The sequence below is a fragment of the Trichomycterus rosablanca genome, chromosome 11 (genome assembly GCF_030014385.1).
Source record: "Trichomycterus rosablanca isolate fTriRos1 chromosome 11, fTriRos1.hap1, whole genome shotgun sequence".
Lineage (NCBI taxonomy): Eukaryota > Metazoa > Chordata > Actinopteri > Siluriformes > Trichomycteridae > Trichomycterus > Trichomycterus rosablanca.
The window spans coordinates 18,854,038-18,910,062 of record NC_085998.1 but is presented as its reverse complement, the minus strand read 5'-3'; the positions used below and the strand labels follow the sequence as shown (position 1 = coordinate 18,910,062).

Sequence of the window (56,025 nt, the reverse complement as noted above, 5' to 3'; positions counted from 1 at the left end):
TCGCAGAGAAAAATAATAATAATTAAATAAACCTGTATACGAACGGGCGTAAATATTATAAATATCCTTGTGGAGGCTTTATGTTACATTTTGTTTAGAGAAAGTACGATGCATTGTGTTGCCTGGTTTACGTAAAAAATGAAAGGATGGACTAAATGTGGATCGCTTGAAAAAAAGTTTGTAAAACGCTGATCTAATCAGCCAGTCACATGGCAGCAGCACAAAGCTTAAAATCATGCATGACATGAGTCAGGAACATCAACCATAATAATAGGGAGAAAAATATCTGATTGACTTAACATGGCTGGATTGTTGCTGATTTCCTAAGGTTGTCAAGCACAACAGTCTCTAGAGTTAACAAAAAACATCCAGTAAGCAACAGTTCTGCACCCAGAAACACCTTTATTTTGATAAGTCAGAGGTCAGGGGAGAATGACTAGATGGGTAGAAGTGCTGCTTCAACTAAAATAACTACATTACAATCATGATGAGCGAAAAAACAAACACTTTAATGTTTGTCATTGATATTTATCGCATAAATCTGCTATACTGAGAGCCTAACATAGCCCATTTCAACCAATGTGGAACAGGTTCTTTGTCAGTTTGCAAACCTAATTTTGGACCAGTCATCACATTTTCACCCAAAATGATAATGTTTTAGTGAAAACATTTTCATTTGGAACCAAAGAAAAGTAGGTTTTTTAAGTTGTACCAGAAAGAGAACGTCTTATCACCAATAGTTGATCCATGCTTGCTCTTTGGATAAAAACAAACATCCATATTAACTGCACAAATGCTCTCAAGTAATCTATGCATGTCGTCAGCCTTACTACTACTAATCTGATGCTACGGCATGAATGTATCTCTGGCAAATATATTAAACTTGTCAAACCATGTTCTCGTTGACCTTTATTCACAGGGGCACAAGCATGCTGAATCACAAATCGTCCCATCTACATTTATTTTATTTAACAGACACTTTTATCCAAAGTGATCTACAATTGCAAGTTATACAATCCAGACAATTGAGATTTAAGGACCTTCCTCAGGGGCCCAACCAGGGACCTTGCTGATTACTAGTTCAGGACTTTAACCACTGAGCTAATTTATTGATTGCACACATCTGGATATGGGTGTAACTAAACATTTAAATTCAGTATTTAGGAGAGATGTTCACAAACATTTGGCCAGTAATAGTGTTTTTTCAAAAAAGCCTTTAAAAAACAGAAGTATATTGTGTTGTAAAATGTGTATTTTCTGAAACTGATCTGTGGTATGTCATTAGGCAGTGCAGTAGCCCTTCTGATTTTTATCTTGCCAGCCATTTCAAACCCAGAAGTTCTTTTGGCTGTTTTTTTCTCCAGTGCAAAATGGTGAATAGTTGTAGATTTCACAGAAGGTTAAAAAAAGTATCTCCTTAAAACTTGCAAATATTGTATTTCAACACATACACGTCAACTAACTACACTTAACTGTCAAATCTAATTAAAAATATCAACTTTTTTATAGCTGGTATAGAAAGCATGAAAAAAAATTTCATCATTTTGACCAAGAGTTTTGGCCTGGGAAACTGATCTTAACTGGCCCTGACATGGTGGTTTCAAAACAATACAATATTTTGGATCTGTTGGCAGTTTTTTTTTTTTTAATCAACCGCTTTATCCTGGTGCGAGTTGTGGCTGGCCTGCTTTTACACTGCATTGCAGGAATAGTATGGACAGGGTGCCAATCCATCATTGTATTTTGGCCACCATCCTCCCAAAAACCAAGACATAGCCTATCATGTCTGTGTAGACACCCGGCCAGTTGATAGCAATACTGAGATTAAAACCTGGATCTCAGCTAAGGTGGCATTGCATAATAGACTGCTGCACCACTTTACCACCTGAAAGGTTATTGTGTATAATAGTACACTATAGTACATAGTATAGTGTCACTTCATTTTCAGATAACACACTAAAGAAACATTTGGTAAGAAAGATATTGAACCTTGCAGTAAATTAAAGTAATACATGTAAATGCTACATTGCTTTGTTTTAAGAATGACCGGGTGGAGTGTGGCGTCATTTCACTGTTCCTTCATAAAGTAGAGGCAGAACAAAAGTGAAATCAGTCTTTCCTAATGACTATTTTTTATTGGTATCTATATTGATGATGGTGATGCAGAAAGGGACCATCAGTGGTATTCAATCATCCTAAAAGGTTTGGGGCTGTTTTGAAAAGCTTTTTTTCTGCGATCTAATCAGGAAACCCACAAGGACAATGACAATTTTACATTCTGAGTCATGCACCGTACAACAACTGGTATTTTGACTTACACAGACACTTGTTTAGAAATGTGGGCCTACAGATCAGGTAAGGAAAAGTTTAAAACAGTCTGTATTTACTTACACAAAGCATTTTTATTGAACATGTGAATTTTGTACTATTTCTTTTAATCTGTAGTACATATCACATTTCCAGAAATGTTTGGACTCTTTGTAAAATGCAGTAAAAACAAGAATCTGTGATTTGTAATTGTCTTTAACCTTTATTTACGACTATGTACAATGAAAAGATTTATTAAAGCAAATAAATAATATTTTGTAAATATAAAGTCACATATGAAATGCTGCCTTAGGGCTCGAATGCAAATTTAACAGTGGTTTCCAACTTTGCCCGACACAAACTGAGATTTCTCTGGTTTCTCTGAACCTTTGTAATATTGTGTATGGTAGATGGTGAAAGACCTAAATTATTTGCGATTTTGGGGGTGGCATGGTAACTCAGTGGGAAGCACTTTCGCCTCACAGCAAGCAATTCTTCTTGTTGTAATTATTGTCTGACTAATTTTATTATTATTATTTTATTTTCACAATTTAGCACAGCCAATCAGTCTTCTGCTGCTGGGGACCCAGATCACATCTATGGAGGGTATATATGCCTGACACGCTCCCTCCGACTCATGTGCAGTCCACCGACCTCCTCACATACTTGGTGGATTCACGGATGAGGCCAGTCCTGCGCATGGAGAGTCACACACACACGTTTCTCCACTGCTGTACAGGCACCTCGGGCTACTAACCATCGTTCTTACACAGCACTTAAGACCCCGCCCCCTTTTCAGTCTGGTCTTTTCTCACCCTACAGACTCAAGGCCTCTGCATACTTCCTGTGAAACTAAGTTCGCGAGCGTTGCATGAAGCCGAACGTGCCTTCGCGAGCTTACAGGCTGGCATACTTTCAGCGGTTTTGTTTTTCCTGACTCGTTTGTTTTTACAAATTTGTCATGGAGGTTTTTTCACTTTTGACGGCAAAAATTGGAATCTTTACAGAGACTCTCCGATTTCTCTCCATGAGTTTATAACAATCTGAGTGTCTTTATAATCTCTCAGCAAGGAATCATAAAGGTGACGATACCGTAGGGCTGGACGATATGGCTAAAATTTATATCACGATATAACTCCTAATTTCGGTCGATACGATATAATTCCGATATCGATATGAATAATACAAATGTCAGAAAAACTGCCAGGAACACCAACATTGAAAGGCTGTACCTGCGAACCTCTGAAAAATTTATTTGCAAAGTCTATGAAATCTCACCCTTTACAACTACATAATATTTTAGAAATAATAATAATAATAATACAAATAAATTAGCTTTTACCTTTTACTTGTATTCAGCATTTGTATACAGACAAAAACACGACATCATTCTCAAATAAACATAAGCTTTGACAATATATAATACAGTATAATATATTAACATATGTCTTAACCAGAGGTGGAAAGAGTACTAAAATATTGTACTCAAGTAAAAGTAGTACTATTACTTTAATGAATTTTTTACTTAAGTACGAGTAAAGTTACTAGTCTAAAAATCTACTCAAGTAAAAGGTAACTCATTTAAAATGTACTTACAGTAAACGTTAGTAACTTTATTAACAGCGGGGGGGGGGGTCTCTTCTGTGTAATGCAAACAGGACAAGCGGATATAAATCTCAAAATAGTTGTTTTTAATTCAAATATAATAGAAGAAACATGTTGCTACAACATTTAAAACATTTAGGGGTGTGTAATGTGTCATTTTAGTCCCAAAAAACTTTTTAAAACTGTATAACCACTAGTGATGTGTCGTAGAATTATTTGAATCTATTGAACGGCCCTTTAAACTGAAATAAAGGAATCGATTCACGCTTCTGGGAGTCGTTATATATATATACAGTGCCTTGCAAAAGTATTCAGCCCCCTTGAACTTTTCAACCTTTTGCCACATTTCAGGCTTCAAACATAACGATATGAAATTGTAATTTTTTGTGAAGAATCAACAACAAGTGGGACACAATCGTGAAGTAGAACGAAATTTATTGGATATTTTAAACTTTTTTTAGAAATAAAAAACTAAAAAGTGGGGCGTGCAATATTATTCAGCCCCTTTACTTTCAGTGCAGCAAACTCACTCCAGAAGTTCAGTGAGGATCTCTGAATGATCCAATGTTGACCTAAATGACTGATGGTGATAAATAGAATCCACCTGTGTGTAATCAAGTCTCCGTATAAATGCACCTGCTCTGTGACAGTCTCAGAGTTCTGTTTAAAGCGCAGAGAGCATCATGAAGACCAAGGAACACACCAGGCAGGTCCGAGATACTGTTGTGGAGAAGTTTAAAGCCGGATTTGGATACAAAAAGATTTCCCAAGCTTTAAACATCTCAAGGAGCACTGTGCAAGCGATCATATTGAAATGGAAGGAGTATCAGACCACTGCAAATCTACCAAGACCCGGCCGTCCCTCTAAACTTTCAGCTCAAACAAGGAGAAGACTGATCAGAGATGCAGCCAAGAGGCCCATGATCACTCTGAATGAACTGCAGAGATCTACAGCTGAGGTGGGAGACTCTGTCCATAGGACACAATCAGTCGTACACTGCACAAATCTGGCCTTTATAGAAGAGTGGCAAGAAGAAAGCCATTTCTCAAAGATATCTATAAAAAGTCACCTGGGAGACACACCAAGCATGTGGAAGAAGGTGCTCTGGTCAGATGAAACCAAAATCGAACTTTTTGGCCACAATGCAAAACGTTATGTTTGGCGTAAAAGCAACACAGCTCATCACCCTGAACACACCATCCCCACTGTCAAACATGGTGGTGGCAGCATCATGGTTTGGGCCTGCTTTTCTTCAGCAGGGACAGGGAAGATGGTTAAAATTGATGGGAAGATGGATGGAGCCAAATACAGGACCATTCTGGAAGAAAACCTGTTGCAGTCTGCAAAAGACCTGAGACTGGGACGGAGATTTATCTTCCAACAAGACAATGATCCAAAACATAAAGCAAAATCTACAATGGAATGGTTCACAAATAAACGTATCCAGGTGTTAGAATGGCCAAGTCAAAGTCCAGACCTGAATCCCATCGAGAATCTGTGGAAAGAGCTGAAAACTGCTGTTCACAAACGCTCTCCATCCAACCTCACTGAGCTCGAGCTGTTTTGCAAGGAAGAATGGGCAAAAATTTCTGTCTCTCGATGTGCAAAACTGATAGAGACATACCCCAAGCGACTTGCAGCTGTAATCGCAGCGAAAAGGTGGCGCTACAAAGTATTAACGCAAGGGGGCTGAATAATATTGCACGCCCCACTTTTCAGTTTTTTATTTCTAAAAAAAGTTTAAAATATCCAATAAATTTCGTTCCACTTCACGATTGTGTCCCACTTGTTGTTGATTCTTCACAAAAATTACAATTTCATATCGTTATGTTTGAAGCCTGAAATGTGGCAAAAGGTTGAAAAGTTCAAGGGGGCTGAATACTTTTGCAAGGCACTGTATACACGGCTCTTTAAAAGGAACAGAGACAAAAGATCCGACTCCCCGTTGCAGAATTCACTGCAGCAGTTTCCCAGACGCGATTTCTTTAGCGTTTATTATTTTACTCAGTAACGGATCTTATTTAAAATGTAGCGAATTACAATTCTTAATACAAAACATACTTAAGTAAAGGTAAAATTACAGGCTGTGAAATCTACTTTAAAAAGTATAAGTACACAAAAAACTAAAAAGTACACTCAATTACAGTAACGCGAGTAAATGTAATTCGTTACTTTCCACCTCTGGTCTTAACTAACTTTAATCCACAACATGGACTGATTATTATTTGTATGTAAAAATTTTCGAACAAAAGTGCTCAACCAGGATAAAGAATATAAAAAGTGCTTAAGAGTTGCTGCAGAATTTGCTGCAGCAGATGTTGTGCTTAAAGAATACAGAAAAAAGGGTCTAGTCTTTCCTCTCTTATCAACTATTTCATCTGCTTCTTTTTTAACTGTGGATGCTCGTTCACTCACAGCTGTTGAACTCATTTAGCCGCTAATATCCACCGTGTTGTGGCGGAGTGTAATCAGAGCGGTAACGCTGAGCACTGGCTTCGTGTCTGTGCCGTACGTCATCATGTACTGACGTATGCATATCGATCGAATTTGTTTAAAAATCATATCACCGTTATTGAAACATTTTCTATCGCGATATATATCGATATCGAATTATTGTCCAGCACTACGATACCGCCGTACTTGCTCTGGGAGACGCTTCTCAAATATGTCCATGTCTGTTTTCATGGCACGCCTCTTTTTTTACCGACCAATCACAGGCGTTGTTGTGAAGTGTCGTCTTCCACGGAGTTCGCCCAGTTTCCATGTGTGCTACAAGGCGAGCAAAGCTCTGCGTGACATCCGTAGTTGTTTGTTCACTTACTCCGCAATTATGTCACATTGGTCCCCGAAAGCCAGGCGAACATCGTCTCCGCATGAAGTATGCTGAGGCCTTTAGTGGCCAATTTTGTCTGCTGCAGGCACTGCCAATGGTGCCTGCTAGGGGGCCCAGCTGACCGCTAGCAGAGCTGAGGTTCGAGCTTGGGGAGTTCAGAATCTCAGCGGTGGTGTGCTAGTGGAATATCCCGCTGTGCCACCTGGGCACCTCAGACATTAGGGAATATCAAAAAATTGACTTATCAGACCATATGTCCTTTTTCTATTGCCCTTCATTCTAAAAAACAGTTCAGTTTTGTGGTCATTTTTGTGGCTGTATATATAAAGCATTTAGCAACTATCAAGTACTTGCCCCTGTCACCACTAATCCTTTTTGCTGATGTTGTTTTTCATGTTTAACATATGCTGAGGTTTTGAGACTGTCTAAAAATGTTATCATTTTAGGGTTTTTTGAGCATTTTTAACTTCTCCCCATTGTAGTTCCATTGCTACTTGCACCACCCCAGTTCTGGACAAGGATTGCCACAGACTATCACCTGCCCCCTTCATTACTCATACAGCTATTGGTTTCTTATCCCCTGCCAGAGGTAAGTTCTTACACAGAACTATATTTCATATGGAGAGACGCTATGCTCTATATGACTTCCATTTTACTCATGACTTCGTCTAGACCAGTCCACATATTGCAGCAGCAGCAAAGGAAAACCCTATCCAACCTTCTCTCCCTCAGAAATGGCCACTTGTCTCTGTTGGATGCCTGGCAATATTGGTAGCACTGATAAGAGTGAATGACTCACTAGTTTAACTCTTGGTAGCAGTTTGGTGGCGTGTAAGACCACTTAGCCAGGCTTTTTTCATAGTCTTGTTGCTTTAAAAGGCCACTTATCAAAGTACTAATTGTGCCGTTAGTTAACAATTGACCAAATATTGTTTACTTGTAAAGTTTTGGGGTTTTTTTTCTACTTTTTAAGCTTTGTTTTAAACTGGTGTTTCCATTATCTCATCCATCACCTGAAGTTCTCTATTTTTATATCTGCTCCTACATTGTTAGCCTCCAATTGCCTGACTTGCAGTGGAAAACATTTCATGTGTGTGAGTTCACTGATGATGGTAGAAGGAATCTGCCCTGTCCAATGGCACTGGCTAACAGGAAGCACATTCCAGTCCGTCCTGTTTGTGGCCCTCTCTCTCTTCCTGCCAGGCATAGGAACATGTCTGTGATAACTTAGAAAAATACATCACTGCAGGCACTTAATCATAGATGACTGCCAGCAAACCCTGCTGTTTCTCTGGTCAGATCAGGGATTACATAGGCTAAACTGTTCTTGGATGAGAAGCATTGGACCGTTTTGAAGTGGTCTGCTATGGATCTTGATGTCTGTGTTATTGAACATTTCTGGAAAAAGCAGAAACTTGCAGTTGGAAGATGGCACCCCTCGAATTTGAAGGGTTGGGGGGCTGCAGGGGGTGACTGCAGTGTGCCCAGTGATTTCAGGAAAATCAGGGAAAACATGTAAAACATAAAAAGTGAAATGAAAAATGTACATTTTCTAAGCTTACTTCCATTGTGTTTGCAAACTGAATATGAAAATAAGCTGGAATAATGTTCACTTATCCCTCCACTGGACTGCCTGTATAAAGAAAACACTTAAACACTTCGGACTTAAAATGTGCCCTGGTGACTGCAATGTTTAGTTTGGATTGGAGAAAGTGGCTCCATCCCATGGCCATGTTTAATGCTATTGTAAAAGCACGAAGCTGACTAGGTCACCCCAGGCTTGTTTTACATGGTTTTGGGGAATGTTGGAGCTGTTCCAGCAACTGTGAAGTTAATGTGATGCCTCTGACCAATAATGTGAAAAAAGTAGAATCAAGGTACATATTTATATATTCTCCGAATATATCAAACAGATGTACTATCTATGAATTTGTATATATATGGGAGGAATATCATTTCTTTTAGTCAGTTTAATATATAAAAAAAGCTTTAAATTATGACTGATTTCCCTGTGTTTAATGGGCTTATTAACTAATTATAGGGATGTAACGATACAGTCTACCCACGATGCGATGCGATTCACAATACTGGGTTCACGATACGAATTTTTCCAGATTTTTTAAAACTGAAATTGAAGACAAATTATGACAAAGTTTCCTTTTATTATTTCTCTTAAAAATAAAATAAAATACTGTATTTGTGATTATCTTTTATTTATCTAAATAATGAATGCCCTTTTATTTCTGAGGTAGGTACAAACTATGCAAAACTATTTTGAATTAAGCCCAATTTGGCTGAAAAACCCTGAATCTGGCAACCAGGCGTATAGCGCCAGTGACGTCAACCAGGCGAGGTGTATAGCGCCAGTGCCCTCTGCTGTTTAAAGTGAATATCGATTCATCTTACATGTCAAATCGATTTGAATCGTGGAATTTTTGAATCAGTTATTAACTGTCTGATTTCATGTTTTTATCTGTCCCTAACTAATTATAATGTTAATTATATAGGGCTGTATAATTATATATATTATTTATGATAGCTCAGTGGTTAAGGTACTGGACTAGTACTCAGAAGGTTCCTGGTTCAAGCCCCACCACCGCCAAGTTGCCACTGAGCAAGGCCCTTAACCCTCAATTGCTCAGATTGTATCAGTCATAATTGTAAGTCGCCTTGGATAAAAGTGTCTGCTAAATGCCAAAAATGTAAATATATTACGAGGGTTCTTCAAAAAGTTTCCACACTTTTTTTACTCTATTTATTAAGAATTTCAGAAACAAATTACATCACTTTTCTACACAGTCATCTTCTCATGCATTTTTTCCACCAGTGTCGTACTAACTTTTCAATGCCATTAGCAATTAAGGGTTAAGGGCCCTGCTGAAGGGCCCAACAGTGGCAACCTGGCAGTGGTTGGTGGGGTTTGAACCAGCAACCTTCTGCTTACTAGTCCAGTACTTTAACCGCTAGGATCCAACTCACCCAACCAAAAATTATTGTTTTTGTAGCCACCGCTTCTTTCACATCATCATCACATGAAAATCTTCTTTCCTTTAAAGCTTTCCATAAGGGTGGAAATCAGATGGCGCTAAATCTGGACTATAAGCTCTCTCAGTCTCTCAGACACGACCAATTACTACTCCTCCCGCCGTCACTGTTTCCAACCACAATATAAAAGTGCAGAAACTTTTTGAAGATCCCTCGTGTGTGTGTGTGTGTGTGTATGTACCTACAACAAGTGCTAACAGTGTATGTGTTAAACTGTATTCTACAAGGGGCTGCTCAGGTAGCGCAGCAGTAAAAACACACGCTGCACTGCACTCGTCAAAGTGCAGGTGATAAAATGCATAAGGCATGCTGCCCACATGTCAGAGGGGGCGTGGGTTAGCTTCGTTCTCCTCAATCAGAGCAGGGATCGGCATTGGTGGACGCGCTAAAAGGGAGAAAAAGGGGAGAAAGCGCATAAAGAAAATATATATATATAAAAAACTGTATTCTACAACAACACTTAATGCTTATGGCAAAAACTTTAGTTTTAGTAATAGCTACAATTACTACTACACTCCACAGTGTAATATCCTTGTTCTTTCACACTTTTTGCAAAATAGACATTTATTGTGACTGTGTTTAATAAATCCAGTTAAGTGATGACTTAATGACTCTTAGGTTGCATTAAAGCTTGTCCCATAGTAACTTTATTTTTCCCTGGGTCCTGCATCCACCAGGACGATCAGCCCAGAGGGACCAAACATTGAGTTGCAGGATTTGTCTAGACCGGAAGACCTGGACACAGGAAGAAGCTGTAATTAGCATAAAAAGCTTGATATCTCTGTTTATCTACATCAAAGCTGAGGTTCCTTCTATGTTCTCCTTTGGGACAAAACACAGGAAGAAGATAATGAGGGATAAAACTATGGTTTAGCTCTTTCTAGTGCTAAAGGGAGATTCTTCCAATCCTCCAAGCTTCGTTTCTTGGAAGTCTGGAGTTTCAATTCATTTTCATTTTTTATTTGAATGGCATTGAATGAATGAACTAGAAGTTTGATTGGAAGCCATTGCCCGACCCAGATTTTCTTTTGATTTATTTCCAGTAGGCATACTTCAAAAAGGGTGAAGTCTGCAAAATTCAGGAGGGACACCCATAGTTTTGAGAATGGGGTAATCAACAAGCTTAAGGTAAGGTGTCACTTACATTTGGCCATATAGTGCAGCAAAATATTAGAAATGGAACATCAGTCTAGAGCGTTATTGGAAACACCAATGATGTGATGGTCATTGGGTAGACATAAACTGACAGAAGTCAATCTTCATCACTATCAGCCTTCCCCCCCAACACACATGAATTATACAAACAAGAATCTTCATCTTAGTTCCTTAACACCCCCCCCCCCCCCCCCCCCTTTTTCTTTTTTTCTTTTTCTGTCCTCTACCATCTCCTCATGGAAGACTTGATTTACTTGTGTCAGGACAAGGACATCTGCCCATTAACTAAGCGAATGACGTCGATAAGACTGTCCCCTCCTTCTCCCTTTCAGAAATTGGGGTCGTCAACCTTCATCACGCAGAGCGCGGGTGAATCATCCTCTTTGTCTTGTTTCGTGCTTATGGAGAGAGACAGTCACTGCTGCTTCCATACCCGCCTCCCATTAAGCAGGGACCAACTTGACATTGTCTGTTCTGTACTGCCAAGAAGAAGAAACAAAATAAAAAACAGTTATTAATCAGATGATTAATAGACACAGTGTGGATGTGAGAAGTCTAGAGTCTGGCTAGGGCGATCGAGCATGAGTAATCGAAGGTACATCGGGATGAATTAAAGAGACAAAAGTATGTGGACATCTCTCCTTATCATTGAATATAGGTGTTTTAGCCATACCTGTTACTAACTAGTGTATAAAATTAATAGTATAAAGTAAATCCTTTACTTCCAACTTTGTGGCATCAGTTTAGAAAATGACCTTTCCTGGTGGTCCATAATAACATAGTATGCCAAACTTGGAGTAGTGGAGCTCCAGTGACCTTCACAGTGCATTGACATTCAACCCCAACAAGCACCTTTGGGATTAATTGGGATGTTGATTGTGAGCCAGCCTTTTTCGTCCATCAACAGTGTCTAAACCCACAGATACAACTGAGTTTCTTATAATTACTTCACTTTTATTTTATTGCAGACCTCCATTCCTGCATTTCAGGCCTGCAACACAGTCCAAAAACGTTTGAATGATAAAGTGTTTGGCTAAGTCTTAATGTTGCCATTTCTTCTTACAACACGTAAAAGATATTTCGGCATCTAGGATACCAAACTCTGAAGTGTTTCAGTTGTTATTTTGTCACATTTTCTGAAATTCTTCAAACATTTTCTACTGGGGGCAGGTTAGGATTATAGGCAGGCCAGTCCAGTACCTGTACTCTGTAGCCTTTGTAATGTGTGTAGCATGTGGTTTTGCATTGTCTTGTTGAAAAAATGCATGAATGTCCCTGGATGTCATTTTGAAGGCAGCATATGTTGCTCTAAAAACTAAAATGTTCTTTTCTGCATTAATGCTACCATCACAGAAGTGTAAATGACCTTTGCCAAGGGCACTGACACAGCCTCATACCATGACAAATCCTGGCTTTTGGACTTGTTGCTGATAACAGTCCTTTTTGTCTTTGGTTTAGATTACACAGGGTTCATTTCAAATCTAAAATACTGATTTGTCTGACCACAATACATTTCCACTGTATGATGTTTCATCCCAGATGCTGCTGTGTCCAGAGAATCTGATGCCACTTCTGAACATGGCTAATGTAAGGCTTCTTTTTTGCACAGTAAAGTTTCACTGCTCTGTATTGTAGTGCTTGACAAAGGTTTGCCAAAGTAATCCCTTGCCCATGTGGTTATATCAGCTATTGATGAATGACAGTTCTTAATGCAGTGCCATCTGAGGGATCAGAAATTATGGGTGTTCATCTTAGGCTTGCATACTTGGCCTTTACACACTGAAATTCCTCCAGATTTCTTGAATCGTTTAATGACATTTTGCACTCTAGACAGAGAAATTTGCAAATCCCTTCCATTCTTCTTTGAGTCACATTGTTTTAAACAATATACATTCTTTTTCAAGCATTTGTTGACAAACTGAAGCTCCTCTGCCCAGCTTTGCTCCTCAAAGACTGCTTTTGGATACTGCTTTTGTTCCAAATCATCAATATTTAGTTTTTTACCTCATTACTTAGCCCTAATTTGCCTTTATCCCAACTTTTTTGGAATGTGTTGCAGGCCTGAAATGCAGGAATGGATGTACATTAACAAATGGAATGAAGCTGACCAGACAAAACATTGGGTTCATACTGTCTGCAATCAAATAAAAGTAAAGGTAAGAAACACTTTTTTTCTGTCTCAATTTGGGGGGACAGTATAAAATAATTTGGGTGTGTACTCTTTTGACCAAATTGAAATAAATTTTAGACAAAAATCTTGTAGAAAATAGAGGCTGTTAATGTCTATATTCTTTCATCCCGCGACTGAGAAATAAGATGTCTAACAAGCTCATGGTCAGGTATATACAGTGTATCACAAAAGTGAGTACACCCCTCACATTTCTGCAAATATTTCATTATATCTTTTCATGGGACAACACTATAGACATGAAACTTGGATATAACTTAGAGTAGTCAGTGTACAACTTGTATAGCAGTGTAGATTTACTGTCTTCTGAAAATAACTCAACACACAGCCATTAATGTCTAAATAGCTGGCAACATAAGTGAGTACACCCCACAGTGAACATGTCCAAATTGTGCCCAAATGTGTCGTTGTCCCTCCCTGGTGTCATGTGTCAAGGTCCCAGGTGTAAATGGGGAGCAGGGCTGTTAAATTTGGTGTTTTGGGTACAATTCTCTCATACTGGCCACTGGATATTCAACATGGCACCTCATGGCAAAGAACTCTCTGAGGATGTGAGAAATAGAATTGTTGCTCTCCACAAAGATGGCCTGGGCTATAAGAAGATTGCTAACACCCTGAAACTGAGCTACAGCATGGTGGCCAAGGTCATACAGCGGTTTTCCAGGACAGGTTCCACTCGGAACAGGCTTCGCCAGGGTCGACCAAAGAAGTTGAGTCCACGTGTTCGGCGTCATATCCAGAGGTTGGCTTTAAAAAACAGACACATGAGTGCTGCCAGCATTGCTGCAGAGGTTGAAGACGTGGGAGGTCAGCCTGTCAGTGCTCAGACCATACGCCGCACACTGCATCAACTCGGTCTGCATGGTCGTCATCCCAGAAGGAAGCTGACGCACAAGAAAGCCCGCAAACAGTTTGCTGAAGACAAGCAGTCCAAGAACATGGATTACTGGAAGGCCCTGTGGTCTGACGAGACCAAGATAAACTTGTTTGGCTCAGATGGTGTCCAGCATGTGTGGCGGCGCCCTGGTGAGAAGTACCAAGACAACTGTATCTTGCCTACAGTCAAGCATGGTGGTGGTAGCATCATGGTCTTGGGCTGCATGAGTGTTGCTGGCACTGGGGAGCTGCAGTTCATTGAGGGAAACATGAATTCCAACATGTACTGTGACATTCTGAAACAGAGCATGATCCCCTCCCTTCGAAAACTGGCCTCATGGCAGTTTTCCAACAGGATAACGACCCCAAACACAACCTCCAAGATGACAACTGCCTTGCTGAGGAAGCTGAAGGTAAAGGTGATGGACTAAACCCAATTGAGCACCTGTGGCGCATCCTCAAGTGAAAGGTGGAGGAGTTCAAGGTGTCGAACATCCACCAGCTCCGTGATGTCATCATGGAGGAGTGGAAGAGGATTCCAGTAGCAACCTGTGCAGCTCTGGTGAATTCCATGCCCAGGAGGGTTAAGGCAGTGCTGGATAATAATGGTGGTCACACAAAATATTGACACTTTGGGCACAATTTGGACATGTTCACTGTGGGGTGTACTCACTTATGTTGCCAGCTATTTAGACATTAATGGCTGTGTGTTGAGTTATTTTCAGAAGACAGTAAATCTACACTGCTATACAAGTTGTACACTGACTACTCTAAGTTGTATCCAAGTTTTATGTCTATAGTGTTGTCCCATGAAAAGATATAATAAAATATTTGCAGAAATGTGAGGTGTGTACTCACTTTTGTGATACACTGTACATGTATTTGGCCATACAGTATATCTTCATATATCCACTCTGAACATCCAATGTCTTTTGACTATGTCTTATTGCAAAGCTGTTGAGACATTCACTGTAGGAAATAATTAGCTTTTTGTGGCAGCATTGTGGTTCAATTTTGGCCCATTTCTTTTCTGCAAACTATCTTTCATTCCCTAAGTCATTACAAGGACTCCTTTAATAAACTCCAAATTTCAAATCTTACATAATTTTTTTATGGGATTTAGAGAAATAATTAATATGCTGCACAAAACCTGCACCCCTTTGACAAAAATAATATTATATTATAATAATTATATTGCCTGAACAAATAAACAGATTTGTTTGGATGCCAAATGAACAACACACAATTTGTGGAGTACTATACTGGGAATCTAACTCACAGTTCTGCATCTGATATAATTAGGATGTTAGCTTTAGCTGTACAGTAGATCTGGGTATCCTGCAGCACAGGAAGAAGAGCTCCAAAGAAAATCATGGAGAAATAGCCAAGGGTGGAGTGTTGGGTGGGGACAATCTGGCCAAGTCCAAGTGCATGTCGTTCTCTCCCAGCATATTTACTGATGATATCTTTGGATTCCAGTCTCAGTAAACATTAGGACTAGATAATAAGCAACAGACATTGTATACACATTATTTCTAATCATTCCACACCCACTTGTCTGAGGAGCACCACTGATGGTGTGTCAGCACGTCTATGATTGTGGGAGATTTGGCCAAGATTTGTGATTAAGACAAATCAAGTGTATTCCGTTGAATGCAGTGCTGTCTAGAATTGTTGGGGAAGCTATAAAAGCTAAACTTAAGCTCTTTAGGTTTAGATACTAACTAATTATCATACTTTTTAAGCCTAAATCAAAGTTAATAAGTGTACAGACTAAGTAAACAACACAGGACTGTGATTACTGGGCCTTTACATTGGAATTTCCTTTTCTTTGCATATAGTAAACATAAACATATATAGAAAAAAACTAAATAGAAACCAATAAAAAAACATTTATTTATAATCATAGCACATGCATATCGAAAGCAAATATTAAGCAAATAGGAAGTATATGAACACAAGTTTAAACTCTAATTAGCATTAATATATAAAACTGCAGTAGAGCAATGACAACTATTAAATTATACATATAATTATAAAAATATATAATAAAAATGATGCCTTGTGATGGATTAGTGATCTGTCCTGGGTGTGTTTCCATCTTGTGGCCAGTGGTTTCATCGTAGGCTCCCACCCTATTAATAACCTGATTAGAATGAAGAGGCTATTAAACATAAACAAATTCAATAAATACCTCATTCATTTTCTTGTACTGTTGCAGCCACAAGGGAGAATTAAGTGCTAGTTGAACGCAGGTCTTTATTTACGTACATACTGCTAATATGTGCCTTTTAAGTCTTGGACAATTTGTTGTTTCTCTTGTGTTTGGTGTTAAAATGCCAAATGTATACTTCTTGAAGCACAAACTTTTATTCACTTTCCCATCTTTCATTAAATTACCTCCTTCTGCTTAAATTTTCTCTTGTTGTACATCTTGGGATTATTTGTAAATATTTTTAAACATCATCTAGTGGCTGTATGCGATCACTTTGCAGGTCACAAAATCGGCATGCATTGTGGGAGATGCAGTTTATGTATGACTTTACAGTGTATTTTGAGACAATTGTTCTGCCCTCGCCAAGTTTTCCCCGTTTCTCAGCTAGACAGACAACTCCCTCCAAAATACAGTTACGTTAGTTTTATTTGCTTCCCAACTGTACACTGTGTGCATCAGAATGGAGTAAAACTTTAAATAAAAAAACTACAATAAAAAACTTAATACAGTACAAGATAGCTGTAGTTAAGTGTTACATCTAGTACAATATGAAATTTAACCAAACGTAAAATAGCGCTAACGATAAAAATACTAATTGCTGTAGTAACGGTAACAACCGTATTTAATTACGGAATTACGGTAAATTCGTAACTGAAACACTGTAACATACTCGCTAAACATTTACAAACAACTGAGAATATAAATGTCTACTACTTACAGACGATGCTTCTGTATTGGATTGCAAGAGAATTAACTTCTATTTATTATCGTTTATACAACAGTTAGTTCTGACCTCACAATCTGATTGGTTGAGAAGCGTTCTAACCCAACGCATCAGCGGAGTAATACAGTTGTGGTGTGAAAAGGCCGTGCTGTTATCACGAATATCAGCACGGCCTTTTCACACCACAACTTTATTACTCCGCTGATGCGTTGCCAGTAACGTCAAGCTTCATGCACACAAACGCACATGCAGGTGACACAGACTTTATTCCCGATCGCGTTTTAAATCCGTTATCTGATATACAATCTAGCGCACTGTGTAGGGAACATAAATCCACAATCTGATACACAATCTAGTGCACCATGTAGGGAACATAATTCCGCGATCTGATACACAATCTAGTGCACTATGTAGGGAACTTTAATGTGTTTGTAATGCGAACAGTTAGCTTAATAGCCCAGTTAGCAGCTCCTAAGAGTTCTGTTATCACCCATATCCTTTGGTGTGTGTGTGAGAGGTTTTTTATTTCTTTTTTTTCCCTTCGGAGGTTCTTGCCTTCTTCTTCTTGTTGTTCTTACCTCCCTAAAATGAGTTTTTGCAACTTGGGATGTCTGCTTTGTAGTGTTAAACTTTATATTCGTTGTGGAACTACTTTTTGGCGGAAGGTATTGTCAATATTAAAGCATATTTAATATGAAATTCAGGGCTTCTTTGATTTATTTCCTTTCTTTATTTTGTAAAAACTGTTGTATAAAAGCAATAGAACACTCGAGGTCGTGTGTTATCGCGAATAACATCATGGCTGTGCCATAGATCATCACAGCCGTGATGTTATTCGCGATAACACACGACCTCAAGTGTTCTATTACACACTCCCTCTCGTGTTCTATTGCTTAATTACGCTACTGACTTTACCCCGCGTTCTTTTGCCGCTGAAACGTAAAAGTGACCAGGCTTCTTAGCAAAGTCAAAGTTAGTTGCCATGACTACGACGTCAACGGTTGCCGCTTAAAGGCGCAGGCGTCCTATTAAATTATAAGTACGTCTCTGTAACTACGCGAACCATCACAACAATCATACATCTTTTAAGCTCTCGCGGGCCACATAAAATGACAGGGCGGGCTAGATTTGGCCCCCGGGCCTCGAGTTTGACACCCCTGGTTTAGAGATCAATTTAAACTGCAGTACCCAACAAGAAACCAAGTGGACACTGATAAAACATGGCAAACTACTCACTAGGTAAAGGTAAGGTTTAAAGCCCGGTCCATGGTGCTGTGCCACACCCAAAATACCTTTTCCAATAATCATTAAATTGATTTTTTTTTTTCATTATATTTTCATAAACTGCTTCATCCTGGTCAAGTTTCTGGAATGCAAACCATGCTTAAGTGTACTAAGTGGGGCAGAGTTGTAAATTACACCAGAACTGATTATAAACCTTAGTCTTTACAAAGGTTTATAAACTAAATAGGTCATAAGGTGCATCATATTTAGCATACTTTATTACAGTACATTACATCACTCATTTAATTGCTTCTCCTTTTATTATAAATTTAACTAAACACTTTATCCTAGTTGGAGTGTCATTGGGTATAGTGTCATCCGAAATTGCTGAGCACAAAACACAATACTCCTTGGACCGGGTGCTAATCAACTGCATTCTCAAAGACAATGGCCAGAGTTAAGGATCAAATCCAGAACCTATACTGCAGAGTCACATTACCAGCTGTGCCAATGTGCCACCCAGGCCTTTGGTGTCCTGGTCATCTATTGATAACGAATCTTACAAATGGAAAGTTTGTCAACTGAAAGGCCAGCCAAATTTGATTATAGTTAATGCCCCTAGAGAAGCTCCCCAGCACTATAGAAAGAAAACATTGCATTAATTCCAACCATTCTGTTCACAAGATGTAGTAAGCACCAAGAAATTAAATGTATTAAGTACAATTGCTTAAAAAGCATACTTAAGTACAGTAATAAAGTACTCCTTGTTTTGCAGGAGGTGTGCTTCAAAGCCATGCACGAATCCCCAGCCACATTTGCCTTAATGACCTGATGACCCAGTTAGGGTGTCTGAACAGGCACCATCAGTGTTTTAAATGTGTGTCCGAGTACCTTTAAAAGCATCTGTTCTTGAATCCTTCCATCTGGGCCTGAGCACGTCCATGAGCATTCACACACATAAATAGAGGTTGACCTATCACACAACAATGTGAGCTATGATGCACCATTTTTTACTTTCTGTCTTTTCTATTATTTATTTCTTCCTCCTTGCTTACTTGGTCCTTGGGTGTCATCTAAGCTAGCTAGGATTTATTCCACCACCTGCAGGTGAAACATTATCCACAGGACCTGGGGTCTGTGACTATTTTACGAGCTGTCTGTTCTCACGTGTGTAGACTGGCATACATCTGGTATTGTTATACTGATGATATTTAAATTGTTTTGGGAATTGTCTTAAAGTATTCGCTCAAAAAGGTTTGGAATGATCAATAGTGCCAAAAGTATTTGCACTCATGCAATTTCTTCTTTTTTTGCAAATCTATATCACTTACTACAGCATTATCGCTTTGCAATGGTTGGCTGCACAGATGGTTCAGCTTTCTCCAGTGCTCTCTGTCTGTGGTCTTCCTCGTCTTCTGAGTCCTTCCACACATCCTGTCAAGACACTACAATGTTGTCTTGTGGTTGCCTCATCATATGCCCAAAGTAATGTAACTTGTGGACTTAATGTGGTTCAGTAGCTCATTTTCTCTTCTGGTCATCTTGCTCAGTGGTCATCAGCTTTCTTCATGAAATATTCAGATGTATTCTGATGTACTTCCAATCAAAATGGTGCTAATTGATTTGTTTTTTTATTTTATTGTGGATGACCATCACTGCCATGCCCATTTCCATTCTTGACTTCATTTCACCAGCAAATCCTGCAGTTTTTGATACTCTACTTCCCAAATGTAAGATGTCCTCTTCCAATCTTCCAATCTTCTACCTTCTTCCATAATCTCAAGTCATTGTTGTCACTTTTGCTGCATTTATCAGCATGTTATATTCATTTGCCACCTTCTCAACATGACACATCAGCTCCTGTAGTTCTTCTAGTGATGTGACCAATAATACAATGTCATCAGCATACCTGAGATAGCTAATGTTCTTTCCACCAATCCTGAATATTCTGGCAAATCCTTGTATCACCTCTCATAACTTGTTCTCCAAGTATGTTAAACAGACATGGTAAGACGTTACATCCTTGTCGGACTTCCTTTCTTACCCTAAACAATGCTGATTTGAATCTCATTTATCAGCTTAATTCAGTGTAGTCTGAGCATTTTCTACTCTTCACATCAAAGTTTTCTGTATGCAGGGGGGACCTTTTTTGCTCTACTTTTCTTTCCTATCCACTAAAATTTAGACATAGTTTATCGATAACTCGATTGACAAGAGAAGTAAACAGCAGAAATACAGCTAATTATTTAAGAGAATGCAGGTTTGAATTTCAGATGCGTATACAAATACTACAAAACTGTTGGGACACTGAGAAAAATTACAAAAGTTGGGATAGTTTGTAAAATGCAATAAAAACAAGAATCTGTGATTTGTTCATTCTCTTACACATTTATTTAACTGGGATGGCAGGTGCCTCAGTGTGTAGCACTGTCGTCTCACAGCAAGAAGGTCCTGAATTTGATCCCCAGGTTGGGTGGTCTGAGTCCTTTCTGTGTGGAGTTTGTCCCCATGTCTCCGTGGGTTTACTCCAGTTGCTCCGGTTTCCTCCCACAGTCCAAAGACATCCAAGTGAGGTGAATTGAAGATACTAAATTGTCTATGTCTGTGATCGATATTACCTTGTGAAATGATGAATCTTGTGTAATGAGTTACTACTGTTTCTGTCGGGGATGAAGGGTGTACTGAAGGGTGTAAAACATGACGGTAAAAAATCCAAATAAACAAACAAACAAAAATTTATTTACCTTACCTAAAAATTTATAACCTGACTTAAGTACAAATAAAAATATTCAGAAAAAAAGGCAAAGTACAGTGATTTTTTTTCTGGTTTTCACTGACCAACTTAATCATATTTTCTGAACATAAACAACCTTTGAATTGCATGCCAGCAACAAAGAAATGCCTTGTAATGCTTTGGCTGATGAATAACAGAAAAAAATGTGCAATGTCATACTTGTAAACCTTTAACTCAAACTGTATGAAGCTTAAAACAGAGGTCATGGTTCTGATTGTTCCTGGTAATCCTGGCAATGGTTGAAGCCCAATGAAGACAGGGCTTGTAGTTTGTAAAGTGTGTAGTCATTTTTTATATGAAAAACAAGGTTCTGATCATATTGTTGAAGGAGAGTAGAGAAGTTTGGTTTTTTATGATAGAGGAACTGATTTATATTGCAGATACAGCTTTGCTGGTTCAGGAGAAGAAAATAGTTCTGTACCTCAACAAAGAGCTACATTGTCACAAATGACAAGGTTAGTGTAACTCCTGTATTATTGCTGGTGACATGTATTCTTGGAACCCAACAAAGTGCACAGAAAGGACTATAATACCTCTGGAGACCCACACAATATGCAGGAGCACGAATCTGCACAGAAATCTGTAGTCAATGCTGGATGTAACAGGCATTCATTCATTTCAAAATCATGGGCATTATTATGGATTCTATAACATATTTTTATTTATTTTTTTCTATCTTATTTATGCATTTTCTCCCAATTTAGTGTAGTCAGTTTGTCTTCCACTGCTGGGGCATCCCTGATTGCAGTCGAGGTGGGTATATTGCACAGCCTCCTCTGACCTGCGTGCAGCCCTTAGCGGAACCCTTTTTCACCCGGGCACCTCTTTATCTGCCAATCAGGGTCCTTACACAGCTTTTGAAGACGCCACCCACATAGTCCGTTCATCACGCCCTAGCAGAAACGTGTCTGCTGCAGGCACTGCCAATTATGCCTGCTAGATGGCACCCAGCCGACCGGTGGCAACGCCGAGTTTCGAACCGAAGAGTTCAGAATCTCGGCGCTGGTGTGCTAGCAGAATTTCCCGCTGCGCCACCTGGGCGCCAATAACATATTTTTATGAGGATGATGTTGCAGGCCACCACAACAAACAGGGCAAACCATGTCTTAATGGACTTTGACTTTGAAGTGCACAGTCATTGTGAAACAGGAAAAAAGCCTTTAATATTTATTCATATTTATTTAATATTGACTACATACTTTTAACCATTACGTGTGGATCTCTGTCATCAAGTTAAAAAGACTGTTAATGGTTTTTATTTGGCTCTTTTTTCAACTTTTCTTCAGTTTTACCTTCCTTCTTTTGGACTGTCTGTTTGCATCCCATTTACTTTTATAAACTATTTACACATAGCACTGATGGTTGTCATGGTACTGCAGCAGACTTGGCAGCTGATTTGCAGGTGTTCATGTTTGGAATCTCTTTTTTTCTTTTCATTTTAGAGGAAAAAAATGAAATCTTGCTCCAGACTTCTCTCGAACGCTCTGTTTATTTATACCGGATGGCCAGTAACCCAGACACGTTTACATGAGAGGAGGAGAGCATGCTTCCTGTTATTTCTGCTCTTCCCTCTCTTCTCCAACCCTTCTTCACTGTCTCAACCATCACCATGCAGTCCCATAAATCCCATTTTTCACTTAATGTACTTTCAGACAGTAAACAACATGTTGACTGATTGCAGTTCAAGAGTGTTGTTTGCTGCTGTTTGTGGGTTGTTTTAATAATTATGATGCCACACGGTACACATCAGCAAAGGAATGCAGAGCAGGAATTGTAAATGTAAATTATGATTGCTTTATTGTATGATATATTTTAACACATAACTTTAGATAATGTCAGTAATTTGGAGTGTTAGGGTCATAATGTGATACAGCAGGTGCTGTATGGCAGGTGATTAGGCCTTATCAAACTGATAGGATGGATGTAGTAAAACAATTTGACAGTAGTTAATGAGTTTGTGTAAGCTGTAATAGGCATATAAATGACACTGTAAGTTTTTTATTCCCTCCACCCATACAGTCACTCCAAAACTCACGCTCAGGGCAGATAATAAGGAAACAAAATTGTATTGACCTTTTCAATGGCATGGTGTGAAAGTAAATAAGCTGGAATTATGACCCAGATTAGATTTATGTTACCACAAGATCTAGATTAAGATTGAAAAGTTCATCAGTTCAAATTTGTTGCTCATACTAGGAGCGTAGTAACATAGTATCCACATTGAAAAGTTAAAGTGAAGAGAAGTCAGAAACTGTCAAAATAATCAAAATAACTCTTTGAGGCTTTAATAAATATTTAATAAAAAGTCAGGTATAGCTTTCTATCAATGATATAGCTACCCTGCTCTCGGAGAGATTTTTTTGCAGAAAGCTTTACCAGAGGAATGAAGACTGCTAAATTTGCAAAAGCCAAACCAGGCATGTAGCATCATTAAACCTAACAGGCAGCTTTGAAGTCTTAAACCCATGCATTTCAGGCTACAGCACATAGCTTAGTCAGGAGATTAAATTAGGACACAAGTATGTAAATGTGATTTTATCCATGACCTTTATTTATTTAATTTTTTTTTCTGTTTATTTTTGCATTTTCTCCCATTTTCCCCCATTTTCCCCCTGATTTAGCGAAGCCAATTAGTCTTCCACTGCTAGGGATCCCAAATTCATTTCAGGAGGGTATATTTTGCCTGCTCCATGCCCCTTCTGACACGTGCACAGTTTCTCAATCCCTCCTTTTTCACCTGTGCTTTGGTCGATTCGCACATGAGGCTCATCCACTTCTGCACAGGCGCCTCGGTCTGCTAACCAGGGTCCTTGCACAGTGTTTAAAGACCCCACCCACTTAGTTCGGTCTTTTCCCACCCAGCAGACTCTGTGGCCAATTTTTGTCTGCTGCAGGCACTGCCAATTTTGCCCGCTAGATGGTGCCCAGCTGACCGTTAGTAGAGGCCAGATTAAAACTGGTGTGTTCAGAATCTCAGCGCTGGTGTGCTAGCGGGATATCCCGCTGCGCCACCTGGGCACCTCCATGAGCTTTATTTTAAAACCATGGGAACTGTTATAGATTTGTCACCCTTTTTGCAGCTCTTCTGGGAAGGCTTTTCACAATATTTTCGTGTATGCATGTGGGGATTTAGACTCCTTTTGTTCACATATGGTCTAGTCACATTTTCATCTTGACTGTGTCACCGGCCTGGACAGGTGCTCAAGTGACACTATTGGCTGTGTTTGAAGGAGCAAGGGCTAGATGGAGATTCACCACCTACCTGCTGCAACAACAGCTCCTACTGGTCAAGTTGTCAGCATGTGTGGCGAAATAATACAAAGAGAGGATCATGGTCCGCTGTATATGCTGAGACTATCTTTAAAAACAACAACCAGTGTAAAGATGCATGTCAAAAGAGGTAATCCTGTGGCCTTTCATAGCCAGTGTGGGTGTCATGCATCAGCAGTGTTATGCCAGAGTGCACAGGATAATTAAGCATATCCACATTAGTACAATGGAAAAATGGAAAAATGGAAAAATGGAAAAAACACATCTTGATCCAAATTTGCCAGCTGAACAACCTTATCTTTAACATTTCAATGATGATATTATTACAGTGCATTTTTCAAAAGGGAGGATATGCCAGGGTGCATCTGCCAGGACAATGCAGTGTGTATCTGCAGAGTTTTATCATGGAACTCCAGAGAGGAGAACTTAATAAGCATGTATTGGCTGTGCCAGTGTTAGTCGGGCACAAAGTAGAAACCAGTCACCATACATAGTCTCCAAGAAAGAAAGAAAAAAACAGTGACCTCAGGAGAAAGGAATCTTATCTCTGCCAAACGCACTTTGGAATTCCTATCAAAATGCAAAGCCAATCCCTGTTTGCCTACTTATTAGACTGTGTGAGAAATAAAGAGAAAGAAAAAATGATGGTATGAAAGACGTGTTTGTGGACTGTGTATGGGTATGTATATCATTAATTTTTGGTTGTGTAATCACTTCTTATACATCTCATTCTAATTCCATCTAAAAACCTTATACAGTGAAAGTCATAAGCTTTATTGGGTATAATTTCTGCAACTCTTACAACTTTCTCACAATTGTATGTGATTTTTTGAGCTTCTACTGGGCAGTAATATAAGTTCTGTAATGACATTTATATTTCATGTATACATAGGGCTGCATGAAAAAGAAATAAATATATATAAAAGGAATGTGTGTACATATATCAGAGAATGAATTCATGATCTACTAGATCCAAATATACTTACAGCACATATTATGTATGTAATGTCTGAAGCTATTTTATACTTCATCAGCTGTTTTGATATTAATCTACATGGTTCTAACATAATCCTGTTTAGATCTTTACATATTTTTTCAGGATTTGCAATTTGTTGGTAATCTGGCACAGACTTTGCCTTTTAAATACATTGTACCAATTTATACAGGATTCCTGAAAGCTTACTTTGAGCATACTTTAGCTATTTAAAAAATTTGTTTTGGGTCACTGCTAAAACATCAAACTGCATGCAAATATCAAACTTTTTTAGGTGTCCTTTCTTCTTTTTGTCAACTCTCTGCAAAAGTTTCACTTGTAACCAAACAGCATCAAAACCTAATACAACCACCACCATGTTTGACATAGGTTACAATAGCTACATACTTCTGGTCATCGGGGTCAAATAATAAACTTTTTGTTTTGTCTGGTCTGGCCACAAAACTCTTTTCCATACTTTGTCTTTGTTCATACCAGCAACAAACTTGCCCTTGGGTACTGATTACCAGAATCAAACAGTCTTTGGGTACTGATTTTAAAGCAAGAGTTGGTTTTTTTGCATGGCACCGTTAAAGCCCATGCCATTGTAACTTTACCAGCAATTTTTTGTGTATATGTTTTACATTTCAGACAAATTTCCCCATTGGAATAGGGTCTAGGTTTTCTTCCCAACTTTGGCAAGACAGCTGTTTGTACAAATGATACTGGGACCTGAAGTTTCTAAGAAGTGGTATAACGGTCTAATGAGGGTAGTTAAACTAGCCCTATTTATACAGGCACACAGTATTCACCTTTTTGTGATGATCTGTTAAAGTTTGCAGTTTGAAGTTAGTTTTGTGTGTTAAACACAAAAACACATGGCTTTCTACATAATTTGTTTTCATTGTTGGCTTTTAAAGAGCAAGAACTTAATTAAATATCCAAATATCCAATATTTTTGTTGCAGTTTTACAAGTGGAATTTTTGATACAACTTCATTTGTCTTTGGTTGCTTTTGTCTGATTTTTCTGTCTGTTGAAGATAAGTCATGCATTATATATATATATATATATATATATATATATATATATATATATATATATATATATATATATATATATACAGTGTATCACAAAAGTGAGTACACCCCTCACATTTCTGCAAATATTTCATTATATCTTTTCATGGGACAACACTATAGACATGAAACTTGGATATAACTTAGAGTAGTCAGTGTACAACTTGTATAGCAGTGTAGATTTACTGTCTTCTGAAAATAACTCAACACACAGCCATTAATGTCTAAATGGCTGGCAACATAAGTGAGTACACCCCACAGTGAACATGTCCAAATTGTGCCCAAAGTGTCAATATTTTGTGTGACCACCATTATTATCCAGCACTGCCTTAACCCTCCTGGGCATGGAATTCACCAGAGCTGCACAGGTTGCTACTGGAATCCTCTTCCACTCCTCCATGATGACATCACGGAGCTGGTGGATGTTAGACACCTTGAACTCCTCCACCTTCCACTTGAGGATGCGCCACAGGTGCTCAATTGGGTTTAGTCCATCACCTTTACCTTCAGCTTCCTCAGCAAGGCAGTTGTCATCTTGGAGGTTGTGTTTGGAGTCGTTATCCTGTTGGAAAACTGCCATGAGGCCCAGTTTTCGAAGGGAGGGGATCATGCTCTGTTTCAGAATGTCACAGTACATGTTGGAATTCATGTTTCCCTCAATGACCTGCAGCTCCCCAGTGCCAGCAACACTCATGCAGCCCAAGACCATGATGCTACCACCACCATGCTTGACTGTAGGCAAGATACAGTTGTCTTGGTACTTCTCAACAGGGCGCCACCACACATGCTGGACACCATCTGAGCCAAACAAGTTTATCTTGGTCTCGTCAGACCACAGGGCATTCCAGTAATCCATGTTCTTGGACTGCTTGTCTTCAGCAAACTGTTTGCGGGCTTTCTTGTGCGTCAGCTTCCTTCTGGGATGACGACCATGCAGACCGAGTTGATGCAGTGTGCGGTGTATGGTCTGAGCACTGACAGGCTGACCTCCCACATCTTCAACCTCTGCAGCAATGCTGGCAGCACTCATGTGTCTATTTTTTATAGCCAACCTCTGGATATGACGCCGAACACGTGGACTCAACTTCTTTGGTCGACCCTGGCGAAGCCTGTTCCGAGTGGAACCTGTCCTGGAAAACCGCTGTATGACCTTGGCCACCATGCTGTAGCTCAGTTTCAGGGTGTTAGCAATCTTCTTATAGCCCAGGCCATCTTTGTGGAGAGCAACAATTCTATTTCTCACATCCTCAGAGAGTTCTTTGCCATGAGGTGCCATGTTGAATATCCAGTGGCCAGTATGAGAGAATTGTACCCAAAACACCAAATTTAACAGCCCTGCTCCCCATTTACACCTGGGACCTTGACACATGACACCAGGGAGGGACAGCGACACATTTGGGCACAATTTGGACATGTTCACTGTGGGGTGTACTCACTTATGTTGCCAGCCATTTAGACATTAATGGCTGTGTGTTGAGTTATTTTCAGAAGACAGTAAATCTACACTGCTATACAAGCTGTACACTGACTACTCTAAGTTATATCCAAGTTTCATGTCTATAGTGTTGTCCCATGAAAAGATATAATCAAATATTTGCAGAAATGTGAGGGGTGTACTCACTTTTGTGATACACTGTATAGTGTATCACAAAAGTGAGTACACCCCTCACATTTCTGCAAATATTTCAAGTGAACATGTCCAAATTGTGCCCAAATGTGTCGTTGTCCCTCCCTGGTGTCATGTGTCAAGGTCCCAGGTGTAAATGGGGAGCAGGGCTGTTAAATTTGGTGTTTTGGGTACAATTCTCTCATACTGGCCACTGGATATTCAACATGGCACCTCATGGCAAAGAACTCTCTGAGGATGTGAGAAATAGAATTGTTGCTCTCCACAAAGATGGCCTGGGCTATAAGAAGATTGCTAACACCCTGAAACTGAGCTACAGCATGGTGGCCAAGGTCATACAGCGGTTTTCCAGGACAGGTTCCACTCGGAACAGGCTTCGCCAGGGTCGACCAAAGAAGTTGAGTCCACGTGTTCGGCGTCATATCCAGAGGTTGGCTTTAAAAAACAGACACATGAGTGCTGCCAGCATTGCTGCAGAGGTTGAAGACGTGGGAGGTCAGCCTGTCAGTGCTCAGACCATACGCCGCACACTGCATCAACTCGGTCTGCATGGTCGTCATCCCAGAAGGAAGCTGACGCACAAGAAAGCCCGCAAACAGTTTGCTGAAGACAAGCAGTCCAAGAACATGGATTACTGGAATTCCCTGTGGTCTGACGAGACCAAGATAAACTTGTTTGGCTCAGATGGTGTCCAGCATGTGTGGCGGCGCCCTGGTGAGAAGTACCAAGACAACTGTATCTTGCCTACAGTCAAGCATGGTGGTGGTAGCATCATGGTCTTGGGCTGCATGAGTGTTGCTGGCACTGGGGAGCTGCAGTTTATTGAGGGAAACATGAATTCCAACATGTACTGTGACATTCTGAAACAGAGCATGATCCCCTCCCTTCGAAAACTGGGCCTCATGGCAGTTTTCCAACAGGATAACGACCCCAAACACAACCTCCAAGATGACAACTGCCTTGCTGAGGAAGCTGAAGGTAAAGGTGATGGACTAAACCCAATTGAGCACCTGTGGCGCATCCTCAAGTGGAAGGTGGAGAAGAACAAGCTGTCTAACATCCACCAGCTCCGTGATGTCATCATGGAGGAGTGGAAGAGGATTCCAGTAGCAACCTGTGCAGCTCTGGTGAATTCCATGCCCAGGAGGGTTAAGGCAGTGCTGGATAATAATGGTGGTCACACAAAATATTGACACTTTGGGCACAATTTGGACATGTTCACTGTGGGGTGTACTCACTTATGTTGCCAGCCATTTAGACATTAATGGCTGTGTGTTGAGTTATTTTCAGAAGACAGTAAATCTACACTGCTATACAAGTTGTACACTGACTACTCTAAGTTATATCCAAGTTTTATTTCTATAGTGTTGTCCCATGAAAAGATATAATCAAATATTTGCAGAAATGTGAGGGGTGTACTCACTTTTGTGATACACTGTATATATATAGGTCTGGAATGCAGACAGGCCTGCCAAGCACATAGACTTTGTGTCTACAAAGCCATGGTGCTGTAGCATGTGCAGATTGAGACCTGGCTGAAATAATCAGGACAATATGTCACCTAGAGGGCAGCATATGTCTCAAAAATCCCACTGTAATCTGTAATGTCAACAAACTTTTGTTTTAGAAAGTTGTTTATTATGTCTACTTTGTGCATGACACAAGATATTTTTCCAAAAAAATGTTTAAAAACAGATAATTCCACTTATATTTTACTATATAAAAGTTCCAATTGACTGAGAGTTTACATACAATTAGTTGATTGTGCCTTTACATGGCTTGGGAAATTCAAGTGAAAAACATGAATTTAGAAACTTCTAATAGGCTAATTGACATCATTTGTCTTAATTAGAGGTGTGCTTGTGGCAGAATATTTAAGGCCCACCATCAAGGCCTCTTGCCTCTTTGCTTGCGATCATGAAAAAATTAAGTGAACTCAGCCAAAATCATCAGAATAAAAAGACTTCCATAAGTTTGTTACATCCAATTACCAAACGTCTGAAGGTACCACGTTAATCTGTTCAAAAGATAATACGCTAGTTTAAACACCACTCAGCCATCATACTGTTCAGGAAGAAGACATTCTTTCTCCTAAACATGAATGTACTTTAGTGAGAAAATACAAATCAATCCAAGAACAACAGCAAATGACCTAGTGAAGATGTTGGAGGAAACAGGCACAAAAGTGTCTGTCTATTTCAACAGTAAAACGTGTCCTATATCGACACACCCTGAAAGGCCACTCAGCAGGAAGCAGCCAATGCTCCAAAACCTCCATAAAGATGCCAGATTACAGTTTGCAACTGCAATCTTAAGCAAGAACTTAATTAAATATTCAAATATCCAATATTTTTGTTGCAGATAGTCTGTTCGAAAACCTAGTAAGCTGCCTAAGTAGAGAGGATTCTAATAAGTCATAGACTTATAAGTCGGGTTATTCGAACTCGCTACTTAGACAGCGATTCCATCAGTTTTTGCTTACTAAGCTTACACAGTTAGCCTCATGCTATTCAAGCCAATGGGATGAGGTGGCACAACGCGCTAGCATGTCAACTAACATCACCGTCCGTTTTCCCGAACACTGTTAAATTCGCTGACAAGCCGGAATTTACAAATAAAAACACTTGTGCAAGTTTATCCAAATTTATTTTTATAAATATTATTTAGTCAAAATACCATTTAGATTTAAGGTGCCTTTTGAAGGCAGCATTTTAAGGCATCTAAGAATTAGAACAGCATTCTTCTTGGGAGCGCGCGTAGGATGACGTAAAATGCTGTCTATGTAGAGAGCTCACTAGGTTTTTGAACACACCCCATGACACCCTCACCTTTTTAAGAATTCACCTGCTCATTGGGGAAAAAACTGTGTAACCATCTCAGCTTTTTTTTTAATTTTTTTTTTTATATTGCACTTCTCAAATTCAGATTCAAAAAATATCTATTTGGTCAACTAAAACATCAAAGTTTATCATTTCTTTGTATTTTTTTATGAAATAAGGGTTTAGGAGAATTAACAAATCTTACATTCTTATTTTTATTGCATTTTACAAAATGTTCCAACTTTTCCAGAAATGGGGTTGTATAATTACAACCCTCTTTTGAGGATAAAACATTTAGCAATTCACCCACTACTTTTGCAACTTGTGGCTAAGCACGGTGGCTAAGTGGGTAGCACTGTCGCCTTACAGCAAGAAGGGTTTGATCCCCAGGTGAAGCGGTCTGGGTCCTTTCTGTGTGGGTTTACTCTGGGAGCGCCGGTTTCCTCCCACAGTCCAAAGACATGCCAGTGAGGTGAATTGGTGATACTAAATTGTCCATGACTGTGTTTGGCATTAAACTTGTGAACTGATGAATCTTGTGTAATGAGTAGCTACCATTTCTGTCATGAATGTAAGCAAAGTGTAAAACATGATGTTAAAATCCTAATAAATAAATAAATAAATACCCATCTCTGCCTTACGGCTGCAGTACATGTTTTAACTTAAGCATGTGACCTCTGATAAGAAATGTTCTGCTTTAAATTTACACTCTCTGTTTGTAGTTGTTTTGTTTTGTCACTCTAAGATAAGATTTACAGTTCTCTCTCCACCTGGCACAAAGCATACAGACCTACAGCCACAGCGTCTCATTATCAGCTTTGAGACAAGTGTGTGCTGCTGTCCTGCTTCCCTGTCATTTCCAATCAGGGGCTGACCAGGCCCATTATCTGCTATAGATGAGTTTTATTGCCTCTGGCTGGGAGGGATCTGACACTGTAACCCAACAAAACAGAGGACTGAGGTTGTACCAGGAAGCAATTCTTTCCTTTTATTTTCTTTACTTTTAGTTACATGATTCAGATTCAAAAGGCTGGAACAAAATGACATTATCATCTGAGCTCAGCAAATACACATAGCCAAAGAAAACTTGTGGCTTGACCATGTGTCACAAAGGTTTTTAATAAAAAAACAGCACAAATTTAATGAATGTTGGAGAGGTCAGGAAGTTGCTTAGTGATAGTGAAAAATCAGGGAGAGGCAGAGACATTGTTTTGGCATGAACCCTGATACCAGCAGTAGATTAGTGGCAGGCTAGAAGAGGACACTAACAGTTTGTAAAATAAGAGGTGTTTTTAAAGGAATATCTAGCAGGTATAAGTAAGGGACTGTCCGTATACTTGTGGTATAACCCTAAAATACCCTTAAACAGATAAGACATTACTAGTAGTATTACTATTACCAAAGTACACCAACAGCTACATTTGTATGTAAGTAATTTTCCCATTTCTACCAAGTTAGTAATTTCCAGTTTTGCACTGCAACTCTTTTGCCACTTGCAACACCCTAATGATGGTGAGGAGAGCCCAAGACTAGCACCCAACCACTATGACACAAGTGCATTAGGCACAAGTGGGCTGATTTTTTCACCATGCAAACCCAGCCATATTTGATAGAAGATTATAACCAAAAAAAAAAAAAAAACTAAGCTTGAAAAGCAAGCGGTTAAGATACTGAACTAATAATCAGAAGGCCACTGGTTCAAGCCCCACCACTGCCAGGTTGCTGCTGTTGGGCCCTTGTGCAGGGCCCTTAACCCTCAATTGCTCAGACTGTATACTGTCAGAGTACTGTAAGTCGCTTTGGATAAAGCCATCTGCGAAATGCTGAAAATGTAAATGCAAAAGGAAATGTAAAAGAATCACCAGTTAAGGCGACTGGTGCTACTTTAGGGGCAGTTGTAGCCTAGCGGTTAGGGCACTGGACTAGTAATCGAAAGGTCGCTGGTTCAAGCCTCACCACTGACAGGTTGCGACTGTTGCGCCCTTGAGCAAGGTCTTTAACCTTTAATGGCTTAGATAATATACTGTCACAGTACTGTAAGTCCCTTTGGATAAAAGCGTCTGCTAAATGCTGGTACTCACCAACCTCTGAGTGGTTTTCGATGTGTGGCTTATAGCAGTACTGCAGGGTACTGCAGTAGAATTCTCTTTCTTTCTGAGAGGTGATTGCACGTCATTTAAACATGTTCTGTGTAACTGTGTTCAAGCCCAGTGCTGTTCACAAAGTGATGTGCAGATTGTAGCATGTGTCAAGATTTAGTATGGGAGGTGACATAAGGCAGAGGTTGGGGGATTAATCAAATAGTTAGAAAAAAACATATAAACCTTCTTAATATTTAATCTGGGTGTGTTGATGCAACAAAGAGCACTTGGCTGGCTGGAAAGTTAAAAAGCCACATTAACTGAAAAGCTGGGATTTATTTTTGCATTTCTAGAAGTGTTTAAACTGTATTGCTAAATTGCCTGTGGTAAGCTGAGGAGAGAATAACACTGCTAACTGAAAGGCAACTCATCAGGGCCTGTCATATTCTCCATGCTGCCTAATGCAGATTGTCACATACATATACCATTTACTGATATCATTAAGAGCTGATTACAGCATTTTATTTAATCATGTAAATTTAAAAATTTGTGTATTTTGCTCTGGCAAAATGCAGTAATTTGACTGCAATTTTATGCCTATGTTTAGCAATCAGCCAACAAAAGTAATTTTTACAGCATTAGTGTTTGAACATCAACATTCTCAATAGGTAAGGCAAATATTTGAGAATATTTATTGCCTTGTATTTGTGTTTACATTGTAAATTCACCTAGGTTCAATCTTTTTGTGGGCCACAGACACCTTTGTGATTGGTTGTTTGGGCCTGGAAATGCCCCCTGGTGTAATAATCTGACAGTTAAATGTAATTAGATCAACTTAAAGGAGCTTGAAGAGTGATGTCTTCAGCATGCCTATCCACTGTGATGATTAATTAGATAATTAATTAGATAAAAAATCTCAATAATGTGAATGAGCCAGAAAAAAACAATTAAATGGACTAAAGATGTTTTACTACTGTATAAATATCTACATGATGTAATTAATTCAATTCTTAATTACTTGATTGTAAAATACATTTGTAGTACGTACAAACTCCTTCATTCACAATCACGCACTGACTTTGCTCTTGAGTGGGATGACACAAACTCTTCGCTCACAAGAAAAGAGAAAAGGACAGCCAGGTCCTGTCATACTCAATCATACCTTGCCTGTGCTCTATGCGCTTATCCTGTTATGAATGAAATGAGGGAATTTGGGATTGTCTGTATTGACGATGGTGATGTAGGGAGGGGGAGTTGCGTGATTCAGCCTGATGCAATCCAATCAGTTAGACTATGCTGTTAAACTTAGAGACGTTTTCTCATTGCCTCGCCAGATGCATACTAATTTAGTTCATCCTACGTGAAGGACGACCGCTTCTTACTCATGTACATTCACTCCCCTCCCTGTCTCTTTACTTTTCTTTGTATGTCTTTCTTCTTCTTTTTACTTTACTTTAACTTGTTTTGTTTTTTTTCTATTAAACACAGATGCCACTCTTTATCCCATAAGTCTATAGTGACCTTTTCTAGAAATATTACAATAATACAGTGGTACCTTGAAACTCTAATTGGTTCTGGGAGTGGCATTGATTTGAAAAGGTGTTGAGTTTTAAGGTATTTTCCCATAAGGATGTATGGGAAACCTGTTAATGCATTCCATGGTCCCGTGGAACTGCATATATTTTAGGCCAATGTAAAATAATAGGGTTGTTTTTGACACTTATACACTGAAATTAACACAGATATAATACAAAAACAAATACTATACTGAAATACTATTAAAAACTGTTAAACAATTAAAAATACAATAAAACCTGCACTTTACTTTTACTTCTTTATTGTTTTCTTAATTAGTGAAGAGAACCTATAAGCAGTAATAATTAAGAGAGGTTCTTTTAATACATTAAGTTACATTATTTTTTTTAATGATGTGTTTAAGATTCTCTAAAAAGCTGATTTTTACAATTTCTCAGAACCTCAAGCTGTAACACAAGTTTAAAAGTGAAACAGGGGAAAAATCGAATGACATTTTACCGCACCACTCAAGCCGAGCACTGAGCAAAGCGGCAGTAGCACACATGTTGAGTTTAAGAGAAATGTTGAGTTTAAGGGTGCAAATTTCTCAACGAAGGGCAGTATGTTTTACCTAAATTCTTCATTATAACGCTGACATATAAGTGTGCCCATTTAGTCAAAAAAACATTTGCAAAGTCTGTTGCATCAACCAACCTCTATGAGAAACTGATATCCTGACATTTAAAAATACGCCTTAACTTGGACATCCTATTCCAAAACCATAAACATTAATATGGTTAACATCATCCCTCTTTATGTTGCTATAACAGCCTCTGTGATCTGCGAAGTTCCTCCACACCGAACTTGTCAAACCATGCCTTTGTAGATGTTGTTGCACATAAACACCAAATCTTATAAATGCTTGGTTTAATTGTCTTTGTTTGTTGTTTCATCCAACCTCTATAAGAAAATGATGCTCTAATATTCTACTTCGAAGTGTATTAATACAATGTTAAATTTGTTGGTTTCAAAGTTATTGCAAGCTGTTTAAACTCTGAGGCAGCAAATCACCCCAAAACCATGATAACCCTAACCCTAGAATATAATTTTGGAATTATGCAGTGCCCTTTTACCTCCAATAATATATTAGTTTTCTCTAACTGCATATCACAGGTAGGGTCATCTGATGCCACCTGGAAACTATGGGTGCAAGGCAGGGCAACCGATACAAATTTCCTTCCTTACATACTTATTTATAGCTGCCCATCACAGATGTTGCTGTGTGACTCTCACAATACCAGCTGCACTAAATATCACTTCTCAAGCATTGCATTTGTGCTCTTAATTTGATTTTTGCATGATGTCATTCCTAGGACTCTTTTGTAGTGAATTTAATCAAATTGTAGGCAGTTTATGTTTTTGTGGATTGATGAACATCCATATGAGCATTATTTTAAAGCCTTCTCAGGTAATGGATATTTTATAAAAGTGGTCACAAATGGGCATGGTTCACATCAATAGATTTTTATTGTGAACAGCAAATTTGGACTTTGTTGGTATTCCATAGAACAGGGTACATCAATCCCAAGAAATTATTAATTTGTGTGTTTAGTACCGATGTGTTAAGACGTTTCAGCAGAATCTGTCTAATTTTATGAGCTACCTAAAGATCAGAGCACATTATATGTAAGCTTGTAGATTTCTAATTATGTCAAAAGTGTGTGGACACATTTTAAAAAATTTTCAGCATATATATCAGACACTTTTATTCAAAGCAACTTACAGTTGTGATTAAATACAATCCAAGTAATAGATGCTTAAGAGTCTAAGTTAATGACCCAACAGTGGCAACCTGGCAGTAATGGGGCTTGAACCGGCGTCATTTAATAACTAGTATAGAACCTTAACCACTGAACTACCACTGCACTAAAATATTACATTTAAGGCATTTACGAAGAAGCGAGAAGCTTTTTATTCAAAGCTAAGGATTCTACTAGATGCAATTGGGACTTAAACCAACAACCTTTCTGTACCGGTTGTCAAGTACCTTATTTGCTTGTTAAATCTCCCATTTCAAAATACCCTGTGTGCATAAATGCCTTCACTTGTTTTGAGGCCTTGTCACAACATTTTGTTACAACATTTTCTGTGGAAATGCCTATTTATTCCAAAGAACATTTGTAGGATCAGGCACTGACATAAGACAAGAAGGCCTGGTTTGCAATAATTGTTTGTTCCAAAGGTACTCAATAAGGTAAAGGTCAGGGCTTTTTTAGTAATCCACTGAAGTTTCAACCTAAGCAGTAAACTTGATGTCTTGTTAAAGCATGTTTTTAGGGTCTGAACTTAATAATTAAAAGAGTTGTCCAAATACTTTTGGTTCTTTGATAAACATTCTAAAATGTAATTATTAAAACAGTTGATTTTAAGTACTGTTTGAATGCATGAGAAAACAACACACACAAAACATCCAGACTGGCCTCTTTGTGACTAACAGATGGGATTATAAACAAGCAACAATGTAGACATTTCCAAAAGGTATGCCTTCCACATCTGTAAACAAATGTAAACATGCTAGACTCCTGGGTCTAACAGCCAAAGTCATAACAAGTTATAACAATGTTTCCATACTTTTCCTGTTACTCCTGATTACTAAAATGCAGAACACAAATGTATGTAGGGCAAAACAGTCTACATATGTGTCAAAAATGGTTAATGTTGTCTTGTTAGGTCACTTTGTAACTACTTTGTCCACAGTGAATAGGGTCCAATATTTTTGTCAATTTACTCGACGTGCACTCTTATCTTGCCTGTTTTTTTCCTGTTTCCAACAATAGTATCATTGAGACAGAAGTGTAACATAGAAAAGACGACTGGGCTGACTAACTGTATATTCAACTCTGTCCTGACCTTATCAGTGTATGTGTGGGTGTGCATGTGTCTGTTTGTGTCCAAGAGTAAAGGTGGGGGCCTCGGTTTAGTGACATCAGAATCAGGGAGGATCTGAATGGACAGGAAAGTCAATTAGAGTTTAACTGAGTTTACCAGCTGCAGAGAGCGTAAAAGAGAGGAAGGGAAGAGAGAAAGAGGAGCAAGGGGAGTAGACCGAGAAGGAGAGTCTGACCGAGAGGCAGCTACAAAACCCAGAGAGGGAATATTGCTGGCTAGTGAAACTTCAAACTACCTCTCTTCCACTTGTGCTCTCCTAAACTTCTCCTTCTGTCATACTGAGCTTGGGGACAGCAGCAGCTGTGGTACTTAGATCAGGCAGAGCAAAGAAAACCAGAAGTCCAGGAGCCAGAGGAAAGCCGATGGATATTTTTTAAGAAATCACTTATCTGAAGCTGACAACAGGATGAGTGCATAAGTAGGCAGGGTCAGTCATCTCTCCATCCTTTCCTCCCATCTTTCCTCAGCCTCACACCATGGAGTCAAGTCTGCCATTGCCTTACCATCACCAGCACACAGCCTGACAGAGAAACAGAGAGAGAACCAGATTGTCAGAAGTGTACAGGACGCAAGGGTCTATAACGCTGGATCTCAAGGAAAAACCATGGACTCTGCAGACCTCCCACCACACCTGGACGTGAGTACCACACATACATTTACACACACAAATATGCACTCAGAAATTCCTGTCCAGAAGCCTTCACCCCTCACAGCAGAAGTTGTACATTCAAATTTTTGTCATTGGTATTTCCTGAGTGTCTCAGCTCAATGTTAACTGATCACAGCAAACCCAGTTTAATGCCAGTGCAACAAGTGCACTTCTCCTAACAAGGGTCTTCTAACAAGGGTTTTCCCTACTCAGTGCATCAAAATGTGTAGGAATTGACCTTCCGTCTGTTAGTGAAAATGTGTGTACTGCATAAACAGTAGTGTAATAAACAAGTATGGTACAATTAATACTGTGCATTAAAGCTTTAATTTGTAACTTTCTGTGGATGAAAACTAAATATTTAGTCTTAAAGCCATCTAAACTGAGACTAAGACAAGATCAAAACCCTTAGCACCAAATGAGCAATAAAGATTAAGACTTTTGATGGCAGAGACCGGGACAAGATTATAACTTTTAATGCTCTAGTCTAGACCAAGAAAAGACCTCAACTTTTAATGTTTGAGACCAAGACAAAACCAACATTTCTAATGATTTAGACTAAGGCAACAACAAGACCTTTAATATTCAAAACAACAATTAGAAAATCCCATATCATGTTTCAATTGGTGAACCTACAACCTTAAGTGATAGCAAGTCTATAAAAGTTCTATTTGTGCTGTCATTCTGAGATTATTTACAACAGATAATATACAAGTTCAAAAATCAAGGTAAACACATCTAAACAGTGCAGCTATGCATTGTTATCTTAGGCTTTTAAAGTATTTCACTTTCTATTGACCTCAATAATTGGATAACTGGTTCTTTTGATTTTTTTGCAATACATGGCAAAGCATACATGATAAAATGTAACCTTTTAAAGTACTTCACTTTCTACAGACCTCAATAATTGTATAACTGGTTCTTTTGATTTTTTTGCAATATATGGCAAAGCATACATGACAAAATGTAACCTAAGAGTAACATTTAGAGTGACATTTAGAGTAACATTTAGAGTAACATTTAGAGTAACAAATACAGTAACAATAAAAAACCAATATCATAATCATGTTTGTATGGAGCTGGAAAACAACTTTTAGGAATTAGAAGAGTGGCATATATTAATAGGTGAAGTGTTTATTAGCGCAACAGCATAGTCTTTGAGGTAAATGGGTAAAGGGTTTGTTTGTATTTAGTGTATGTTACATGGTAATAATTAAAAGTTTTATACTCAAATCACACATTTTAAATATTATTTACATGGGATAGCAATTTATTACACACGACAATAACACAATAACTTTATACTAGTGATGGGAATTTCGGCTCCTTTTAGAGAGCCGGTTCTTTTTGCTCGGCTCACTAAAAAGAGCCGGCTCTTTCGGATCCCAAGTGGCTCCTTAGATATTTTTGTTGCTTAAATTAATTAATTACCAAATTACATGTAAAATGAATTACTAATGTAAAAAAACATTGTATCAAATGTTTATTATTTAAATTGCTTTATCTATATACTCAACATGGAACAGAGTGCTCCATCAATAAATTTTAAAATACAAAAACAAAGACCCATCTCAATTGGACAAAAAGATCTGATTGTTTATATTATTTGCAAATTTGCATCTAGAGTGGGGCGGCACGGTGGCTAAGTGGGTAGCACCTCACAACAAGAAGGTCCTGGGTTCAATCCCCAGGTGAAGAGCCCGGGTCTTTTCTGTGTGGAGTTTGCATGTCTTTCCCATGTCCACGTGGGTTTCCTCCGGGCGCTCCGGTTTCCTCCCACAGTCCAAAGACATGCAAGTGAGGTGAATGTTCCTGTCATGAATGTAACCAAAGTGTAAAACGTGACGTTAAAATCCTAATAAACAAAACAAAATAAACAAGCATCTAGAGTGAAACAACATTAACGAAGCCTCACTCAACAAAATATAAATGAGAAACAAAAAGAAAAATCAGCATCCAAGTGACAGTATTTGTAAGTATTTAGTGAAGATTGGCATTCAGAAAAACCAAGGAGCTCATCTTTGAGGGGTTGATCCTGTTTCTCCTTTCTGTTATGATCTGCCCTGTTTTGGAAAAGATTCTCTCTGATTCTCCCCCCTGCTCAGTGTAAAAACACAAACGCCACCACGTATCTTGACCAATCACTTGCGGTTTTGACAGAAAAAACCCCCCGAAAAAAACCGAATCGGCTCCCAATCAGGAGCCGGATCCCGCGGATCGTTCGCGACCGACCCATCACTACTTTATACACATAATATAGGTGATATATTAAGAATAATATTTCAGTTAGAGAAAAACATTGTGTTTTAATAATTATGTTATGGCTGCTTTCCTAAATACATATTATCCCTTTAGTTTTAAAGCTGCAAGTTTTTTTCAGTCTATGATTAGAAAAGCACTGCAGGAACAGAGGTCACGATAATGTTAAATGTTGTCATGTTGAGGAAAAGTTATGCTTCTCTGAGGCAATGTCTAGGCTACTCTACTCGCCCTTAGGGACTCCTTTACTTTACTTTACTTCAAGTGTACTTTGGCAAGCTTTGCATGTGTTTGTGTTTGCGTGTGCAGTGTGTTAACTGTAAGTCTGTGTCTGTTAGTGTGTCTGTCTGAATGTAAAAGTTGTTTAAGAGGGATTTCTGTGTTTATGTCAGTATGTAAAATTCATGCAGGGTGACTATTAATACTATAAATCAATACAGCTTTAAACATAGGAAAAGCCTAATAAGTGATGAAAATACACCCTGCAGGCTACCTGGCACCAGTTCAGTGTAGGACATCACACACTGACTTCTTTACTTACTTGCTTACTCACACTTACAGTGAATAAGTAGCAAATTCACCTATTGGCATATTTTCCAGTAGTGGGAGTGGCTGAAAATCTTAGTAAAAAGGTACATTAACACAAGAAGAACTTTGCTTTAATTACAGGTAGTAACCAGAGGTGAAGTTTGAACTTTGGTCCCTATAACACTTGTACTATGCGACACACACTACCTGATATTCCACACTGTTTTAAAAGATTGTTTTTAAAATTCAGGCTGCAGGTTTTTTCTGTCAAGTTTGTAGACAAACATGAAGCAGCATGATGGAATCGGTGTCACACAGCCCCAGAGTCTTGGAGACCTGGTCTTGATTCTTGCTTTCAGTTACTATAAAAGTATATACAGATTTTTATGTGAGTTTTCAATGGCTACTTAAGTTTCCTTTAACTTCCTAAAAAATACATAAAGTGGATCAGCTGCTCTTGAGTAAATACTTGAGTATGTGACTATGTGATTGGTTCCCTTTCCAGCATTTTAAAACTCAGAATTTTATCCTTTTTTTGGAATAGACTTCCAACCCACAATCCTGTAAAGACAGTTAATGAAGATGTAACAGGATTTCTAGGATTACAGGCACTGCGAGTAAAGATAAATAAATAAATTTTCTTTATGATTAATTCGCCTGAAGATTGTTTAACAGTTTAGTTTTCTGTTTTCTTTCTTTCCTTTCCCAGTATGACTATGTGCACAAAATGAGTTTTATAAAGACATGGTTTAACAAGTTTGGTGTGGTGGAACTCCAGTGACCTGTGCAAAGCCCTGACCTTAACCCTCTTAAATACCTTTGGGATTAATTAATACTTTGTGTAAAAGGCTGTCAAGCCTAAAAACAGTTTCTGACCACACAATTTTTTCCCCTAATTGAATGAGCACAAATATCCACAGACACACTTCAAAATCATGTGGGACTCCCTTTCAAAAAAGTTTAGGCTGCTATAGCCCCAAAAGGTGGGTCTCCAAATTAATGGCTAATGATTTTGGAACGAGATATTCACTTAGCTCACTTTTGGTCATTTTGACAGATGGGCAGATGGACTGGCGGACAGAACAGACAGAACGTCAGATACTGAGCTAGATAGATGGATAGATCCTAAAATAGGCAACTAAGGACAGAAATGCTCAGTCATATTGAAAAGGTTATCAGTTAGAATATACACTGATCAGCCATAACATTAAAACCACCTCCTTGTTTCTACACTCACTGTCCATTTTATCAGCTCCACTTACCATATAAAAGCACTTTGTAGTTCTACAATTACTGACTGTAGTCCATCTGTTTCTCTGCATGCTTTGTTAGCCCCCTTTCATGCTGTTCTTCAATGGTCAGGACTCTCCCAGGACCACCACAGAGTAGGTATTATTTGAGTGGTGGATGATTCTCAGCACTGCAGTGACACTGACATGGTGGTGCTGTGTTAGTGTGTGTTGTGCTGGTATGAGTGGATCAGACACAGCAGCGCTGATGGAGTTTTTAAACACCTCACTGTCACTGCTGAACTGAGAATAGTCCACCAACCAAAAATATATCCAGCCAACAGCGCCCCGTGGGCAACGTCCTGTAAAACTCCTGTTTAATTTTAAAAATATATCCACACTGCTGGTTTGGTTTATTTGGAAAAAAGTTTTACTTTGCTTATCTATACTGGGCATGGTGTTTTGGGTTGTTTCCAGGCTGTTAAGTACACTATGCGTTTATGCACCATAGTTTTATAAGAAGATATAATAGAAAGGAGTGTGCCAGGTAGATGTAGTCTAGGGAAAGAACAACAGGAAAGGAAAGTAAAGGAAAAGTATAACCTCAAAACAGTGTCAGGGTATAAATCAGCACAAAGCAGCGACACCCTGTCCCCTATAGACCCTAAACTATGAGCCCTGTAACCTTGTGACCCTAAGGTCTTTGTGTACATGAATATAATCCACAGAAATACATCAAGATATAAATATTTGTTTGAGTGTGTGTGTGTGTGTGTGTGTGTGTGTGTGTGTGTGTGTGTGTGTGTGTGCTTGTGTGTGGCAGTGCCCTTTTGAACAATGATATATCCATTTCAGTCAGAGGAAAATGTCCAACAGGAAGCAAAGAGATAAGCTGAAAGAGCGCAAGCAAGGAAAACACAGAGTGAGTGAGAAAGAGAGAGATGGGAGCAAGAGAGAAAGAATAGCAGATCCTTCATACTTGACATTCCCAACTCAAAGATCATAACAGCACAGCCATGGCACAAGCCTAGCCTTAACGCGTCTGTTAGGGTCATACAGCCTTCTGTTTTAAGGTCAGACAAAAAATCCAACAAATACTTTCTTCTGTTCCCTCCCTCCTAAATCCTGTTCCCTCACAGGAAGCAGATATGTGGTGTAAATTTAATCACCCTGTCAGACCTTCTGACACAAGCTGTACATTATTGCTCATTGTATGGGCAAGGGATTGAAAATTTAGTGGAGTTCCTCCACTCCAACTCATCAAACGATGTTGTTACAGACGTCACTTTGTGAACCTGGACACAGTCTGACTGAAACAGGAAAGGTCTTCCCTGAACGTCTGCCACAAAATGTAAAGCATAAAATTTTATTTACATCAATGAATTCAACACATTAGCATCTGTTAGTAATGGGCATGGCTGACACACCTCAATAATTAGGAGTCTTCACGTACTTTTGGTCACCCTTAATATATTGCACTTTTGGAACAGAAGAGTACAATGTATAAGAATTGACAGAGGAGATGCAGGTTACTGGTTTTAGCTCATTTTAAAAACCACATCACCCAAAATTCCAAGAATTAACCTCAATGTATTCATTCGCCCAAAAAAGATGCAATTACTCACTCACTCATTTTCTTAACTGTTTATCCAATTAGGGTCGCGGGGGGAGGAGGGGTGCTGGAGCCTATCCCAGCTTTTCAATGGGCGCAAGGCACACAGTAACACCCTGGACGGGGTGCCAGTCCATCGCAGGGCAGACACACACACACATACACACACCCATTCACCTATAGGGCAATTCAGTGTCCAATTAACCTGACTGCATGTTTTTGGACTGTGGGAGGAAACCGGAGCTCCTGGGGGAAACCCACGCAGACATGGGGAGAACATGCAAACTCCGCACAGAAAGGACCCAGACCACCCCGCCTGGGGATCGAACCCAGGACCTTCTTGCTGTGAGGCGACAGTGCTACCCACCGAGCCACCGTGCCGCCAAATATGAAATTAATTAAATCAAATAACCCATTTTCAGAAACTTACAATACTGAGGCTATGACATTCTAATGTATTTAATATAAGGAGAATGGTCCCATTGTTATGATTATAAACCACAATGTAAATTAAGATACATAATCCTGTAGAAAGTTTTTCTTTTAAGTATAATTAATCTCCACTAAATAGTACTAAATAAAACAACAGCAGCAGTCGAAGTATTTTTTGTAATGTCACAACTGGTAAACTGATGTAAAGTCGGATAGCATGTTATATCCTAACATACTGGTGGAATGTTTTTGTTTCAGAGAGTGACTTTTCCAAACTGCCCCGCCACCTCCTATCTGACCTTTTTAACCAGCCTTTAGGGATCTTCATGTTGATGATGGAGGGAAGTAAGGGAGGTAAAACTATTGAAGGGAAGGCTAAAATTTATGTGTTTGGCAGATTTACAGTTGAGGTCAAAAATTCACACACATTTATGAGTGATATGTAGATTAAGGCAGTCTTGAGGCCTTAATGATTTTGCAACTGTTTTTGATTAATAAACATAGTCCTTTGACTTTTTGTTTGAGTGCCAATTATAAGACTGAGCCACAAACATTTAGATGGAAAAGACTTGTGAGCCTTAAAAAGCACAAAATAGATTTTCACATGGCAGGAATGTCACTTGGGGCCATTCCTAAACAATGTCAGGTGCCAAGATCATCTGTGCACAAGATTCGAACAGTGGTCTCTTTGCTTAAGACATTTATTCAATTAGTCAGATATAACACAAGACACCCATAAATATCAGGCCTGTCATGAAGTAGAAATTGCTGGAACATGGATGAAACTGTCTACGATTAAGCAAGCTTTACATCACAATGGGCTTAGAGGCTGCTGGTCAAAAGGGCAGTGGTAAGTCAGCGGTTAAGGTGCTGGACCAGCAATTATAAGGTTGCCAGTTCAAGCCCCATCAGTGACAAGTTACCACTGTTGGCCCCTGAGCGCGGCCCTTAACCCTCAATTGCTCAAATTGTATTCAGTTCATAACTGTATGTCGCTTTGGATAAAAGAGTCTGTTAAATGCCGCAAATGTAAATGTAGTGTTAATAATATATTGGGCAGTTGTAGCCTAGTGGTTAAGGTACTGGACTAGTAATCAAAAGGTTGCTGGTTCAAGCCCACTATGCTAGATTGCCACTGTTGAGCCCTTGAGCAAGGCTCTTAACCCTCAATTGCTTTGACAGTATACTGTCACAGTACTGTAAATATGCGTTCCAATTATCCAGTCACTGAAATACATGTATCAAAAAGACTGAATAGCACAGCTAAACACATCTGTGGTAAATAATAAAAGAGAAAATGGATCTAATTTGATCTAATTGATCTAATTATTAAGTGTATAGCATGCAATGCAGAAATACTGTACACTCACACCACCCCAGGCAAGTTCTTTGTTGACCTCCCAACCCTAATCATATGATACCACGCAGTGATGAGCTCTTGGTATCTGTAAATGCAATTAGTACTAAAGCAAACAGCTCTGCAGTGATAAGATTACTTAGTATTAGTTTATCAAGAGGCACTCCTGATACATACTCTTGATATACTGTTGTTGCCAGGTTAATCTAAAGCCTATTGCACCCAATCGGCTTCCTAATCAAATCTTGTGTTACAGTGTGAAAGGGTTATGAGTCTAAATTTGAATAGCATACGTTAACACCAATTAAAATGTTGTTGGTTTAAGTCTCTGAGATAAAGCAATAAAACACCCATGTTTTTAAAGTTACATGTGGTTAATTACATAAGGAATTTTTCCATGTAGCAATTATCCTGATCCTGCAAAGCTCTCCAGAGTCAGTAACTGGAAGGGAAAACTGGAAACAAAATAAAGATTTATGGCCAAATATGGTCAAAAGCATTTGCTTAATAGTAACATGCTATGAACAGGTGTCCACATACTTCCAATTTGTCATAAATGTAAATTTACTCTTAAATATTTATCATATTAGATGTTTCAGATGTTGGAAACTAATTCTAATACAAGACAAAGTCAAAACGTCTGGGTGGTGCAGTGATAATTTGTGCTAGCCCACCACCGCTGGAATCCAGGGTTCAGCCAGTCGGGAATCTTCTTACACATGACTGGCTATGTCTATAATGGGTGGCCAATGCCCAGTAATAGATTGGCATCTTGTCCGGGGGGGGGGTGTTAATGCATTTATGCCCTGTGATTCCAGAGAAACCAGACCCACCACATCCCTGACCAGAATAAAGTGGTGGTGAAAAATTAAAAAGAAATGAAAAAATATTCCTTTTATTATTTACAATTAAATGTGGGTAAATAACCCCCCAGGTTTTAATACATTCAGCTTTGTTAAATATTACATTACTAGATGAACAATTAAAAAAAAATACAGTATATTAGGGTGAACAGGGTTACAAATCAGTTTCTCTGAGACTCCAGTAAACCGCAGTGAGAACAATCATCTTTAAAAGCAAAAATAAAAACTATGAATACTACTAAAATTTTCCAAGAGTGGATTGAAAATTCAGTTATTAATTATCCCAGATTAACGTCAATGCAACTGCAGGTCTAACAAGCATCAGATGATCAGTTTAATGATTTAAAAAAAAAAAAAAAAAAAAACGAATCTAAACCGGAAAGTACAATAGAAATATATTTATATTTTCAGCATTTAGCAGACACTTTTATCCAAAGCAAGTTACACTACTGTGACAGTATATTGTCTAAGCAATTGAGGGTTAAGGGCCTTGCTCAGAGACCCAACAATGGCAACCTGGCAGTGGTGGGGCTTGATCCAGAGACCTTTTGATTACTAGTTCCAGTACCTTAACTGCTATGCTAGAAATAAGAACATATTTTAGTTATGTTTAGTTCATACAAATTTCTAGGGCTTTTACCCATCTTTACCAAGGGGGGCAGTAATTCTGGATACAGTATATAATTTTTATTAACCTGGTCTTCATCCTGGTCAGACTTACAGTGAGTTTGGCACCACCTAAAACACTTGTGTGGAAGGTAAAAGCACACAATGGACACAGAAATGTGGAAATGGAAAAAAAAAAGAATTATGACCATGCCCTGGAAATGCAGATGTAACGTTTTAACCACTGATTTCAATAGACCAGTAAATGACCCTGTGTATGTCTTTTGCCATCTGGTGGTAGGGCATTTGAATTGCATGAAATTCTGCAAAATTCTGCAGTAGATGTCTGGTTCAGCAGTCAAACCATGATTCACAGAATCATTTTATAAGCTAAGAAAGGGAAAATAAACACCTTATGTAATAGAGACAGTAATGTTTTAAACACACGTTAATGACCACAACAGACTCAGACCCTAAGTAATGCCGTAAACCTGTCATATGAGATGTCATATTTACATTTACATTTGCTTTTATTCAAAGCAACTTACAACTATTACTGAATACAATTCAAGCAGTTGAGGGTTAAGGGCCTTGAGGGTTTCAGGGGCCCAACAGAAGCAACTTGGCGATGGTGGGGCTTGAACTGGCAACCTTCTGATTACTAGTCCAGCACCTTAACCACTGAGTATTAGAACAATGTTACCTTGTGTTATGTCATAAGGCTTTTGTTTATTATGGGAGCTGTTATTGCAATTACTGTTATGCTGTAATACCTAACATAAACTGTTACAACACTCATGACAGCATATGACAACTGGCATGACAGGTTTGTGACCTTTAATGTATCAATGTGGTAATGGTTTGATTAAAGTCTCTTTCAAAACCCAGCTTGCAAAGGTGTGAGTCTGTTGTGGCCATTAAGGTATTAAGTTGAAACATTAGGGTAAGTTAAAGACATAACAATCTATATTAAGAAGAGTGTTCATATCCCCTTTCCTGTGATCATGAAATGATTCAAATAATAAATGTTTAACTGCCAAACCAGAGATCCACCACAGGCAGGGTTGTGCAGAATTGTCTTATCTGAGAACAACATAATAAATCTGTACATATGCTATCCATTGGTCAAATAGCATGAGATAAACAAAAGCAATAACAATCACCCAAACCAGTTTTATATGAAGTGTTTAATATAGATAAATAAATTAAAACATTTACAAGACTACACTTGTGACATCAGATCCTGACATTATTTTTCATTTCAATCAATGTTACTTTTTTATATAGGGTTGTTGCAGGGCCAGTGTTAGCGGGAAACACTGAGCACAAAACTGGTGTACCCTGGACAGGCTGCCAATTCATCACAAGGCAAACCCTTACATTGTCTTAAACCAAAGATAAGGCTCGTTAGATTTTGCACCAGCTGATTGACACTACTGGATATTCATAATTTCCATCTAAGTCACCCTGATAGCTTTGTGTTTAATAAATGGGTCTAACAGGACATGTAAAATCCTAAAGAGTGCAGCCATATGCTACACTGTGCTCCTCCTTTTATCTTGTGGTGCTGGTTCTGCAGTTACTGTCACCTACAACAAACATCAATAAATTAACAAAAAGAAGAAAAAAAACAACACGGAGATCCAGCTTTATAGATATATGGTATGTAACTCACCAGGTGAGTAACACTGTAAATCTGATATAGTGTCTGAAAACAAGTGGGAGAAAATCAACCGAAGAGTAAAAATATAGTTCTGCTGGCACGTCAAGCAGGGGGAGGAGGAGGTTATAAATTTTCTCAAGGGTAAGTTTCTTACAATATGTGTCAGTTGGTAGACTGCCTCCTCCAAATTGCTTCTTAGTATAAGGTTGTGTGACAATCGGATGCCCTTTGATAAACTGCCATCCTGTTTCACCTTGTTTCCTGGATAGACTCCCTAAAGTGTTTAGTAAATATGATAAATTAATTAATGAATAATATTAATTTGTGAACAAGATATGTTTTCTGGGATGAGGGGCAACATTGCTACCAACTGAGCCACTGTGCCGCCCTGTTTTACTTCTTGTTTGACTATTAAAATAATTTTTTTTTTAAAGACATTTTATTTTTCAACTTATTTTTAATTTTTTTTTATTCTATTTCAAGTTAAAACGTTTTCCTTTAGACTATTAAATTATTTTTGAATTTGTAACTACATTTGCTTAGACCATTTTGGGTGCAGGACTAAATGTTGCTGAGCAATGACCATCACTTTCTGTCTCTGTGGATGATCAGCCAAAACATTAAAACCACCTGCTTGTTTCTACACTCACTGTCCATTTTATCAGCTCCACTTACCATATAGAAGCACTTAGTAGTTCTACAATTACTGACTGTAGTCCATCTGTTTCTCTGCATGCTTTGTTAGCCCCCTTTCATGCTGTTCTTCAATGGTCAGGATTGGTGTAGTTGCTGGAGTTTTTAAACACCTCACTGTCACTGCTGGACTGAGAATAGTCCACCAACCAAAAATATCCTGCCCTGTGGGCAGTGTCCTGTGACCACTGATGAATGTCTAGAAGATGATCAACTCAAACAGCAGCAATAGATGAGCAATCATCTCTGACTTTACATCTACAGGGTGTACCGACTAGGTAGGAGTGTCTAATAGGACAGTGAGTGGACACAGTATTTAAAAACTCCAGCTGTGCTGCGGTGTCACACTAACACACCAGCACCATGTCAGTATCACTGAAGTGCTGAGAATGATCCACCACCTTAATAATACCTGCCCTGTGGTGGTCCTGTGGGGGTCCTGACCATTAAAGAACAGGGTGTAAGCGGCTAAAAAAGTATGTAGAGAAACAGATGGACTACAGTCAGTAATTGTAGAACTACCAGGTGCTTCTATATGGTAGGTGGAGTTGATAAAATGGACAGTGAGTGTAGAAACAAGGAGGTGGTTTTAATGTTATGGCTGATCAGTGTATGTGGACAGTCTCTCCCATACTGGTAGACTTCAAAACACCTTATACACTTTTGATCCTTTAAAAAGCACAATCTGTAGGAATTAAATAATTTACGGGACTATATGTCCAATTGCATTATCAGTATATAATCAGCACAGTTGTTTTGTTTTGCTCACTCTAGGTTCACAATGTTCCTTGCTAGCCTACTGGTTCTGATGACCCTGCTGCTACCTCAAGCACTGTCCGGTCACCAAGTGAATTCCAGTCACTCTGATGGAAACCCAGTAGTCCCTCTGGAGCCCGGTTTGGCCCAGACCATCCAGAACCTCCTGCTGACCCGACTGGGTCTACAGTCCCATCCCAGCCCTCGTCCAGGGGCAACAGTACCCCAGTATCTTCTGGACCTCTACCGTTTCCACACACAACAATACCACCTTATAGAAGATCCAGATTTTAACTACCCCACGGATCATATACAAGGAGCCAACACTGTCCGCACCTTTCACCATGCAGGTAAGAACAATAAGGATGGTGCAATGTATAAAAGTAAAAATATTTAGTTTGCTCAGGTGGCGCAGCAGAAAGCGTTCATTAAAACACGCTAGCACACCAGAGCTGACATTTCGAACTTGTCATTTCGCATCTCAGCTCTGCTATTCGGCAGGCTGGGCGCCTACATGAACAACGATTGGCTGTTGTTCATACAGGGTGGGAGCCGGAAGGGGATTTCTCATAGCTGATGCAATTACAACCTCTGCTGGCTGTTTGATGGCGCCTGCACAGACTCAAGGGATAATGCGTTGATCAGGATGTGTCTCTTCATACACAAAGCTGATCCGCATATGAACTCGCCTCGTGCAGATGAAAAGATGCAGTTGGGACTACACACGTGTCGAAAGGTGGAGATCAACATCAGTAGAGAGGAAGCATATTGCATTTGGGTAATTGGATATGCTAAGTCAGGAGAAAAAGGGAAGAAAATGCATAAACAAAATAATAATAAAAAAAATATTTGGCAGCTAATATGTTAAAAAAAGATGTTAAATGTGAACAGCCATGTTTTTATATGTTGTATCTTCCTTTGACACACCTTGACTTCTGAATTTTACTTTGGTAACAAGCTGGATAGTCCAACTTTGCCCAAAAAACATTAATTATTTAAATTAACAGTCTAAAAGTGTGACTCATCATGCCTCAGTAAATCATTCCACTGTACATGAGCCCATCTCAGTCAAGCTAGATCCCAGAGAAGTCAGCTATGTTTCTGGACATTATTGACATGGCTTCTGCTGTACATAATAAAGTCTTACCTTGTGTGGTAATATATTATAAAAGTTTGCTAGTTTTTCATGCAGTGGCATCTGAGGCATTGAATGAGGTACCTGAGTAAATATTACACATTAGATTGGGGGTTTTGGTTTCAGCCTTGCCCAAATGTTCCTGTATCCTTTAATGATGTGATGTATTGTAGAAGGTAAAATACCTTAATTCTTTAAAATCGTCTAATGAAGAACTGTTGTGGTATGACCCACATCCTTGCTAGACCTTCCCTGAATGCTTCTTTAGCATGATTGTTTTATTTGTTTAAAGCTAAACACAGCGCCCAGGTGGCGCAGCGGGATATTCCGCTAGCACACCAGCGCCGAGATTCTGAACTCCTCGGTTCGAAACTCGGTGTTGCCACCAGAAGGCTGGGCACCATCTAGCGGCCATAATTCGCAGTGCCTGCAGCAGACACGGTTCTGCTAGGGCGGGATGACCGGACTATGTTGATGGGGTCTTCGAACGCTGTGTAAAGCAGAAAGAGAGGCGCCTGTGCAGAGTGCATAGGAGAAAAAGGGTTTCGCTAGGGGCTGCAAAGGAGGCGTGAGCAGCAATATACCCACCTCGACTGCAATCAGGGATCCCCCAGCAGCGGAAGACAAATTGACTTGCTAAATTGGAAGAAAATGGGAGAAAATACATAAATAAAATAGAAAAAAAATTTTAACAAATAAACAAATAAAACTAAACACATTGTGAATTGTTTAAAAACATTTTAAAACACTCATGGTACAACTTTTTTTGCAATTTGTGGCAGACACCAACATTTTAGTGTTTGTATATTTATAAAAAACCAATGACAATGATGATATAAATCATTAAATATATTTTTATTATACTGTTCTAATTAAAATATCAGACTGGATTTAAAATAACTGTGCTTTCGCATTCCGTCCCAACAATTTTACAATTTTCAGCCCTCACTATAAATAAACAATCATGAATAATTGCTTTTGAGTTCTTAGTACTTGTCTGTGGATCTAATTAGTTAACTACTCTTCTTTTTTTTTTTATTTCAGCATCTTCAGACCTCCAAAACCCTGAAGAGAAAGGTAATAGGATCCATATGGCCTTTAACCTGTCCTCTATTCCAACCTTTGAGAATGTGGTCTCAGCGGAGCTGCGTTTTATGCACAGAGGAACAGGCCTTGGTTTAAAACCACATATTATAAGCCTCTATGTCTCTGGTGATAACACTGAAGCGGAGCCCAAGCTACTCCATTCAAAACAGCTGGCTAGAAATCCAGAGACTGGTGTGTCCTGGGAGGCCTTCCCAGTGAACGCAGAACTGTTTAAGCAGCTGTCTGACTTTTCAGGGAAAGTGTCCTTTATCTTGGAGGTCACCCCAGATAACAGCAGTCATACCGTGGAGAGCATGGACGCAGAGAGACACTTAAGGGTGCGCAGGTCTGCAGGTCAAGATGAACATAGCTGGAGAAAGCAAAGGCCTCTACTGGTCACCTATAGCTATGATGGTCGCAATGAACCACTCATACCTCTTGGAAATAAGAGCCCCAGAGGTAAAAGGGAGCGCCACAAGCTTAAAAAGATAAAAGGGCAGGGATCACAAGCAGGTTGGCGTGGTGTCTGGACAGATAGGCGTGTGAAGCGGAATGGCGGTGGACGAGCCGCCAAGCTGAAGCGTCTCTCTCGTGCTCGGTGTAAGCGTCACCCACTCTATGTGGACTTCAAAGATGTTGGGTGGAATAAATGGATTGTGGCGCCGACTGGTTACGATGCCTTCTTTTGCCTAGGTGAGTGTCGCTTTCCTCTTCCCGACCACATGAATTCATCCAGCCATGCCATGGTGCAGACACTGATGAACTCAGTAAATAGAGCTGTACCACGAGCCTGCTGTGTGCCAACAGCTCTTAGTCCTATCGCACTTCTCTATTTGGATAACGACGACAATGTGGTGCTGAAAAACTACCAGGACATGGTGGTGGAGGGCTGCGGCTGCCGTTAGAAATAAATAGAGAAAGATGACGATTGAAAAAAGAACAAAAGAAGTGTCTTAAAACACTCAAAATCTTATTAAAACACCAAGCTTTTATCCTTTAATCGTCTGGATTTAGTCTTTACCCTCGTCCAGAGGTGTGTGTGCCTATAAGTCAACCCTGCTCACCCAAGTTCGGTCTGTTCTGTGAAAATACTGCAGTTATCTGTCCATAGAACAACTGTGTCTGTGTTGTAGTGTGTTTCTTGTCCTTGTTTCACCACTATCGTTGGCCAGAAGAAAAGATTTGACACGGGAAGCTAGAGACTTTAATGAACTTCAATTTGCAAAGAAGCTGCATGTCGAGTCTATGCATCCTGAGATCAGCTTTCATCACAAATAATATTGCACAAATGTGCAATTACAGAAGAGACTAATTACTCAGAAGAGACATTTCTCACCAGAAATAATGATAATCTTGACATTACAGGTTAAGAAACTATTATGCTCTTGTTTTAATGTATAAATGCTATTATTTATGGTGTTGTGTTATGTTACTTCAAGTTGCAGTCAAAGAGAATGTCACAGTTGCTAAACAAAGTAAAATATAAAGTAAATGCTAAATGTAAATGTAATTTAAAAGAGCCTATATATCTATCTATTTAAAATAGCAAACATGTATAATGTATTTAATCCTGACAAATATTGCAGATATGCATATGACCAAGCCTTACCATAACAATGAAGCTCATGCAGAACTGGTTGTAGTCATTTATGTATAACACTGAAGTGTAAGAATCTTCATGCTGGCTTACCAAAGTTCACATGTAAAACAATGGACGTTGTGTCAGAGCATTTAATATTACTATAGTATCACATGGGCTTATCTATTATGTCTAATAGCATGTAAACTGTCCCTACATATACAAGAGTTCTCATCTGACTCTTTCTCTTGTCTAAAAAGAAAGAGGAAAACTCACTTTAGTGCAGTATTTATAGGTCATGATTTCACCTTAACACCATTCATGTTAACACCTGCTTATTACAACAGTCTATGAAATGTCCAATGTCTGAAAAAATGAAATGCATACAAATAAACAGAGAGCTGATCACGTATCCAAAAGTGTTTAATCTTTTTATCATTCCTTACCTGAGGCTTTATCTGCTATATGGCAGAGATGTTTACAAGTCACAAAATACGAGTCCGAGTCAAGTCACGAGTCTTTAGGCTAGAGTCCAAGTCAAGTAACAAGTCTATAGGCTAGAGTCAAGTCATGAGTCTTTTAATCTACACAAAATATATATTGGAAATGTAGCGAGTAATATGTGAGATAAGATTCCTTTAAGATGTAAGTTCAGATTTTAAAAAAAACAACAGATAAGCAATTGTATTTCCTAGTCATTGTGCAAATTAATGTAATTTCAGTAACAAGAAGGTACCAGTTAAAAGCTTAAACTGCAAAAAAAAAAAAAAAAAAAAGTTATAAATTAATTTGTATTTAATTAAGGGAAATAAGTATTTGATCCCCTACCAACCAGCAAGAATTCTGACCCCCACAGACCGGTTATGTGCCCATGAGGCACACAAATTAGTCCTGTCCCTGTATAAAAGACTCCTGTCACAGAATCAGTTTCTTCCGTTCAAATCTCTTGACCACCATGGGCAAGACCAAAGAGCTATCAAAGGACGTCAGGGACAAGATTGTAGACCTGCACAAGGCTGGAATGGGCTACAAGACCATCAGCAAGAAGCTTGGTGAGAAAGAGATCACTGTTGGTGCGATAATTCGAAAATGGAAGAAATACAAGATCACCGTCAATCACCCTCACTCTGGAGCTCCATGCAAGATCTCACCTCGTGGGGTAAGAATGATTCTGAGAAAGGTGAGGTCAGCCCAGAATTACACGGGAGGAGCTTGTCAGTGATCTCAAGGGAGCTGGGAGCACAGTCACCAAGAAAACCATTAGTAACACACTTCACCGTAATGGATTGAGATCCTGCAGTGCCCGCAAAGTCCCTCTGCTCAAGAAGGCTCATGTACAGGCCCGTCTGAAGTTTGCCAATGAACACCTGAATGATTCAGAGAAAGCTTGGGAGAATGTGATATGGTCAGATGAGACCAAAATTGAGCTCTTTGGCATCAACTCCATTCGCCGTGTTTGGAGGTAAAGAAATGCCCGGTGGGGATGGTGTTCTTGGGGTCATATCCAGCATTTCTCTGCTCCCAGCTCCCTTGAGATCACTGACAAGCTCCTCTCGTGTAATTCTGGGCTGACCTCACCTTTCTCAGAATCATTCTTACCCCACCAGGTGAGATCTTGCATGGAGCTCCAGAGTGAGGGTGATTGACTGTGATCTTGTATTTCTTCCATTTTCGAATTATCGCACCAACAGTGGTCTCTTTCTCACCAAGCTTCTTGCTGATGGTCTTGTAGCCCATTCCAGCCTTGTGCAGGTCTACAATCTTGTCCCTGACGTCCTTCGATAGCTCTTTGATCTTGCCCATGGTGGTTGAGAGATTTGAATGGAAGAAACTGATTCTGTGACAGGAGTCTTTTATACAGGGACAGGACTAATTTGTGTGCCTCATGGGCACATAATCGGTCTGTGGGGGTCAGAATTCTTGCTGGTTGGTAGGGGATCAAATACTTATTTCCCTTAATTAAATACAAATTAATTTATAACTTTTATTTAATGTTTTTTTTCTGGATTTTTTGTTGATATTCTCTCTCTCTGTTAAAATAAACCTTCCATAAAAATTATAGACTGTTCAAGTCTTTGCAAGGGGGTAAACTTACAAAATCAGCAGGGGATCAAATACTTATTTCCCCCACTGTATTAATTGTGAGTCAATCCTTTGTATCTAGAATCAGTGCCTAATGGTATAAATGTGTAAAACATAAAATTTAATTCTAGATTCATGTTAGTACAGATTGAATTCCAGGTACAAACCTCATTTCTGAAAGGGTTAGAACATTTTGTAAAATGCAATAAAACAAGAA

At 39.0% G+C, this 56,025-nt stretch overlaps 1 protein-coding gene across 3 annotated transcripts; it reads left to right on the top strand.

Moving 5' to 3' along the window:
• Positions 1-10,832: 10,832 nt before the first annotated feature.
• bmp16 (bone morphogenetic protein 16) lies at positions 10,833-54,127 on the top strand. Of its 3 annotated transcripts, XM_063004522.1 has the most exons (5): positions 12,959-13,102; positions 21,348-21,422; positions 37,747-37,916; positions 49,945-50,276; positions 52,106-54,127. In XM_063004522.1, exons 4-5 carry the CDS (start codon positions 49,952-49,954, stop codon positions 53,050-53,052), a joined length of 1,272 nt encoding a protein of 423 aa, XP_062860592.1. In that variant the 5' UTR covers positions 12,959-13,102; positions 21,348-21,422; positions 37,747-37,916; positions 49,945-49,951; the 3' UTR covers positions 53,053-54,127. The 3 variants fall into 3 exon arrangements, with proteins under 3 accessions (XP_062860593.1, XP_062860592.1, XP_062860591.1); XM_063004523.1 differs by lacking the exons at positions 12,959-13,102; positions 21,348-21,422 and adding an exon at positions 10,833-10,919; XM_063004521.1 differs by lacking the exon at positions 21,348-21,422.
• Positions 54,128-56,025: the final 1,898 nt, after the last annotated feature.

Bases quoted from the DNA above. Each gene is read 5' to 3' on its own strand.
- bmp16 (XM_063004523.1), top strand. From the start codon at position 49,952: ATGTTCCTTGCTAGCCTACTGGTTCTGATGACCCTGCTGCTACCTCAA. The intron at 50,277-52,105 runs GTAAGAACAATA...TTTTTATTTCAG, and splicing joins CCGCACCTTTCACCATGCAG to CATCTTCAGACCTCCAAAAC.